Below are 72,089 nucleotides of genomic sequence, written 5' to 3' on the forward strand. Positions count from 1 at the left end.
GGCGGCGGCCACTGTTAGAAAAACCAGGGTTTTCAAAAATATTTTGTGACCAATGTTATCTAATTTCTGTACTGCAATAACTTATTTATAATGTGGGCTGCTAACAACTTAGGGCCCATTAGTCATAAGTTCAAGCCTGACAAGCAAAGCCCGCATGTTCAGAAATTAATATAAAATTCATCGTGACTCAGATTGATAAACCAATTTCATCAATGTGCACAGAAACCATTTCTGCACCTTTTAAAGTGAAGATAAATTTTTCTGAATCCGAATTCAGTGATTTCCAAAAATGTCCATCCCTATGTCATTTTAGGAAATCTTACTCTTCTACTCTGATATAAGAATTCATACTTCTTTGTTCATTAAATTTAACTCTTTAAATTTAACTATCTCAACGGGGATTAAAAATCCATTACTTGTGTGACCCTCAATGGTTCAGGGATACAGCTAGCCGTGGGCTCACAACTCCTTGTGACTCGGAACAACAATTTTCGACTTGCCCATCGAATCATGGTAAGAGCGCCTAGCAACATCGCCCCATGATTCCCTAGGTATCACTGATAGTGCCTGCAAGAACCAATAGATTTTGGTTAGCGTACAGCACGGTCCCTTCATCCATATATCCCGATCGAATCAACAACCATTGGTAAATCGAGAGTCGTTCGAGATTCGATAACTATGCAATGCATCTTGAAGATCAAATAGTGACATCGCATGTGCTACTAAGAAACCATTTCTTAAAACACATCATGTACTCTGGCCAGAGATTCGTCACACTAATATCTCCTCAGATTGCATAGGATATCCACACTCGCAAGTATGTGGTGAATCCTTGACAACAAAGCATCGACTCCTATATGTGTCGTAACTATACCCAATCCCGACACTTGATGATCCCAATAGAGTCGGTAAACGAGTCAAAGTACAGTACTAACATATAGAGTCTCAATGATGTTTCAAGTAGTAAGGACTAATGGTGTACAACCAAAACCGCGGACTTTATCCACTCGATAAGTGATAACCACTTGGAAAGTCCGGATAGGGTAGTTCGATCATTCATCGTATGAATATCCATTTGCATGCTTTGAACATCTTTATGTTCCATACCAATGAAACGTGGTACTTGGCATCGCAAATGCTAGTCTCAATCTCGAGCGATCCTTATCCCTATTAACGGACGGCTCAATCGACTAGGAACTGTTTAAAATATACAGTGACTATAAGATGTGTTTCATGATAGCCATCCCCATGTGCCACCACATCTTACATACACTATAGTATATTCAAGGTCTTCATCTAAACATCCTATAGTATGTCACAACATAATAATATGATAAAAGATAAAGTAAACGCCATTGTAAAAGTGTAAATTATATTAAACAAAAGATTGTTTATACATAGAGTCATCAAAACCCTTAGCCACAAGTTGGCTCACCGGGCACCCACTCTATCAGTCTAGCCTTGAAACGAGTTAAGAAAATATTTTAAATTAAGTTTAAAGGGATGCAGTGTATTTTTATTTAATTGGAAGAGTAAAAATATTAAAGGATTTTAAATGTAAATAATGGGCCGTGTTAGATCCCATTAGTCATAAAAGAAATAAACGTTCAGAATTTTATTCTGAACTCTCATTTGAATGCTCCCTTTTCTTAACTCAAAATCTCTCTCAAACACTGCGATCTTCAGGCTAGGGTTCTTCCACTTCTCAAGGCACGATCGTTCTGCAGTCCAGGTTAATCTCAATCAAACAATTCAGGCAAGTTTTTATCGTTTTGAAACCCATTCAAGAATATAGCTATTTTAAAGATTTAAACCCTATGTTGAAGATTGATGATCTATGCATATTTATTGATGATTCATGAGTATGTTGTTTAATTGTGAAACGTGAGGCGTTCCTGATGTTTTCGGTACAAGTTTAATGAGATGTAAGGGTTTAGATGTTTAAAATCCAAACTTTTGGGTTGAGTGTGTTGGGTGTGGATTTTTTATTTAAATATTTGAATTAAGGTATTGATGAATGAGTTTTGAAGTGTTATTAGAAGATTCATTTGAGTTTGTTATTGTTTTTCCAAGGTTTATGATGGTTGATAGGTTTTAGAACTCAAAAATCGGAATTTTTGGTGAAAGCTTGATGCAGATTCGTAAAATTCAGAAAAAGTTTCTGAAGTGTCCAGACCCTAGAAGGGGGTCCGGGTGCCCTCTGTCCCTAAAAATCGAAATTTTGTTGTGCACGGATGTTGACACGGGGTCCGTACCCTATCCGAACACGGGTAAGGGTCCGGACAAGGGTCCGGAATGCCGCTGTCCCAAAATTTTTAACCTTCGTTTTAAGGGTACTAAATTCATGTTCATGTTATTTTAAGATGTCTTAAGTATATTTAGGAGGTGTTATGCAAACATTTCAAGTTTTGAATGTCCGTGACGGACGGAAAGACTCACGTGGACCAAATATACTTTGTAATGTAAGTTATGTTTTCAACCTTCATGAAAACTATTTTTCCTTGAAAATCATGAAATGTAGGAAGTATTTTATGCATGAAGGCTTCTCACATTGGTTCATTCATGCACGACAATTTTTTATGAAAGTTCATGATTATGGAAGAATGACGATGATATGTATGAAGCATGATATGTTATGATGTATGAAAAATATTTTGATGACTTATGCATCTTGTGGTGATTACATGGAGTATGTACTTCGGGATGAGCTCCGGAGCGGCTATCCAAACATGGCTCACGGGATGGTTATACGGGATATGCACTTCGGGATGAGCTCCGAAACGGCTATCCAAAGAATGAAAGTTTACGGGCGTAATGACATATGCTTGTTGATCAACAGGAAACTATGAATGACTCGTTATGACGGTTACCACACTACTCATACTTCATTACCCCAAATATTTTATGTTATTGTTACACATACGAGATGATATTGCATGAAAGCTTAAGTAATGTTTCTCTTTTAAAGTTAGAAAATCCTTTTTATGCATTTTCTTGCTGAGTCTTTCGACTCACTATACTTGAATAGTGTAGGTAACGAGGATGTGGATGCTTTTATTGATGATTATGTGGGCGGACATGAAGAAGAGGCAGAGGTCAGTGCAACGGGCAATGCATGAGTGCGAATGCTTTAGAATGGAAGATGTTTTAAACAAATTTTGAATCTTATGTCGATGGCCATGTTTGAAAAAGATTTTTTAAATGCTATTTTATTTGTGCACTTATTTTACGCACTTTTTAATAAAGAAGATTATGCTTTCGCAAAATTTTTATTTTTAACAAATTTAAGTATGCATGTTGATTAACGCTTCGATTGAGAAATTGGGATGTTACAGCTTGGTATTAGAGCAGTTCGCTTTGGGTTTGTTTGCATGCATGCATTCTCTCCACGATCCTATGCTTCGTCTTCATGTCTGTAAGTTTTTATGATATGGACTGTTTAAGATGCATGATAGTACTACGATTTATGAATATAACATGTTTGGGTATGAAGTTATGTTTAAGTAACGTAATTAAGCATGTGGACTATGTGGACATCAGGATAATGGCTCACCGTAGGAACCCAAATAATGAGGGCGATCAGAACAACCAGTTTCTGACTGGGTTGGCGACTCTGTTGCAAGATCAAAGTAGGGCCCAAGGAGAACAAATCCAGCAGTTAATCCAAGCACAAGCGGGCGGATGGAACAACAATCAGCCGCTATTGACCAATCCGATCTTTAAGCAGTTTAAGGATCTAGGGCCACCGGAGTTTAAAAGAGGGGCTGATCCCCTTGTAGCCGAGGAATGGGTGCAGTCAGTGGAGATCATTTTTGACTACATGCAGCTCACTTATGCAGACCGTGTGAGGTGTGTCATCTTTATGTTCCATGATGATGCACGGGTTTGGTGGCAGGGAGCCCGTTCTGCTATGGATATGACTACGTTGACTTGGAATGGATTCAAAGATGTGTTCTATGGGAAGTATTTCACTATCAGCACCAGGACTAGAATTGCCAGAGAATTTCTGGAGCTCCGCCAAGGGATCATGTCCATTGCCGAGTATGTAAAGAAGTTTGAGAGGGGGAGGTACTTTGTGCCCATGATTTCGGGTAATGCTGCAGAGGAGTTGAAGCATTTCACAGAGGGACTGAATGCCACTATTCGTCGTGATGTCAGATTGAGTTGGGCACAAACGTACCGATCAGCAGTCGATGAGGCTATGTTGTTAGAAAAAGATGGGAATGCTATTATCAAAGAATCGCAAGCGAAGAGAATCAGTTACCAGGGGAGAGAGCAGTAAGGGTCTAGTCAAAAGAGGCCGTACCAAGCAGCAGCTCAAAGGAGACTGCAGCAGCAGCAGCGCCAAAACCCCAATCAGGCGCGACCTCAGGGACATAATCAACCGAACGCCAATGCTCCAAGGCCGGCGAATGCACCTATCTGTCAGAAGTGTGGGAAATCACACTCCGGTCAATGCATGCTTGGGACCAATACTTGCTTTCTGTGCAAGAGGCCAGGGCATTTTTCCAAAGACTGCCCGCAATCAAAGGAGCCTGTCAAGGGAAGAGTGTTTGCTATGACTCACGATCAGGTTAACCCAGATTCTGCAATTGTCTAAGGTATGATTCGTATTGCTGATTTACCTACATTCGTGTTGATAGATACAGGAGCTACGCACTCCTTTATGTCTGTTAGTTTCATGATGAAATTGAGGGTCTTGCCGAATGAATCTAGTTTGGAATTTTGTGTGTCGTTACCCTCAGGAGAAGAACTGAGAAGTAGTAGTGTGGTAAGAAATTGCAAGGTTCAGATGCAGAGTCTAGTTTTGTGTGCAGATTTTATTGTTTTGAAAATGGTGGATTTTGATGCAATTTTTGGGATGGACTGGTTGGCTCAGCATGAGGCTATTATTGACTGTAAACGGAGAACTGTCTCTTTGAAAGATCAGAATGGAAAACCGTTTGTGTTCCACACTACGTCTAAGAGGAGCGCACCAGGTATGATTTCTGCAGGAACAGCCTGGCAATTATTGAGTAATGGGTGTACAGGATTTCTTGCAAGTCTAACTGGCGAGCTGGAAGTGCAGCGACCGAAACTTGTGTAAGTGGAGGTAGTGAAGGGCTTTCCAGAAGTTTTTCCCGATGATGTTGCGGGATTGCCTCTAGTCAGCGAAGTCAAATTTGGGATAGAATTGATGTCTGGAACTAAGCCATCTTCTAAGGCATCGTACAGATTAGCACCGACCGAGATGAAAGAACTGAAAGATCAATTGCAAGAGTTGCTGGATAAGGGGTTCATCAGACCGAGTGTATCTCCATGGGGTGCACCGGTGTTTTTTTGTTAAAAGGAAAAATGGGTCAATGAGGTTGTGCATTGACTATAGAGAGCTGAATCGAGTTACAGTAAAGAACAGATATCCCTTGCCCAGAATAGACGACTTGTTCGACCAATTGCAAGGGGCAGAGGTGTTCTCAAAAATCGATCTACGATTAGGCTACCATCAACTAAAGGTGAAGGATGTAGATGTGCAGAAGACAGCATTCAGGACTCGCTATGGCCATTACGAGTTCTTGGTAATGCTGTTTGGGTTGACCAATGCACCAGATGTGTTCATGGATTTGATGAACAGGGTGTTTCAACCTTTCTTGGATCAGTTTTTCATAGTCTTCATAGATGACATACTGATCTATTCTCGCAGTTTGGAGGAACATCGTCAGCACTTGACTATAGTGTTGCAGATTTTGAAAGAAAAGCAGCTTAATGCTAAGTTCAGTAAGTGTGAATTTTGGCTAGAGCAGATTTCATTTTTGGGTCATATAGTTTCAGCTAAGGGAATTGAGGTGGATCCGTCTAAGGTGGAAGCGGATCGAAATTGGGTTGCTCCGAAGAATGCTACAGAAATACGGAGTTTCTTGGGTTTAGCAGGAAAATACAGGAGATTTATTCAAGACTTCTCTAAGATAGCTCTACCACTGACTTCCTTAACTCGAAAAGGTGTGAAGTTTGTGTGGTCAGAACAATGTGAGAAGAGCTTTGCAGAATTGAAAGAAAGACTGATGTCAGCGCCAGTGCTAGTAATTCCCGAAGGCACGGGTTATTTTGTGGTTTATACCGATGCTTCTAAGAGTGGATTAGGAGCTATTTTGATGTAGGATGATAAAGTAATAGCATATGCATCTCGACAGCTGAAGGTCCATGAGAGGAACTACCCGACTCATGATCTTGAGTTGGCGGCAGTTGTTTTTGCTTTGAAGCTTTGGAGACACTACTTGTACGGCAAAAGGTGTCAGATTTTCACTGATCACAAAAGCCTAAAATATTTCTTCACTCAGAAGGAGTTGAATATGAGGCAGAGACGATGGCTGGAATTGGTGAAGGACTACGACTGTGACATTAGCTATCATCCTGGTAAGGCTAATGTTGTAGCAGATGCATTGAGTCGCAAGTCTGCGACATTGAACCAATTGACAGTCCAGCAGGAGTTGATTACTGACTTTGAACGGATGAGTTTGGAGGTATTCGAACCAATGAAGGTATGCACTCTAGCAGCCTTAATAGTAGTACCTAGTTTCCTTGAGAGAATTCGAGCAGACCAAGCTTCTGATGAACAGTTGACGTTGTGGAGGAACAGAGATGAAGCTAAGGGTGGTAAATTGTACACTGTCAAAGATGGAATTGTACATCACTGAGGTAGGATGTGGGTGCCAGCAGTAGACTCACTGAGAGTTGAAGTGATGACTGAAGCCCATACTGTTCCGTATTCCATTCATCCAGGAAGTACGAAAATGTATAAGGATCTGCAGTCTTTATATTGGTGGCCAGGTATGAAGAGGGATGTTGTAAAATTTGTGAATGAATGTTTGACTTATCAGCAAGTGAAGATCGAGCATCAGATACCAGCAGGACTCCTGAAACCATTGTCAATACCCACATGGAAGTGGGAAGATGTCACTATGGATTTCGTGGTAGGATTTCCAGTTTCACCGCGAAGGATGAACTCAATTTAGGTGATAGTTGACATGTTAACTAAGTCAGCTCATTTTATTCTAGTTAGGAATAACTTCTCGATGAATCAGTATGCAGAGCTGTACATTCGAGAAATTGTTATATTGCATGGAGTACCAGCGAGGATAGTATCTGAAAGAGATCCTAAGTTCACTTCGAACTTTTGGGGTAGTTTACATAGAGGATTGGGAACGAAGCTAGCTTTCAGTACAACTTTCCACCCTTAGAAAGATGGTCAGTCAGAACGAGTGATCCAAATACTCGAAGACATGTTGAGAGCTTGTATGATCGACTTTGGAGGTAATTGGGAATCGAAATTGTCTTTAGTGGAGTTTACTTACAACAATAGTTATCAAGCAACTATTGGCATGGCTCCTTATGAGGAATTGTATGGAAGAAGGTATAGGACTCCCCTACACTGGGTTGAAGTTGGAGAGAGAGCTGTTTTGGGACCGAAAATAGTGACCCAAACGGTAAATGTAATAGCCAAGATCAGAGACAGAATGTTGACAGCTCAAAGTAGATAGAAAAGTTACGCCGACCAGCGACGTAGAGATTTGGAGTTTGAAGTAGGTGACATGTATTTTTAATGGTGTCACCAAGGAAAGGAGTTATGAGATTTGGAAAAAGAGGTAAATTGAGTCCAAGATATATAGGACCTTTTGAGATCCTAGAAAATGTAGGGGCTCGAGCTTATCGAGTGGCACTACCGTCAAACTTGAAGGGTGTTCACAATGTCTTACATATCTCCATGTTAAGAAAGTATGTGGCAAATCCTTCTCATGTTATTCGCCATGGACAGTGGAATGAAAGCCAGACTTATCCTACGAGGAGATGTCTGTTCAAATCTTGGACATACAAGTTCGTAGGTTGAGAAATAGAGAGATTCCAATGGTGAAAGTCTTATGGCGCAACCAGTTGGTTGAGGAAGCTACCTGGGAAACCGAGCAGGATATGCGAGCATGCTATCCTGAACTGTTTGGTAAATTGAATTTCGAGGACGAAATTATTTTAAGGAGGGTAGAGTTGTAAGGTCCAAAAGTCCAATAGTTTAATCACGTTAAGATAATTAAATCATGTGATTTAATGCATGTTATTTAGTATGATTAATTGTTATGTTTAATTATGTGAATTATTTGAATGCCTGAAATATTTTGTAATATTTATGATTTTAAAGTTTTAATGTTGGAATTAATCTTGGGTCGCAGGAACGAGTCTAGCCTTGAAACGAGTTAAAAAATATTTTAAATTAAGTTTAAAAGGATGCAGTGTATTTTTATTTAATTGGGAGAGTAAAAATTTTAAAAGATTTTAAATGTAACTAATGGGCCGTGTTAGAGCCCATTAGTCACAAAAGAAATAAGCGTTCGAAATGTTATTCTGAACTCTCATTTGAATGCTCCCTTTTCTTAGCTCAAAATCTCTCTCAAACACTGCGATCTTTAGGATAGGGTTCTTCCACTTCTCAAGGCTCGATCGTTATGCAGTCAAGGTTAATCCCAATCAAACAATTTAGGCAAGTTTTTATCGTTTTGAAACCCATTCAAGAATATAGCTATTTTAAAGATTTAAACCCTATGTTGAAGATTGATGATCTATGCATATTTCTTGATGATTAATGAGTATGTTGTTTAATTGTGAAACGTGAGGCGTTCCTGATGTTTTCGGTACAAGTTTGATGAGATGCAAGGGCTTAGATGTTTGAAATCCAAACTTTTGGGTTGAGTGTGTTGGGTGTGGATTTTTTATTTAAATATTTGAATTAAGTTATTGATGAATGAGTTTTGAAGTGTTATTAGAAGATTCATTTGAGTTTGGTATTGTTTTTCCAAGGTTTATGATGGTTGATAGGTTTTAGAACTCAAAAATCGGAATTTTTGGTGAAAGCTTGATGCAGATTCATAAAATTCAGAAAAATTTTCCGAAGTGTCCAGACCCTGGAAGGGGGTCCGGGTGCCCTATGTCCATAAAAATCGAAATTTTGTTGTGCACGGATGTTGACACGGGGTCCATGCCCCATCCGGACACGGGTCCGTGCAAGGGTCCGAACAAGGGTCCGGAATGCCGCTGTCCCAAAATTTTTAACCTTTGTTTTAAGGGTACTAAATTCATGTTCATGTTATTTTAAGATGTCTTAAGTATATTTAGGAGGTGTTATGCAAATATTTCAAGTTTTGAATGTCCGTGACAGATGGAACGACTCACGTGGACCAAATATACATTGTAATATAAGTTATGTTTTCAACCTTCATGAAAACTATTTTTCCATGAAAATCATGAAATGTGGGAAGTATTTTATGCATGAAGGCTTCTCACATTGGTTCATGCATGCACGACATTGTTTTATGAAAGTTCATGATTATGAAATAATGACGATGATATGTATGAAGCATGATATGTTATGATGTATGAAAAATATTTTGATGACTTATGCGTCTTGTGGTGATTATATGGGGTATGCACTTCGGGATGAGATCCGGAGCGGCTATCCAAACATGGCTCACAGGATGGTTATACGGGGTATGCACTTCGGGATGAGCTCCGAATCGGCTATCCAAAGAATGAAAGTTTACGGGCGTAATGTCATATGCTTGTTGATCAACATTAAACTATGAATGGCTCGTTATGACGGTTATCACACTACTCATACTTCATCACCCCAAATATTTTATGTTATTGTTACACATACGAGATGATATTGCATGAAAGCTTGAGTAATGTTTCTCTTTTAAATTTAAAAAATCATTTTTATGCATTTTCTTGCTGAATCTTTCGACTCACTATACTTGAATGGTGTAGGTAACGAGGATGTTGATTCTTTTATTGATGATTATGTGGGCGGACATGAAGAAGAGGCAGGGGTCGGTGCAACGGGCAATGCATGAGTGCGAATGCTTTAGAATGGAAGATGTTTTAAACAAATTTTGAATCTTATGTCGATGGCCATGTTTGGCAAAGATTTTTTAAATGCTATTTTATTTGTGCACTTATTTTACGCACTTTTTAATAAAGAAGATTATGCTTCCGCAAAATTTTTATTTTTACCAAATTTAAGTATGCATGTTGAGTAACGCTCCGATTGAGAAATTGGGACGTTACAACAGGTCAACTTGCAAATGCCTTAACGAATCAGTAGAGAGGAGCTTTTCCTAGGAACATTGAGGTGAATCCAATAGAGAAATGCAAAGCCATCACTCTGAGAAGTGGGAAAGAAGTTGGGTTCGATGACCCAAAGTTAGTGGATGATGAAGATCGAGTTGAAGAGATTGAAGTTGAATTACAGAAATCTGCGAGTAAAAATTCCAGCAAGCCTGAGGTTGTGTCTGAGAAACCGACTGTGCCAAAACCAGTTTTACCGTATCCTCAGCGGTTCAAGAAAAAAACGTTGGATGAATAATTTTCTAAGTTTCTTTATATCTTCAAGAAAATTCATATAAATATTCCATTCGTTGATGCTTTGGAGCAAATATCACACTATGCAAAATTCATGAAGGATGTGATGTCGAGGAAGAGGAAACTTGAAGAATATGAGACAGTAAAGTTGACTGAAGAGTGCAGTGCCATCTTGCAAAAGAAACTACCCCAAAAATTAAAAGATCCAAGGAGTTTCTGAAACGACTCAGACTAAAAAAATGCGGAAATTTTTTTTTTTTTAAAAAAATAATACTATACATATATGCCCATACATATATGTATAAACATTAAAAATAATACTAATAAATAAAATTCTTAAACAAAAACTTAAATAAATAATAAGCATTTAACAAATAAAAATCTCAGGTCATGCAATAATAAAATAATATGTGACTAAACATCCATAACTCAAGTATACAGAATACTCACAATTAAAAAAATTTGAAGCCTCTTTAAAAACTCTGATAAAATATCTCAACATATGGTAAACTCTACTGCGACGGTCACGGGGTCCACTACCAGCGAACTCATACGTCCTCACCACCAGTAGGAGCTATAAATGAATCATTATGCTCACCTGCACCATATAAGCGTAGTGAGCCTAGAGGCTCAACATGTCTAAACATTTATCATAACAAGGGTTAAAATAATGCATCACATAATCATACTAATACATATACATGAACATGCATGCATGATAAAAATATCTTGAATAACTGATTAAACATAAACATACTGAACATGCTGAACTTAATCATATCTGAACATACTGAGCTTACTGAATATAGTTGAGCATATCATTTTCAAATCGGTCTATGGTTATATCCGTAAGTGTGACTAAATCTGTGCCATCTGACCAGTCTCCTAAACCAATGTACGTGGCGGTGACAAGTCACCTCTATGCCGGTAGTAAACTACCTCCTGAACTTGAGCGTTGGTAAACCACCTTTATACTATCACACTACTTCAACTTCCATCATAAAAATATTTTGTTGCTCAACTCTTAAACATAATCATATAACTGAATATTTTATGTATGCATGCACTGAAAAGATATCTGTAATATATATTTAATTAATTTTCATAATATATATACTTATACTTAAAAATAATTTTCATGCATAAAATAAATATTTCGAACTTAGTAAATTTTCATGGGTTGGTCCAGACTGCTGATCATTCAATCTAAGCCCATTAAATCTTAATATGACCCATTAACTAAATAAACGCCCAATTGTTAATTAATTCTTAAATAAAAGCCCTTAATAAAAAATGGGCCTAAATAAAAACATTTAAGCCCATTAACTTAAACTAATCCCAAAAATTATATTTTAGCCCAAATAAATTACTTAAACTTAACTGGGCCTAAATAAAAAATATTTAAGCCCTTTAACTTAATTAAGCCCAATAAATTCCTAGATGGGCCCAAAAATCCACGGACTGGCCCAAAAATTCCCATGGGCTCCCAAGCCCATAAAAATCATTGGGCTAACTTAAATAAATTATTTAAGGCCCCAAATAAAATTATTTGGAATTTTCTAAACATTTAATTTGTACCATGAAACCACTTCTAGCACTTAGCCAACATCAAGGTGTTTCCATCAAGCTAAAAACCAGCCCAATCCGTGACCTGAGCAGCTCACAATAAGGCCTGCACTCAAACCCTTCCCAGCTCGCGCGCAAGAATGAGCAGCCGCTGTATTTTTGCTCGTACAACCTTCTCAGACCACCAAATGCCGTGAAACCACTTCTAAAACTTAGCCAACATCTAGGGGTTTCTAATGCATCCAACCTCACGTCAAACCATGGCCCGAGGAAGGAGAACGAACCTCTTTTCCACAGAACCCTTGCACTGCGCGACCTGGTGCAACATAAGGAAAAAGCCACAGTTACAGCCTATTCCACCTTAAACCTACGACCCAGATCAATCCTAAGGACCCTTAGACACCCACCTAGCCATGCACCAGCAGTCATAACCGATCCCATGCAAGAAAACGTGAGGATGAGCCATATAACATGGAAGAAAATGTGAGCCGCTCAATAACACATCCAATATCTAGCATGAACTCATAAATATCAGAATTAAAAATGATGAATCTGTCATAAAATTTGTGTAATTAGCTTATATGGTGAGAAAGGAAAAGAATAGACATGCCTTTTTGTTTAGAAACAAAGATCGACGTGTATACGGGGCTCCGGGACGACGGGACGGCGAAGAATTCCAATAAATATTGAAGACACGGCTATGAAATCTCCTCTGCTGCTAAGGGACGTGAGGATGATGATGGAGAAGGGTTGTGACGGCTGGGAGAGAAAAGGCGTAGGGTATGGGGTGATTAGGATAGATTTAGGGTAATTAGGAATAATTAAATTACAATTTATTTAGGATAATATAATACTTAAAAATATAGACATTAAACTCCTAAATACATACTAATCTGATAGAAAAATAATAAATCACGAAATATTATTTTAAGGGATTTTTAAGAATTAATAAAAGTCATTAAAATGACTTAATTTGGCTAAAAATGGGTTTTCTAAAATATATAAATAAAATACCATAAATTTTGGGAATTAAAACTTAAAATAATATTTTATGGCTACTAAAAATCTCATAAAATAATTTGGATGGAAAATCAATATCTCGTCCGTCCACGGTCCCGTATACGCGATCAAAATAATAAATTTCTTAAAAATCTAAACTTTTCATAATCATGGGTTAAATGCTAAAATAATTTAAATCATGCAAATAATACACATAATAGCACATGAATAATATTTAACCCATGTTTCTAAAATTTAAATAATTAAATTTTTCCTAATTATCCATGCGAATTTACGTAATCAAATTTCCAGGCGTTACAGTTTCACTATTCCTTTTATTATTGGTGGTGCGACTGTTAATAGAGCATTATGTGATTTAGGTGCAAGTATTAATATAATGCCTTTGTCTATTTTCAGGGCCTTGGAGCTTGGCAAGGTGAAGCCGACCACGACCACTCTGCAGTTGGCAGATCGTTCACTTACTTATCCTCGTGGGATTGTTGAGAATGTATTGGTGAAAGTAGATAAATTTATTTTTCTTGCTGATTTTGTAGTGCTTGACATGGAGGACGATCAAGATGTCCCTTTAATTTTGGGGAGACCATTCTTGGCAACTGGAAAAGCGTTGATTGATGTGCAGGAGGGTGAATTAACTCTACGAGTTGGTGGTGAAGTGGTTACTTTTAATATTTATAAGACCGTGAATTACCAAGATGAGGTACGTGCCTGTAATTGCATTGATTTATTTGATTCTTCTGTGAAAATTTTTGATGTAGGAATAGATTTGAATAAAGGGCTAGATCCGATGGTGGCAAAGAAGGTGAAAAAGAAAAACAAGTCTAAGATGATTTTTGAGTATGTTTGGAGGGTGAAAAAGAGGAACAATACCTCCAATCAAGTGACAGGAATTGGCTAAAATCAGCGTCAAGTCAGGCTGACGACTAGACGCTGAAGTTGCAGAGATTTCCTCTGTTTTGTTGACGATGAGTTGTTCATTCTATGATTCCTCCATGGATGTCATTTATATATATATGGTGGTTCCGAGTAAGTTCTTCAACAGCTCAACTCTATTAGCCCACTACTTGAAGCACACCACCCCACTAACAGCCCTACTAAATCTCTACTGTTTTGACTTGGTCTTCCTCTCACCATTTCTGCTTAATTTCTCGTTCCTGGAGATAAACTCCACTTACAACCCCATTAACTTGCAACTGCTTTCACTTGGTCATCTCTTTTTTTTTTCCCCTTGGTTCCTCGAGCTAGTTCCCTGAGTGCCCAACTTCGCCCTCCCATTACGTGCATTATGGGTCTTGAATATTATTGACCAATTCTTTGCAATTCATGTAGCCTTTTTGGACTTTGATTCACCAACGATTTTCATTAAGATTGTTAAATTGATTAAGTGATGAATCAATGGACCAAATTAATTTATAGGTCAAACAATTATTTTATATAAAGGTTTTTCGGTTCGACAATCCGGTTAAAACGGTCCAATCATTTTGGATCATTTTTTTAAAGTAGAGCGGTTCGATCAACGATCCGATTATGAAAACATTGATACACAGTATAGATGAGCATAAAAAAGCATTAGAAGTGTCTAGGGGTGAAGGAATGTTTATTTTCGATCCCACAATTAATTCCATCAAATTAATCACAGAAATGAATTATCGATTGAGTTTAGTACTGAAAAATATACAAACCAAATGATAAACCGAAAAAACAACCAATTTCACATTTGCATACATACCAATTATCACAGTCTCTAATTAGAGAGTGGAGAGAAAAACTAAATGGATTATTAAGGAAGTTGTGTAGATCTGAAAAGCCATAAACACAGATTAAACAAACTATTGTTTATCATGAATTCAAGTAGTAGACTTCTGCTTATTCATATATATCCAAATATACGTACTGATCATTTAATAGGAATTGGTAAGATTCTGGGTGTGGTCTATAAATTTTATTCCAACACAAAATTCCACATTGACTTCCCATTTTTTAAATTATTTAAAGTAAACATTATAAGTATGTATAATCCAGAACTCAAGCTCATCATAACTCAAAACATGAGCAGCACTTAGAATTTCAGTCAACGCCTTCATGCCTCCCACGTTAAGTATTCCGCGTTTGCAATACAGAAATGCACCCCATTTACATGCACCACTATATATATATATATATATATATATATATATATAAAGATCAATTCACCATATTCCAACATAACCACATTCCCCCCCAAAAATTAAAAGAAAAAAAAAAGTCATTAAAATATAGAATATTCTCCTACCATGGTTCCTATCAACCCTTATGACAAGCTCGACGAGGCCCAACAAGAAAGGCTAGTCGCGAAAAGGAAAACACGCAGAAGAATCACAGCCATTGTGCTGTCCTCCATCGTTCTTGTCGCGGTCGTGGTAGCAACCGTGGTAGGAGTTTCAAAAACCAAAAACAATCAATCGGGAGCCGCGGGAGATCCGTCGGTTTGGTCATCAATGAAGACCATGTGCAGCGTTACATTGTATCCCGATTCATGTTACAACAGCATGGCACCAATGGTTAAATCTAACAATTTCAAGCCACAAGATTTTTTCAAATTATCAGTCCAAGTGGCCGTGGACGAACTCGCGAAAGCCTCCACGAATTTCACCGAAAATGTCAGCAAAAAGTTCAATATCACAGACAATTCGACTCTCTCCGCTATAGAAACCTGTGAAGAACTATTCTCTCTCGCTCTAGATCACCTCAACAACTCGATATCCATCCAAAACACAAATCTGCTGGAAGCATTCAATGACTTGCGAACATGGTTAAGTTCTGCAGGAACTTATCAGCAAACATGTATGGATGAATTGGAGAATGCATCAAACGAGCTCCAGATCTTCACGAACGATAACTTGAAGAACTCGAACGAGTACACAAGCAACAGTCTTGCAATTGTTAGCTCATTTGAGTCTATTGCTGCAATGGGATCGATCGGGAGACGTCGTTTGATGAATCTTGATGATGCACCAGAATGGGTATCTTTGGGAGATAGGAGACTGCTGCAAACTAAGAGTTCTAGTATAACGCCCGATGCCGTTGTGGCTACAGATGGATCAGGGAACTACAAGACCATTAAGGCAGCACTTAAGGCTGTTCCTGATAAAAGCAAGAAGAGATTTGTTATATACGTGAAAAAGGGCGTTTATTATGAGAATGTTAAGGTGGAAAAGTCCAAATGGAATGTGATGATGTTCGGTGATGGGGAGAAAGCTACCATTGTTTCCGGGAGTCTTAATGTTATTGATGGCACTCCCACTTTTCAATCTGCAACTTTTGGTAAGTTTTTCTTATTTCTAAATTAAATTCAAATTCAGAATTATAAATATCATATATATAGGTCAATTTTAACCAACCATATATATATAATTTACAATATTAATTATCTATATGTGTCAATTCCTCTAGGTCGAGCAAATTAAAGGGATCGATGATGTGATGAGTGGGATGGTGTTTCTCAAATTCTCAAAAAAATTATATATAGATCGACAATATACAGTTTCAGTGTAGATCATGACTACATTAAAACTACTTAATGTATTAATTTTTTCCTGTGTAGCTGTTATGGGGCAAGGATTCATTGCGAGAGACATGGGATTCCGCAATAATGCTGGTCCGGCCAAACATCAGGCAGTGGCTCTCATGTCCACCGCTGACTTCTCCATCTTCTACCGCTGCACAATGGACGCCTTCCAAGACACACTTTACGTCCACTCCAATCGCCAATTCTACAGCCAATGCAACATCTACGGCACCGTAGACTTCATATTCGGAAACTCGGCTGTCGTCATTCAAAACTCCAACATTCTACCCAAGAAACCCATGCCTGGCCAGCAAAACACAATAACTGCCCAAGGCAGGTTCGACCCGAATCAAAACACCGGAATCTCCATCCAGAACTGCAACATTACACCTGCTGCTAGCCTCGCTGGAGTCAGCAGTTACTTGGGCAGGCCATGGAAGAACTATTCCACCACTGTTTACATCGGAAATTCGATCGGAAGCTTCATTGATCCAAAGGGTTGGTTGCCTTGGGTTGGCACAACAGCACCCACCACTATATTTTATGCGGAGTTCCAGAACTCGGGGCCTGGTGCTGTCACCAAGAACAGGGTAAACTGGAAGGGTTTGAAGCTGAATCTCAATGCAGCTCAGGTCAAGCAGTTTACAGTTGGGCCCTTCATTAATGGAGACAAATGGATTCCGGCGACAGGAGTCACTTATAAATCGGGTCTTTGAAGTTGTTTTGATCATGTTTTCCTAATCGATCACTTGAGTTTTGTGTTATGATGTCATTGATTTTTAATCATTTATTATTAAATATATAATTTGTACTTATAATTCATTATTTGTAATTGTACTCATTGATTTTAAACGAAATTGAATAAATAATGATCTTTTTACTAGAATAAAACTATGGTATGTGTTTTAAGAGTAACACTCTTGTGAGAACGTCTCACGGATTTTAATTTCGAAAGACGGGTCAACCCATAAAAAAACAAATACCCATTAGCTAAATTAGATCTTAATAATTTGAGCAAAAAATACATCGTGAATTCGTGATCACTAGTCTCTACGCCTCAGCCTCCCATTGCAGCAGGTAAATCTCGAAGCCTCAATTGCATCGCTATTGTAGTAACCCGTCTCCAAATTAAGTTAATCAAACGCTTAATTATGTTAAATGGCTAAAACATGATTAAGGGATCTTAAAAGGACCCGGAACATGTTTTGGGTTTCGGGTAGTTCGGACTCTCCGAACAGATCGGAGCCTAGTTCAGAGGCCTCGTGCAGATCGGACACTCCGAAAGAAGATCGGACGGTCCGATCTCATCCAGATAAATGGATAAGGATTTGATTGGACATGATGCTAATATCGGACGCTCCGATCGTATTTCGTCAGCAGTGATGTCACAAGCCAGGACACGTGTTCGAAGGAGGTTGCTTGGGGAGTTCGGACGGTCCGATCCCGGGGTTCGGACTGTCTGAACTATTTTTATAAATAGAGGACCGAGGGTTCAGTTTCAGATGCACCTTCCAATTCCTCTCTCTCGTTCTTAGCTCCCTTCTAGTCGATTTTAGGGGTTTCTAGGCATCGTAGTGGGAAGCAAGGAGTGGCGGAGCGCTTCGAGGACATCAGCAGAGCTGTGCCTAAGTTTTGAGGCAGTCGCCATCAGCGGGCTGCCTATGGACGCAGGTATAACTTTGGATCCCTATAGAGAATAGAAAGTATGTAATATCTTAGTTAAGACTTTTAGAGCACAATAAGTGATATAGTGATTATTTCTTATAGGCGTGGATTGTGAGTACCTGGACTGCTAGAGTTGCTAGGGTGCTTGGGTTTTCTCTATAGAGGTACGGACGTATTATCCGAGATACCAGGTTGAATATAAATGTATTATGTTTGCATGTTTTGTGTGGCATTATTATGTGCATCGATATTATGCGAGATGCATGTACACGTTTAGCTTTATGACTTGTTTTGCATAGCCTGTAGTAGGGGTCGCTCAGCCCCGTATTTTAGTGGATGGATTCCATGGATTTTGATCCGGATATATCCATGAGTTTTATGGTATGGGAGCCACCTCCTAATGCGACAGCCCAACGTGCTACATACCATGACGCCTTAACTGAGCAGTATTTTGGATAGGTTTTCCAGTACCATTGATATTGCATATGCATGCATGGTATATGTATATTCGTACTTCTGTACTGAGATTTTATGATCACGTTCAAGTGTTTTGTGTTGGACACCCTATTCGATGGGGCAAGACTTGGGTTGGATGGACCCGGTGGCAGCGGTCGTTGAGCTGCAGTGGTTGCGTGGAGATCCTATTTCTGTTCAGGTTGTTAGGTTGGACTTTTAGTACCTTTCGTTCGATGGGGTTGTATAATATTTTATTTAGTCCGGTTTTTCTGCCGGTGTATGTTGTATTATTATGGTTCAAGTTTCCGCTGGATTTATTTAATGTAGTTTTAAGATTTAATTGCATGCACCGGTTTTTCTGCCGGTGTATGTTGTATTATTATGGTTCAAGTTTCCGCTGGATTTATTTAATGTAGTTTTAATATTTAATTGCATGCTTAATCTCTGATTAGTTAGTGATTCCGGGTTGGGTCACTACATTTATTGGTATCAGAGAATGCATTAATTTGGGGATTTAGTAAGACCGTTTTGGGGTAACCTATGTTACCTTTGACCAGATGGCTGAATTCGATGAAAGCCACGGCAGCGGGGGTAGGTGCTGGGGTGACTGGGACGAACGCGGGAATCGTTGGGACCACCATCATCATCGTCCAGATGATCGCATACCTTTTAGTATGCATCGTTTTACGCAGATGGGTCCTAAGCCTTTGGTTGGAGGGGAATCACCTGAGGATGCGGAGAATTGGCTGGAACGCATGGAGGTTTTCTTCCGTGAATTTCTTGTACCGAGGAGCAAAAGATGGAGACTCTTGACTTTCTTGTAGAGGGGCATGCGCGGAAGTGATGGAAGTCCACATCTGCACCTTTTGTTGCTGCGCGAGGCACCGCTTCTTGGGCAGAGTTCCGCACAGCTTTCCAGAAGCTGTATTTTCCTCCTGCTCACTACAAGAAATTTGGTAATAGACTACACTAGAAAAACTACGGTTTTTAATAAAATCATAGTATTTTTATAAAAACTGTAGTTAATGGGTTATTTTTTAAAATATACGTCAACAGTTTTGTAAAAACCGTTGTTGTTTGTGTTCTACAACATCGGTTTTTAAAAACCGTAGTCTATGAGCGTTTATTTTAATAAATAGACTAATGTTATTTTGTATCGTAGTCTATGAACGTGTTTTTTTTATTAATAGACTATGGTTATTTTGTACCGTAGTCTATGAGCATTTTTTTAAATAAATAGACTATGATTTTTTTGTACCGTAGTCTATGAGCATTTTTTTTAAAATAAATAGACTACGGTTATTTTGTACCGTAGTCTATGGGCGATTTTTTATAAATATACTACGCTTTTTCACCGTCGTCAAATTTATGTAGATAATTGATGAAGTAAAAATATGAATCTTATAAATTTTTTAATTTATATTTTGTGAAATAATAGGTTGATCCGATTAAAAGTCCATATTTTCATTTTTTTCATTAACTTACACGTCTCCTCTTTTCTCTCGATCTCAACTATAAATCCATTTAGGGCTTTTCCATTCGTCTGTGTAAGGACCCGATGATAATTTCCTAATTAATTGGCACGATCTAGTAATAATTATTTTAAAGTGATAAATTAGAATAATTAATTAAAATAATTTAATTGTGTGCTGAAAATATGTATTAATAAATGTCGATTTGTATACGATATTAAAATATATATTTGATTTTTATAGCACACAGAAGTGGAAATAAATGAACCAGATCAAGTTTTAACATCAAATAAATAAAAAAATACACATATTTAATTATATTGTTATATTGTAATAATATATATCATCTCTTTCTTATTCCTATTCCTATTCCTATTCATCTTCATCGTCTGCTTCTCGATTATTTTTTCTTCTTTTTTCCAAAATTTTTCTCGTTGCTTTAGATTGCTTTATCTTTGTCGTCGGTGATCGATTTTCAAAAATAAGCATAGTTTCGGAAATTTGGCGATTTCAATTTAATTTAGCACTTTGCATCTCAGCCTTCCCCTTTTTTTCAATCTCTTCGCATCACAGTTTACACAAATTATGTATCATCCGTCAAGAGGTGGAGTTCGCGGTGGCCGTGATCGTAAGCCCTCTGTTCTTTCTCCTTTCCCCATAATTTCTAGGGCTTCTTTGATGCGAGTGTACTTTTAGGACTTTTAGTTGTGATTGAGAAATCCTGATGGCTTTGTTGTGATATTTTTGTTTCTCTTGCCTATCTATTGTTCATCATGAATTTATTGTTTAAGATAAGATTAAGATAAATTGCTATTGCTAGTGCTATTGCTCGCCAAATATGTTGGTGGCCTAGTACTTTGTGGGTTGTGGAGAAAAGTCTGTGAACCTACCATATATCTTTTTTTTAACCTTCTCTCGTAGTTCTAAAAATTGCTTATGTGTGTGTAGTTCAAAGACTATAGTTGATTGAATATCACACCTATAGGGACATACCAGTTGGATTTGAGTTTCTATAGAATTTTCTTCGAGGACATTAATCATCATCTTATGCGCTATATTAATCTTGATATTGTATGTGATGTTGGATAAATGATTATGTTCTTATTGATATCTTTTTAGACCTTGTTCTTGCACCTTTTACTTTTTTTAATCATGTCTCTGTTTTGGAACGTGTATTCCCAGTTTTTGAAAAGTATGGCTATCTATTGTGACTTACTTAAGATATCCGAAAAACTGTGTATGCAGAATTTAGCTGGGATGATGTGAAAGTTGATAAACACCGAGAAAATTATTTAGGTCATAACCTCAAGGCACCTGTTGAAAGATGGCAGAAAGGTAAAGTCTATCTCTTTCTTTCTGTGCTTGTGTGATCATGCGAATGAAATCATGTTCCTTGCTCCATATTTATGTAAGTATACTGCATGAAAGGTTAGACTATCAGCCCAATTTGGTTTCAATTATGTGCTTTCAGTATGTTTTCCTTTTCTACCTTGTATTTTCTGTTGCCAACTGCACAATCTTATTGGCTGTTTTATCACAATTATTGATCTCTTGTCTTAACTTTGAGGTATATTAGGTGGTGCAGCTGCTACCAGACAAGCTAGGTGTGCCCGTTTAATAACTCACGTCCTAATGAGGCTAAAATTATAGCAAAACTTGAATCCTAGAGTAGACTTACCCGAAACTATAGATGGTGTAGAAGTGCTTTGGGTGTGTCTTGTCACCACACTACGATTTCCACCCGGCCGCGTATCATAACCTCAAGGATTTTCTGTTTGTTCAAAATACCTTTTGAAAAATTTTCCCAAAATGCTTTATCATTACATCATTTGTGGGGTATATGTTAGATTTCTAAAAACCAGAAACATTTTTATCATTACAGCATTGGTGGGAAACATGGGAAAAAACACTTTCCAAACCAGAAACATTTTTCAATAACCTTAGAAACACTTTTACTGTTTATGTGTGTGAAGTACAGTTTGTTATGTTGTTAACACTTTCCCAGAATGCTTTATCATTACATCATTGGTGGGGTAATATTCATACCTCTAACGTTTGCTAATTTGACATAAAAAAATATTACTTTTTTGGTTAGTCTCCTGCTCATTCCCTCCAATGTGCCTTCCATCGATGTTGACGCCTCCGATGGTTAGTCTCTCTCTCGAGCTACATATTCGTGTGTTCAGTTCCTTTAATGTTCTTCAATTCTCTTTTGGCTGTTTTATATTGAAAGTATTATCTTATGCATTTGTTAGTGTCAGTATCATGACAAATAGAATTTTTTCTGTACCCCTGATTGAGGAGTTAAAAAAATAATGAAAGTTCTATACCTTGACTTTCATATATATCTTACCAATCTTTTTCATTCCCGGCTGGTAAGAGATTTATTGTTTTGACGATTTTTATTTTTTGGTAAAGAAACCTTTTACTTCATCTTCATATCAGGTTTGGGTTGTTAATGATTGAAAAAATGTTTATTATTGCCTCTTATCCAGTTATAGGTTTGATGTTTGATATCTTGTGGTATTAATATTAACTTTGTTGGTCTTTCTGTGAACTTATCTATTGTATAGGCTACTCTGGGAATAAGGGATGCAACAAAGAAGAGCTTAGTACAATGTAATGTGGGTAATAGAAGTCCAGTTTTTCTCTGTACTTTGCTGCCCAACATTATAGAGTCATGCCACTTGTATTTGAAATTTGAGGAGGCATATGATGTAGTTTTTTGTGTTATTGACCCTCGAAGTTTCTATCTTACTGGTTATTTTGTCCAACGAAATCCGCAGTCAAATACTCACAGCGATATGTATCCTTTTCAGCCATTTTCTTTAGTTATATCACTGTCGGCACCCATTGGAATTATTGTCCTTACCTTGCAATTTCATCCAGTAGACAATGTGAGTACCGTATCATTCTATTTTTTTGTTTCCATGTTGATAAAGGAAATAGTTTTCATACGATTTGTCAAAAATAAAAATATGTTGCAATTCTTATAGGCTCAAAGGTTTCTTACTTTTTCAGGTAAAAGCACAAAATTATCCGGCTATTCTTGTAACTGCAGGGCTAAATGGTAAGTCAGAGATAATGCTTACCTTTTTATATTTGTGGTGGAATGAAATCAATGACTCATTTTATGTTTACAATTATCATATACAATCCGGGAATATATGTAACGCTGAATCAGTACTACCATAATGTGGGATTCTTATGTGTTCAATTCATCTATTGATGAAAAATAAATGAAAACAATTAATGCATGCGTTGTTAAGAGAATTTGAGGTATCATTCTTGCAATCTAAGTTTCTTGCGTGATCAAACATCGTTGCTTACATTTATTGGCTGGGTGTTTAGATATTTTTACGGATGTATTATATTATTGGATTTCGTCTTTAATTAGCTCCATATTTTTGCTGTCGTAAATTTATTAATAGCGGTCTGCATTTGTTTCTTTTATGTTTTAGGCCTATTCTTTGTTTTGTGATGTCTGATCTTTGAGGCCTCGCTTCCTCCCAAAGATAAAGAAGGTCTTTTGTGTTTTATTAGATATAGCAAAGGAGTTGCTGTCTGTGCAATGTTGTGTCACAATCATTTTGTCTAAATTGATGTTTTAAACTTAATTTACTCGAACATTTGTGGTTTATGACTATTGTTTTTGTTGTTGGTACGTACGTAGATTATGACCAATTTGTAGAAATTTTACGTAGTTTTGATCGACTAATTGCACATTTTATGATGTTTTAAATATTATGGACATCTATTTTTTTGTTAATTGATCCTTAACTGGGCGTTGGATTCCCATAAAGACTAAAGACAACAGTTTTTATTTTGAATATAACCATTGTCTTTGACGACAAAAGACAACGGTTTATGCTTTTAATAAACAATGAATAAAAACCATTGTCATTTACTATAAAAGACAATGGTTTTATTTCTTAAAAGACTACGGTTTAAAACCGTTGCCTTTAACGACAAAAGACTACAGTTTTACTATAAAGACAACCGTTGTCTTTAACCCTAAAACCATTGTATTTACGACAAAAGACTACGGTTTAAAACCGTCGTCTTTTACGATAAAAGACTACGGTTTTTTACGACAAAAGACTACGGTTTAAAACCGTTGTCTTTTACGACAAAAGACTACAATTTTTCATCGTTGTCTATGACCGCACTTTTAACTACATGGCTTTTAACATCGGTTTTACACCCCCAATTAACTACGTTTTCCACAATAGTCTTTTAGCATTTTTTTTTGTAGTGGCTCTCCGTCAGGCGAATGCCAGATAGTTGCTAAGTTTGCGTCAGGGCACGATGAATATAAACGAGTATCAGCAGAAGTTTTTCGATCACTTGCCGTATTGCCCAGAGATTTCTTCCAGTACCGAAATGAAGTATAATCTATTCCTTTAGAGTCTTAATCCGGATATTCATGATTGTGTTGCGGTTGCTGCAGACATGACTTACGTGGGTTTGGTGAGCCGATGTCATCAAACGGAGGACAACCTTCGATGTAACAGGTCCTTTTTCTCTTCTTCCAGGCCAGCTAGCTCTTTGTGTCCGAAGGCTCAATATTTCAAGAAACAGGGCATGTATTCTTATTATTTTGGATCCGGTTTAGGTGGAGTTCACCAATTTTGGTAAAAAAGGGCCAGAGACAGTGTGCTACTTGTGGAGGCCGTCACCTGACTGAGAAATTCCGCGGGTCAGGAGCTTGTTTTCGATGTGGTGAGATTGGCCAAATGAAGAGGGATTGTCCACAGGGTAGTGGAGGATCAGCGTCTGGTTCTGGTTCTCATCATTCCGTTCGACAGAGGTCACATGGATAGTCTATTGGGAGTACCAATTAGAGGCCTCGTGTTTTCGGACAGGTGTTTGCGCTCAGTAAAGATCAGATCCAGCAGGAGAACAAGAAATTTATTTCAGGTACATTTATTTTGTGTTGTATTCCTGCATTCGTTCTCATTGATATTGGTGCATTGCATTCTTTCATTTTCGCAAGATTTGTTAAGCGTCATAGATTACCGGATGTGTCTCTTGACGTAGTAGTTTCTGTATCTACCCTGACTGGTCATTCTACTCTGACTAAGCGTTTAGTTTTGGGTTGTTCCTTAGTATTCGAGGGCTCTGATTTAGCATCGAATCTTATGATCTTAACGATGGAAGATTTTGATTGTATTTTGGGTATAGATCTTCTGACTTTGTATAGAGCTACTGTGGATTGCTATCAGAAGATAGTGCAGTTTCGAATAGAAGGGGGCGATCCTGGGTTTTTCAATGGTGAGGTAGCGCGGCCTCCTATGCTTTTGGTGTCCGCTTTGAGGGCTCATTGGGATTTGGAGGCTGGTGGAGAGGGCTACCTCATTTATGCTATCGATGCATCCACAGGGGTTAGAACTATCAAGAAGTTTCCAATTGTTTGCGATTACCCAGATGTATTTCCAGATGATATTTCAGGTTTTCCTCCTGTTCGCGAAGTTGAGTTTGGGATTGAACTCATGCCAGGGAAAACACCGATTTCTCGTGCACCTTATCATCTGGCTCTATCAGAGATGATGGAGTTACGAAAGCAGCTGCAGGACTTGTTAGATAAAGGCAACATTCGTCCAAAAGTTTCACCTTGGGGAATTCATCAAGAAGAAAGATTGTTCAATGTGTCTTTGTATTGATTACATGCAATTGAACCGAGTGACGATAAAGAACAAGTATCCTCTACCTCGCATTGATGATCTATTTGATCAGCTACAGGGTACTTCAGTGTATTCTAGATTGATATGAGGTTAGGATATCACCAATTGCGAGTTCACGATGAAGATATTTTGAAGACTGCATTCCGTACGAGGCATGGTCACTATGAGTTCTTAGTGATGCTTTTCGGTTTGACGAACGCACCCGTAGTGTTCATGGATCTGATGAATAGAGATTTTTGGGATTATTTGGGTAGGTTCGTCGTAGTATTCATCGACGACATTCTGTTTTATTCTCGCAGTCTTAAGGAGCACGCTCGAGACTTAAGAATTGTGCTATAGATTCTTTGGGAGAGACAATTGTATGCCAATTTTAGCAAGTGCGAGTTCTGGATTGATCGAGTTGTATTTCTCAGTCATTTCATTTCTCGGGATGGTGTTGCAGTAGATCCAAGAAAGACAGCAGCTATTTTAAATTGGTCGCATCCGACGGCAGCTTTAGAGATTCGTAGTTTCTTGGGACTAGTAGGATACTACAGGCGATTCATCGAGAATTTATCACGGATTGCTCGACCTTTGACACAGATGACGAGGAAAGATGTTATGTTCGTTTGGTCGACAGAGTGTGAGCGTAGCTTCGACGAATTGAGGGGACGTCTTACCAGTGCACCTGTACTTGCTTTGCCTTTTGGTTCCGACGGTTATGTTGTCTACAATGATGCATCTCTCCAGGGTTTGGGATGTGTGTTGACACAAAATGAGCATGTGATTGCCTATGAGTCCCGAAAATTGAAGACCCATGAAGGGAATTATCTCGTTCATGACTTAGAGCTTGCAGCGATTGTTTTTGCACTCAAGATCTGGCAGCATTACCTATACGGTGAGCATTTTGAGATCTATTCTGACCACAAGAGCTTAAAGTATTTGTTCACTCGAGCTGATTTGAACATGAGGCAGCGTCATTGGATGGATATTTTCAAGGACTATGATTGTGAAATCTATCATCCGGGTTCCGCTAACCCATCTGCGAATGCGCTCAGCCGTAAAGTGTCTGTTAGTGCCCTCCATACTAGTGATGTGTCTAGCACCATTCTGGAATGGTGTTCGTTGGGATTTACTTTTAGCCACAAGAAATAGCAGCAAGGGATTCGAATATTTTCAGTGTTAGCTGAGCCAACGTTGTTTGCTCGTATCCAAGAGATTCAGCTTTCTGACCCAAAGACGCAGAAGTTAGCCAGACTTGCTCAGGGTGACAACACATCTGGTTTCCATTTTCAGTCTAATGGTTTTTTGTGTTTATCTGATAGAGCGGTTGTGCCTAATGATTCGTCTTTACGGGAAGATATTTTATCTCAAGCTCATCGCAGTAGATTCACCGTACACCCAGGTAGTGCTAAGATGTATAAAGATCTACGTACGAGATTCTGGTGGAAAGTGGGATCATGTGACGATGGATTTTTTCACCCACTTACGGATGTATTCCAGACAGTGTGATGCCATTTTGGTAGTAGTGGACATGTTGTCCAATTTTGCTCATTTTCTCCCGTACAATCGCGAGTTCAGTTTTGATCGCATGGCGAGATTGTACATTCAGAACATTGTGCGTTTGCATGGAGTGCCGTTGAGCATTGTTAGTGATAGAGATATGAGGTTCACCTCACGTTTTTGGGGCAGTTTTCAGCGAGCCTTGGGTACTAACTTGAGTCTCAGCACAACTTATCATCCAGAGACTGACGGTCAGTCCGAGAGGACCATTCAGACATTGGAGGATATGCTGAGATCTTCCGTGATGGATTTTGGATTATCATGGCAGGATCATTTGCCGATGATAGAGTTTGCGTATAACAATAGTTATCATCGCAGAATTGGCATGACACCATTTGAGGCTCTTTATGGTCGCCATTGCCGAACACCCTTATTCTGGGATGAAGTAGGGGAAAGACAAGTGGAGGGACTAGAGTTGGTTCAAAAAATGATAGATAAGGTTGAACTGATCAGGAAGAGGATCAAGACTACATAGGACAGACATGCTAGCTATGCCAACACCAAGCGCAAACCATTACATTTCGAGGCAGGAGAACATGTCTTTTTGCGGGTTTTACCTTTTACGGAATGTGATGAGGTTTGGTCTCAAGGGAAAACTAGCACCGAGATTCATTGGTCCGTTTGAGATCTTGGAAAGGGTCGGGGATGTGGCCTATCATTTGGCGTTACCACCGTATCTATCCGGTATTCATAACATGTTCCACGTGTCACTAATTTGTCAGTAAGTGGCAGATGAGTCTCACATTTTGCATCCGACGGAGGTTCAGATGGAGCCTGATTTGTCTTATGTTGAGAGACTGCTCAGAATCTTGATAGGAAAGACAAAGTGCTTCGGAATAAGCGCATCCCTCTGGTCATGGTTCGTGGCAGCGACGAGGTACCGAGGAAGCTACTTGGGAGCTCGAGAGTCGTATGTGTTCTAAACATCCAAAATTTTTTTGATTGTATTTTATTTGGCAGTTAAGTTGTAATTGTAACTGCCGTATTGTAATAAGTTGTTTTAGATTTGTGTTTCCATTATCCTAGTCCTGATTTTGAGGACGAAATCTCTTAAGTGGGGGAGAATGTAGTAACTCGTCTCCAAATTAAGTTAATCAAGAGCTTAATTATGTTAAATGGCTAAAAAATGATTAAGGGATCTTAAAAGGGCCCCGAATATGTTTTGGGTTTCGGGTAGTTCGGACACTCCGAAGGGAGTTCGGACGCTTCGAACATATCGAAGCCTAGTTCGGAGGCCTTGTGAAGATCGGATGCCCCGAAGGAAGATCGGACGGTCCGATCTCGTCCAGATAAGTGGATAATGATTTTTTTGGACAAGATGCTAAGATCGGATGCTCCAAAGGCTGGATCGGATGCTCCGATCGTATTTCGTTAGCAGTGACTGATAACTTTGTTTCATATGCATATTTTTGTGATTGTTTTTCATGCATTCATATGCTATTGTTGTTGTTTTATTCAGTTTTAGCACGTTTAATGCATTTGTCTGCATAATACTCCTCTTGGTCCATTTTGTAGGGAAACTCAAAAAAATCAAGAAATTTGGATAGAGTTACACTCGCTCGAGTGGATGGCTATGCTCGCTCGAGAGAGATCGAGAAGATAGAAAAATTTTCAGAATTCCACTCGCTCGAGCGCATGTGATGCTCGCTCGAGCGAGAAAGACGTGCCATAATTTCTTCGGAGCAGAAAGTTGCTCGCTTGAGCGAGCGGAGCGTGCAGACTTTTTAAAATATGAAATTCTTGCTCGGGAAGGATACCATATTTTTAGGATCTTTGGGCATATAAATACAAATTCACTCATCAGAATAAGGGTTACACAACTCTTTTGAAGGCAAGAGGCGACTGATCATCATCTTCCATTCTACCTTTCTTTTTTTCTTTTTCTTTTTTGATTTTTAGTTGATGTTTTGGATTAAAAACTCTTGTTTATGAATCATGTTGAACTTTGAGTAGTTTTTCTCTTTCGATCAAGGCCACGTGATTGAGCCAGACAATTTATGTGGAAAACTTGATTGTTTATTTGAGATTTTCAAACTTGATTTTATTTTATTGTTTGTCGAATTTATATTTGTCTTGTGAATGATTTGGCCAATTATTTGCTTGCATGTTAATCAATTCCAAGTCAAAAGAGTAGGTTTTGATTTTGATCACTTTGATAATCAACATATTGTAAAACCGACTAATAATAGAATTTGGTTTCATTGTGCGGTTTGGGTGTAAACTGAATTTTCACCGTTCGTCATGCATTAAAATTTGATTAGAATTACGAAAGATTAATCCGTAAATATTTGAATAGGTTTGATTTTTCTAGAAATAGACCTTTGAACAAGATAGGAGAATTCCCGTGATATAAGATTAAAATCTGAGTCTTGAATTGACTACTTGTTACATAATTTGTCAGGTACCTACGTGTGTCCTTGATCGAGCTTTTTTTAAATTGAATTTTAATCCAAGATCTTTGGTGAGATTTTCTTGAGTTGAATTTTATTTGCAAATTAAGTTTTTAGTTCAAAATCTGAATTTTCATCACTCTTTTTGATTAGTCTAGATTAAGTAGAAATAAATATATTCTGGTAGTCATATTTATACAGTCCCTGTGGGTTCGACATCTGATTCTATTCACTATTTATAACTTGACCTGGTACGCTTGCCAGTTGATTTTAATCACACCGATTTTAGCGGTCAAGTTCTTGGCGCCGTTGCCGTGGACTGTTTGATATCAGAATTTTTATTTCACTTGAGATTAGACATTATTTATTTTCTTAAATTCTGATTTTTATTTCTTGGTGATTTTCAGGTACTATCTGTTGTGCATGCATAGCATTCGATCTAGGGAGCTAATACCACTTTATTTGGAGATCGAACGCACGCTCAGCAAAATCCGAAAAGCCAAGAGATCTATCAATCTTGAACTTGAAACATAATCTGAATCAGAAGAAGATATGGCGGACAACAGAACTGTTCTAGACATAATTCGTCCACCTACTGAAGGCTATGGATCAAGCATCATTCACCCCACTGTCGAGGCAAATAACTTTGAATTGAAGCCTTCAATCATTCAGATGATTCAGCTGCAAGCAAGATTTGGGGGTACATCTGTGGAAGACCCCTACGCTCATCTGAAGCATTTTCTGTTGATTTGCGACACTTTTAAGGCTAATGGGATAACATCTGATGCAGTGCAACTGCGGTTATTCCCATTCTCTCTGCAAGGCGAAGCTGTTGAATGGCTGGATGAATCGCTTGTGGGTTCTATCACTACTTGGAACCAACTTGTTAAGACTTTTTTGAACAAGTATTTCCCTCCCACGAATATGGAAAAACTATTTTCTGACATCATCTCATTCAGGCTGAAGGAAGCTGAATCTCTACATGCGGCATGTACCAGATTTAAAAAGTTGTTGAGGATGTGTCCTCAACATAATCTTACTTAGAGCCAGTAAACTTAGACTTTCTACAATGGGGCTGATCAATCTGTTCGATCCATGTTGGATGCTGCTGCTAATTGAAGCCTATTCAGGAAGACACCAGAAGAGGCATGGAATATAATTGGAAACATGGCTGAAAGCAACATTGGATGGCCAGATGTGAAGAAGGAGAAAAAGGCTGGAGTACTAGAAGTTTATGCATTGACAACATTGAATGCCAAAATCGATGCTCTTACTCATCAGATGGCAATTATGCAGACAACTCCTACCAATCAAGTGAAAGATCAGCAGCCTAAGGAACAACAAATCTTTGAGATTGATGCACCGAAATTCATGGAAAATCTAGGGAGACAGCCGTAAAATCCTTACAGCAATACCTATAATCTTGGCTGGAAGAATCATCCGAAATTTGCGTGGAAACCTGTAGATCCTACTGCCAAAACGTCCAAGCCTATGGAGAAGAAACCATCCTTTGAAGAAATTATGATGAAGTATGTAGCGGTACTGAAACTCGTCTACAGAATCAGGAGGCAATGTTGCAAAATTTGGAAACACAGATGAGCCAGATAGCGACACAACTATCAACTAGGCCAGCAGGATCGTTGCCTAGCAATACTGAGAAGAATCCAAAGGATGTCAATGCTATTCTGGTGATTACTAGATCGCAAGCAGAGACTGCAGAGAAGAAGACTGAGGATGAGGAAGCAAGTGAGCCAATCAAGGAAAAAGGGCTAGAGGAAGCATCAATGCAGGCAGACTCGATGCCTACGGGCAAGAATGGTAAGTCTTCTAACCCAATTACTAATGATAATATTGATTTGATTAAACTTCCCTTCCTCCAGAGAGCAAAGCAACTGCAATTGGATAATCAATTTGCAAAATTTTTAGAGATTTTCAAGAAGCTTCATATTAATATTCCCTTTGCAGATGCATTGGCTCAAATGCCCAGTTATGCAAAAATTTTGAAAGAGATTTTTCTAACAATAGAAAATTGGTGGATTTTGAAACTGATATGAATTCTTAATGTATGGAAGGCAAACACGACTATATTAAAATCGTACCCTCAATCCAATAACAAAAGAAATCAAGAAATTTGCCCAATATTGAAAACAAGAAAAAGTTTTGGATTATTCACCTCTAGTTTACTTGAAACTAGCAACAAACAATCACGAAAAAAACAACTCATGACAACGGGACCTTCAGAAAACCTGTTTCTGACAACCCACGAGAATAATCAATCGACAAACGCCAAAAATTTGAAGAACTTTGATAAGTTTGATTTTTGAGTAAGCAAAAGCTTAATAAAAATTCTAGAGAGAATTTTAATTGATCAATATCAAAATTGGAATTCTATATCAATAATGAAAGTTTTTGTTTTATTTATAATACAACTACAAATAATAAAAGATATCGCAAAATAATTCAAAATATATCTAAAGATATAAAAGATATCTCCTAAAAGTTTCCTAGTATAATTAAAAGACTCAAAATAGGAAAAATAATGCCAAAATATCAAAAAGTCTCGCACACACACAAAACGGCGAGCTGTGTGAAAGATAGTGCAGGCGCGGGCGCGCGACAGACAGTCGCGGGCGCACACAAGGTTCTGTCTGGAAATTTTAAAAACACTCGGAACAGGCGCGGACGCGTGACGGACCGGCGCGGCCGCACACAAAGTTCTGCCCTCAATCTTCAAAATTGCAAGGATGCGCGGGCGCACGTGGAACAAGGCGCGGGCGTGCATGCTTCACGACCTATATCATTTATTTTTGTGTTGGCGTTAATATTCTCTCCACTTTCTTGACTTCTTTAAACTTCAATAATATTGTAACATTCCTCAAAGTGATCTTCAAGCATTCCAATGCCTTTTTGATAATTCATCACCAACGATTGAAGTGCATTTTTGAATCTCTTACACTACAAGAAAAACGGCTAAAGACAACGCTTTTTCCGCATTGTTAATGTCCTCGAAAAAGCGTTGTCGTAGCCAGTGTTGTAAAAGACCACGCTCAAAGACAACGCGAAAAAAGCGTTGTCGTTTCTGGAAAAGACAACGCTTTTTAAGCGTTGTCGTATCTAAAAAAGACAATGCTTTTTAAGCGTTGTCTTTTATAAAAAAGCGTTGTCGTTTCTGAAAAAGACAACGCTTTTTAGGTGTCGTTGTATCTGGAAAAGACAACTGTTGTGAAATTTACTCGCAAGCATACGAGTGTCAAGTTTTAGTATAGTGAAAGAGAGAGTGTCGATCCCACAAGGAGTAAAATGAAAATATTCAATACTTGTAATTAAAATAGTCTTAATTTTATCTAGAAAATCAAACTTCGAGAATTTTGCAGAAAAAATAAAATAAATAATGAGAAATTATCAAGCTCACACACACACAAATTTCGAGGAATTATGAATCAGAGAAAAATAGTCCAGAGGTTTGATTTCACTTGGTCTCGACAATATTCAATCCTAATTAATCTATTTTATGAATTCCCTTCGATTAATAACCAAGAACACTTAGATTATTCTATTCCCCTCTCCCGAGCAACAAATAAAGTGTATCAACTACAATTCGATTTCAATATCCCTATTAAAAATCTAGATGTAGTGATATGTGTAAAATGATGTTCCTTAAAGGTTCTATTAAAGCTATATACTCTCCCGAGCTATATAAACAATTAACAGTGTAGGTCCTATTAATCCTACTCAAAATCCCCTCTCCCGAGCAATGATTCTAAGTAAATATAACAACTCAATTTATGGCCAGTAAATTAAGAAGACATTCAATTCTAGAAACACAATTAATCTATAGAAATTCAATTTATTAAAATCAAAGATTCATGAATATGTCTCAACCAAGCTACGTCAACCTCTAGACTAGAAAAGTTTAGTTCATGCTCGAATTCAATAAAAACCAAATAATGTTTAATATCTCAAACATAATTCAACAATCAAAAGAAAATAAAAAGAAGAAACAAAGCCGTAGTCTTTCTTCCGTGTCCGGTCGAAAAGTCTTCGTCTTCGTTCCAAGCAATCTTCAATTCTTCAACTCCAAAAACTCACAAAAGTGCTCTCTAGAATATTGTGTGTATTGGCGGCTGATAGATAGTTTTATGACTCAGAAAAATCCCCTAAATATGACCTAACAATCATCCAAAATAATACCAAAGATATCCCCAAAGTTTCCATAAATAGTCGGACTCTAATATTCAAAACAAACGATGGCACGGGCGCTCAGGGAACAGGGCGGGCTCGCCTCCAATTCGCAAAACAAACTTTTGAATATTCTTCAACGGCGCGGGCGCGCCTAGGGTCAGCGCGGGCGCACCCTCAGCTCGACTTTTCTTCTTGGGTTCTTCAATAACAGCATGGGCGCGCCTATGAATGGGGCGGGCGCCCCTTTAGCTCGAACTCAGCCTTTTTCTTCTCTTTTCCAATCTTGAATTTCCTTGTAAACTTCCATCTTTTAAGCTTATTTCCACTTGAACACATCGAAGTCCATAACTTCCTACAAACACAAAAACAACAACAATTTCACGCAATATCTACCAATAAATTCCCAAAATTCAAGTAAAACCATATACAAATTAAGTGCACAAAATGCACTTATCAAATTCCCCCAAACTTGAACTTTTGTTCGTCTCGAGCAAAACTAACACAAACTCCACTCAATTGCAAGAACAACCATCAAGAATGACTATGGATTAATGACCTCAGTATGGAATTCCAAAACAATTTAAATCCAATCATATCTGTCCTACTAACACTTGAAAAATAAGTTAACCAGAAAAGTAATTCAACCTCATAAACTCATAAACTCCGCAACTCACGTTTCAAAATACTCTTCTCTTAACTCAATTCAAACATTCACAAATCATGAGGACTTTCATGGTAGAGCAGGATCAAATTCAAGGATATATCATCACAACCACACTCAATTAGTTTAATTCAAAGAACGTACTGTGTGCGTGTTTCGATCAAGAATTCATAATCATTAAAGTTTCAATCAATAGTCCATAGGCTAAATTCTCGCAACCCCTCTCCACTAGTATATTGGGCAACTGTGACTCGGTCAATAGGACTTAATAAGCTTATAATGCAAGGTCTGGCTCATGGCTACAAATGAAGGAAAAGAATTCAAATAAGGAGTAATTCACATTTATGCTCAAACTCTAATGTCAACTCCTTTTCATTCACAACTTCACACTTATTTCACTTCATTGATTTTTCAATTTTTTCACAACTTTTCTTTTCACAACTTTTTCAACTCTTTTTTCTTTTCTACTTCCTTCTTCATTTCCATTCATCCACCACACCATTCCATATTCACAAATAAAAACTAGGAGCATATAACAATTTAGCATTCAAATTACTCCCTTAAAGGTAGAAAATAGTGTATAAGCTATTCAGGTAGTCAATGTAGGACCTTGAAATAATGACGAATGGGGGTTTCATCACACGTTTACACGCATGCCATTCGATTTTCAATAAAGCTCAAACAAGGTACTAGGGATAACATATATAATAGGTAGCTTGAAAGGCTCAAACGAATTCAGAAAAATCGCCTAAATCATTCCTAATCACAGTGTTGCCCGTATTTTGCCTCGAGGGGTGTCCGAACTAGTTTTAGACAAGTCTCAATCCACAATTAAATCATACAAATCTCAATCAGTGCAGAAAGGAATAATCATCAGCAGTAAACGATGATTTTCACAACAAGTTTCAGAATTCTCGTACCTCTAAGTACTAATATGCGTGTAAGCTCAAATGGGCAACTAAGGATAAATTGATTCAATAAAATTCAAGGCCCAAAAAATCCAAACAATGCCTCAATCATTTTTATGTTTGTCTGTCTCAAGATTCAGATTCAAGCAAAATCACAGAATATATAGGAGTTCAATTGTTCACTTGGTTCCGTTTATTTCAAAATTTTGTCAGCTAGGCAGGTAGTCATGGACTTCAGTTACAAAACAAAAATTAACATCATTGGCCATCAATCCATTTCATTATGATTTCTCATATTCAGCCACACACCAACACAACACAACTCCTAAGAACCAAACAACTAAAATAAAAACAAAACAAAAGCAAAAGCAACTAAACAAAAACAATGCAAGTCAGAACTGACACAACTCCCCCAAACTTAGTACATTCATTGTCCTCAAGGAATTAAAACAATAAAGCATAAAGGACATGTACCACAAACGATGACCGTCAGTGGTCGTCGCCATCATCAGCAGCATCAGCATGGGACGGACCTGAAGGGCCAAAAGTGGGCGGCCACTGTGGATACAGAGGAAATGGATGATTCGAACTAGCAGCCTGTGGAAACTGATGTCTCAAAGCATTTGTAAAATCCATCATGTAGTCCATAAAGACACCAGTAGTCTGCTGAAATGTCCGAAACTCTTGACGGTGCGCTCTCAATTCATCCTCCAGAAGAGCAACACGATCGGGCGCAACAGGGGGTGCTTGAGGTCGGGGTGCAGGGCCGCTTCGTGCAGCTGCTCGCTCATTAAAATCTCGCCTCTCAGCGCGAGTTCGGTGCTCAGAAGCCGGTATCATGCGAAAAGGAGTTTGACAAGCAATCGGAGCAGTAACTTTCAACAATTCTTCATTCTGGCCCCACTCAACTCCAGCCGCTTCACAAAGATCAGTGATAAGTGCGGGTAATGCAAATTAGCCAGTCGTCTTACCGGCCACCACACCCTGAATTGTTGCTTGACAAATCTGTCCCAAGTCGATTGCTTTGCCCTCCAAAATACAATAAACAAGAATCGCTCGTTCTCGTGTCACCTCATGCTCGTGGTCAGTCGGTTTAAGACGAGCACACACAAAGTTATACCACAGCTTAGCATCAGGAATTAGCTCGGTCTTCTTCAACTTAGAAGGCTGATGATCACGGCCCATGCGCCATTCCGCGCCCGGAACACAAATACGGCTCAGAATTGCCGCGTAATCCACTTCATTCGCTCGGTACTCCGCATACTCATCGTGAAATACTGGCGGAAGGTTGTACAGGGTGTTAATAGTGTGAGCATCAAAAGGCACCAGCTGGCCTCAGACAAGCACTTTCAACTGCATGTGCTTTACTTTCAAGTTCGCATAAAATTCACGAACGACTGGGACGACTGCATCCTGAGGTGGCTTAACAAAATTTAACCATTGACGCCCATTCAGAGCCCTACCAATTGTACTAAAAAACTCATCGTTCCCAAATCCCGATGTCGTATCAAACCCACGCTCCGATAATATCGTTTTGCCTAGACAATTTTGATAATGCTGTTCGGCACTCTCATTCCAGAAACGCTGCGGCTCAGGCTCCGGATTAGCATGAGAAGAGGATGCAACAAATTTTTGTTTCTTCTTTGGTGCCATGAATCAAATACTTAGTGTGCACCACAAGTCACGCAACAATTAACCAATTTACCACAATCACAACTTCCCCAAACTTAAATCTAATCCACAATCCACACACAACAACAACTGCTTCCGCAAAAATCCAATAGAATTCACACTTCAAAGATCGATTAATCAATTAAAACTTCAAGACCCACGAATCGCACGAGTAGAATTTCGAAATACTCACCACCCAAAACACTTTTAGAAGTACCAAAAGAACGACTTACTCCATATGAGTCCGAGAAGAGTATATAATCAAAAGCTTCCCCAATGTACAATCATCCAAAAATTAAATGAGGCGTGCCCTGGATAAAAGTGGTTCGACCGTCCCGCGTCAAATAGATGATGAAAGAAATTAGATTGTGGGGGGGGGGGGGTGGAGATGTAGAGATAGACGAGCCGATTATAACAATAGAAGAGGGGAAAAAATCATGAGGAAGAAGGTGGACAAGAAATTAGGGAAAAGATTTGGGAGAAAGGATAGAAAAGAGTAGGTTATATGGAAGAAATCGGTGTCGGAGCGGGCGCACATATGGTAAGGGCGGGCGCGCCTTCGATTCGTTTTGTGAGTTTTGTAATAGCAGGGGCGGGGCGGGCGCGTGAGTGGTAAGGGCGGGCGTGCCTTCATCTCGAAAAATTTGGCACAAATATGGTACAGGGACGGCGCGGGCGCGCCTTGAGCTCGAAAAATTTCACCATTGTCATGCTAGAGCGGCGCGGGCGCGCGAATTAATAGAGCGGGTGCCCCTTCGATTCGAGATTGGTATCCAAAATCTTGCAAAAATCATAGAAAAAACCAAATTACTTCCAAACCAACAAAATTAAAAGTAAAAACGAAAAAAACAAAAAACAAAAAAAAAACGAGAAAACAAAGACAAAAACTAAAAAATCTGGGTTGCCTCCCAAAAAGCGCTTGGTTTAAAGTCATCAGCCCGACGTGCACCAGTCTTTAGTTGGGATCATCAAGCAATGCACTGGATGCGGGTAGTACTTCGTTGCCAAAGTAGTGCTTGACTCTCTGCCCATTAACCTTGAAAGTTCTTCCATCTGTACACCGCAATTCAATGGCACCATGTGGATAAATTGTCTCTATGAGAAACGGCCCTGACCATCGCGATTTCAACTTCCCTGGAAATAATTTCAACCGAGAGTTAAATAGCAAAACTCTCTGACCCTTTTCGAATTCCCTATGCACAATGATTTTATCATGCCACTTCTTTGTTTGCTCTTTGTAGATCTTGGCATTCTCATATGCTTCACTTCGAAATTCATCCAATTCATTCAACTGTAGTTTCCGCAACTCTCCGGATGCTTCGAGATCCATGTTTAGCTTCTTGATAGCCCAAAACGCCTTGTACTCCAACTCCAACGGTAAATGAAATGCCTTACCAAAAACCAGCCTGTAGGGAGACATCCCAATGGGTGTTTTGAATGCAGTGCGGTAGGCCCAAATGGCGTCATCTAGCTTGATTGCCCAATCTTTTCGATTTGTCTTAACCGTTTTCTCCAAGATTTGTTTGATTTCCCGGTTAGAGATCTCCGCCTGGCCATTGGTTTGAGGATGGTATGCACACGCCACCTTATGCCTGACACCATACTTAGTGAGCAAGGTATTAAAAATCTTATTGCAGAAATGCGTACCTTCATCACTGATTATTGCTCGTGGAGTTCCAAACGCGTGAAGATATTTTTTTTGCAAAAATTTAACTACAACACGAGCGTCATTAGTCGAGGTGGCAATGGCTTCCACCCATTTCGAAACGTAATCAACTGCTAATAAAATATAAGTGTACCCAAAAGAAGGGGGAAAGTGACCCATAAAATAAATACCCTACACATCAAATAATTCTACTTCTAAAATATTTGTGAGGGGTAATTCATGCCTTCTTGAAATATTTCCCGTTCTTTGACACTTATCACATGATTTCACCAAGGTATAACTATCTTTAAACAACGTAGGCCAATAAAAACCAGATTGTAGTACCTTAGAAGCAGTTCGGGTGGCTCCAAAATGTCCTCCATAGGGGGAGGAATGGCATTGTTCCAAAATTTCATTTGCCTCTTGCCCCGCCACACATCTCCGAATCACTTGATCGGCACAACGTTTGAAAACATAGGGATCATCCCACAAGTAGAACTTAACGTCATGGAAAAACTTCTTCTTTTGATGTCTATTCAACTCTGGAGGCATAGCACCACAAGACAAGAAATTCGCAATATCAGCAAACCATGGAATAAAGGAACTTACCTCAAAGATTTGTTCATCCGGAAACAATTCCTTTATGCTTTCCTCCTCCTTCACGTCTTCTAGCTCCAATCTTGACAAGTGATCAACAACTTGATTTTCGCTACCCTTCTTGTCCTTGATCTCAAAATCAAACTCTTGTAAAAGTAGAATCCAACTTATCAAGCGTGGCTTGGCATCCTTTTTGGCAAACAAGTAGCGAATTGCTGCATGGTCAGTATAAACAACTACTTTAGTACCAATTAAATATGCACGAAATTTATCAAAAGCAAAAACTACTGCAAGAATCTTTTTTTCGGTGGTAGTGTAGTTTTTCTGTGCGGCATCCATGGTGCGACTGGCGTAATATATAGCTCTGAAAATCTTATCTATCCTTTGGCCTAATACTGCGCCCACTGCATAGTCACTAGCATCGCACATAAGCTCAAAGGGCTCCTTCCAATCCGGCACAATCATGATGGGTGCTGTGGTCAATGCCGTCTTGATCTTTTCAAAGGCCTGTAAACAATCATCATCAAAAATGAATGTAGAATCTTTTTCAAGTAAATTACACAGGGGTTTTGTGATTTTAGAAAAATCCTTGCTGAAACGCCGATAAAACCCTGCATGGCCTAAAAAACTTCTGATGCCCTTGATATTCTTCGGAGGTGGAAGCTTCTCAATTGCAACCACTTTGGCTCGATCCACCTCTAATCCATTGGATGACACTTTATGTCCAAGGATAATGCCCTCTTCTACCATAAAGTGACATTTTTCCCAGTTAAGAACTAAATTTTTTTCTTGGCACCTCTGCAAAACAAGAGATAGATTATGCAAGCAATCAAAAGAGGAACCAAATACTGAAAAGTCATCCATAAACACTTCCATCACGTCCTCCACCATATCTGCAAAAATCGCCATCATACACCGCTGAAAAGTTGCAGGTGCATTACACAGTCCAAACGGCATCCTCCTGAAAGCAAACGTGCCATAGGGACACGTAAAAGTAGTCTTCTCCTGATCCTCCGGTGCTATGAAAATTTGATTATAACCTGAATACCCATCTAAGAAACAGTAATAGCAATAACCAGCAAGTCTATCAAGCATTTGATCAATGAAAGGAAGTGGAAAATGATCTTTACGAGTAGCTTTGTTCAACTTCCTATAATCTATACAAACTCGCTAGCCAGTTACTGTACGTGTGGAGATTAACTCATTATTCTCGTTTTTAGCCATAGTAATCCCACCTTTCTTAGGCACCACTTGAACAGGAGATACCCAACTACTGTCAGAAATAGCATAAATCACTCCCGCATTCAACAACTTTAAAACTTATTTTTTAACTACCTCCTTCATAGCGGGATTTAATCGCCTCTGATGATCAACATAAGGGATATAAGACTCTTCCATCAAAATTTTATGCATGCAAATTGTTGGACTAATACCCTTAATTTCCGAGATTGACCATCCTAAAGTAGTTTTAAAATTTCTCAGAACTCTCAGCAACTTATCTTTCTCTATAGCAGACAAATGAGCAGATATAATAACAGTACAAGTAGAATTTTCACCAAGAAATTCATAACATAGGTGCGTAGTCAATGCTTTTAGATCATGAGTTTCAGGGGATACCTCTGGTGCACTATTTTCCAATGTTTCAGATTCCTTAGAACTCATCATTTTTTCTTTCGGAGCGCTGTCTAGAAATACTTTTTGTTCATGTAACTCCCAATCCTCTTCCTTATCAACCACCTTGTATGCCACCAAACATCGTTCGAGCGGGTCAGTACTTCCTGCACATGAAAAGAGTTATGAGAATCAATAATTTCAATGCTCTTACATGTACTTACCTCATTTGGGCCCCTCATGGTGTGATAAATATTAAAAATCACCGCTTCACCACCAACTCGAAGTGTGAGTTCTCCCTTGTGGACATCGATCAATGCGCGTGCAGTAGCTAGAAAAGGTCTCTCAAAAATCAATGGAGTTTCTTCATCTTCATCCATGTCCAAAATCACGAAGTCTGCTGGAAATATGAACTTATCGACCTTTATCAAAACATCCTCCATAATACCCCGTGGGTATGTGATACTCCGATCAGCCAGCTGTAATGTGATGGTGGTCGCCCTGACTTCTCCAAGCTCCAAAGTCTTGTAAACAAAAAAAGGCATTAAATTTATACTTGCTCCTAAATCACATAAAACTCTATTTACCTTAGAACCACCAATAAAACAAGGGATAGTAAAACTCCCTGGATCCTTCAGCTTTTGTGGCAACTTTTTCTGCAGGATTGCGCTACATTCTTCTGTCAAATTCACCACTTCGTTGTCTTGCAATCTCCTCTTATTAGACATTACATCTTTGATGAATTTTGCATAATTAGGCATTTGTTCCAAGGCATCTGCAAATGGAATATTGATGTGTATCTTCTTGAAGATATCTAGAAACTTGGAAAACTGTTCATCAAGTGCCTTCTTCTTAAAGCGCTGTGGATAAGGAAGTTGTGGCTTGTACATCGGTTTAGATTCAGCTACCTTCTTGGGCTCTTCAACCATAATTTTTTTAGTCACTGGTTCTTCACTTTCTTTGGCTTTGCTCTGCTCTTTCTCTTCTAACTTCTTCCCACTTCTCAACTCAACTGCTTTGCACTGCTCTTTTGGATTCACTTCAGTATTGCTGGGAAACTGTCCTCTGTTTTGATCCTTCAAAGAATTTGCAAGCTGTCCAATCTGTGTCTCCATGGATTTCATCATAGCTCCCAAACTACACATGTGTGTCTCCATGCTGTCCATTCGAGTTTCAGTCCTCGACATCCGCTTGTTAGATTCAGTAACAAATGTAGACACCACATCTTCCAACGACGCTTTACCTTCCCCTTGATTTGTATTGAATCCCGGAGGGGGTTTCAACACATTCTTGTTGTTGGCATAAGAAACGTTTTCATGGTTACGTAAACCAGGATGATAAGTATTAGGAGGAGGGTTACCTCGATAATTTCCATAGCCTCTGGGATTGATATATTGAGCTTCCTCAGGTGGATAAGATTCTTCTATGGCAACTGATACACCTGCAGGTTCTGCGATATTCACCTTGTTCAGAGAAGCAACTTGTGTACTCAACGCAGATAACTGTGCAGTAATGGATGTAAGAGGATCCACACTGTACACTCCTTTCTTGACTCCTATACGTTCAGATGGCCATTGATAACTATTGATAGTCATCTGTTCCAGCATATCATAAGCATGAATGGGATCCTTGGCAAATATGGTAGCTCCAGCAGCAGAGTCCACAGACATTCTTGTAGGCATATTCAGTCCATTGTAGAAAAACTCTATTTCTTCCCAATCTGCAAAATTATGATTAGGACAACGCCTTAACAAATCTTTGTACCTTTCCCATGCCTCGTATAGCTGTTCTAAATCATGCTGTTGAAAGGTACTGATCTCAATCTTCAGCTGGGTTGCCTTGGATGGTGGAAAGAATTTCTCTAAGAATTTCACAGCCATGCACTCCCAAGTTGTTATGTGTCCTAGTGGCAATGACTGCAGCCAACTCCGTGCCTTGTCCCTGAGAGAAAAAGGAAACAAACGTAAGCGTATTGTATCCTCAGAAACACCATTTATTTTAACAGTATCAGTAATCTCTAGAAAAGTGCGCAAGTGTAAGTGAGGATCAGCTGTGGCAGTTCCATTGAATTGGTTCTGCTGAACCATGTTGATTAAGGCCGGCTTCAACTCAAAGTTGTTGACATTTATTGTCCCTCTAGCGATTCCAGAATAGTGAGCCTGGATCGTTGGCCTAAAATGATCTCTAATTGGCACCAAAGGCAATTCATTGACATCTTCTTCATCCATGTTTAATTGTTCTTCTCTCCTAGCTTTTCTCAAAGCTCTTGCAGTTCGTTCAATCTCTGGATCAAAGAGCAAAGAATTCGCACTTTGAGATCTTCGCATATACTGCAATTAAGAACAATAGCAATTTATTAGTACTTAAATCAAAATAAAGAAAACTCTAAATTAAAACTTCGACTAATTGGTAACAAGACTAAAAAATAATCAAAATTACTCCCCGAAAACGGCGCCAAAAACTTGTTGTGAAATTTACTCGCAAGCGTACGAGTGTCAAGTTTTAGTATAGTGAAAGAGAGAGTGTCGATCCAACAGGGAGTAAAATGAAAATATTCAATACTTGTAATTAAAATAGTCTTAATTTTATCTAGAAAATCAAACTTCGAGAATTTTGCAGAAGAAATAAAATAAATAATGAGAAATTATCAAGCTCACACACACACAAATTTTGAGGAATTATCAATCAGAGAAAAATAGTCCAGAGGTTTTGATTTCACTTGGTCTCGACAATATTCAATCCTAATTAATCTATTTTATGAATTTCCTTCGATTAATAACCAAGAACACTTAGATTATTCTATTCCCCTCTCCCGAGCAACAAATAGAGTGTATCAACTACAATTCGATTTCAATATCCCTATTAAAAATCTAGATGTAGTGATATGTGTAAAATGATGTTCCTTAAAGGTTCTATTAAAGCTATATACTCTCCCGAGCTATATAAACAATTAACAGTGTAGGTCCTATTAATCCTACTCAAAATCCTCTCTCCCGAGCAATGATTCTAAGTAAATATAACAACTCAATTTATGGCCAGTAAATTAAGAAGACATTCAATTCTAGAAACACAATTAATCTATAGAAATTCAATTTATTAAAATCAAAGATTCATGAATATGTGTCAACCAAGTTACGTCAACCTCTAGACTAAAAAAGTTTAGTTCATGCTCGAATTCAATAAAAACCAAATAATGTTTAATATCTCAAACATAATTCAACAATCAAAAGAAAATAAAAAGAAAAAACAAAGCCGTAGTCTTTCTTCCGTGTCCGGTCGAAAAGTCTTCGTCTTCGTTCCAAGCAATCTTCAATTCTTCAACTCCAAAAACTCACAAAAGTGCTCTCTAGAATATTGTGTGTATTGGCGGCTGATAGATAGTTTTATGACTCAGACAAATCCCCTAAATATGACCTAACAATCGTCCAAAATAATACCAAAGATATCCCCAAAGTTTCCATAAACAGTCGGACTCTAATATTCAAGACAGACGACGGCGCGGGCGCTCAGGGAACAGGGCGGGCGCGCCTCCAATTCGCAAAACAAACTTTTGAATATTCTTCAACGACGCGGGCGCGCCTAGGGTCAGCGCGGGCATGCCCTCAGCTCGACTTTTCTTCTTAGGTTCTTCAATAACAGCGCGGGCGCGCCTATGAATGGGGCGGGCACCCCTTTAGCTCGAACTCAGCCTTTTTCTTCTCTTTTCCAATCTTGAATTTCCTTGTAAACTTCCATCTTTTAAGCTTATTTCCACTTGAACACATCGAAGTCCATAACTTCCTACAAACACAAAAAAACAACAATTTCACGAAATATCTACCAATAAATTCCCAAAAGTAATGTAAAACCATATACAAATTAAGTGCACAAAATGCACTTATCAACAACGCTTAAAAAACGTTGTCTTTTCTGGTAAAGACAACGCTTAAAAAAGCGTTGTCTTTGTTCAAATAAAAAACAAAAAAAAAATTATTTCACAAATTTTCAATATTATAAATCACTTAAAATTCAAAAATTTGTAAAATAAAATTTAATATAAAGTCTTCCAATATTATAAATCATTCAAATATAAAAATAATCAAATTCTAAACTAATGAACACTAGGAAAAAACTATGCATTAATCTCGAAAAACTTTGATTCCTTCCTTCAGCACATGTTAGCGTCCCAAGCTTTCATAAAAGCCGCAGCAATCTCTTCTCCTTTAATTTGTATCTTCATACTGTAAATTATTAAAAATAAAAACAAACATAAAACAAATATGAATAGATTAAAATGAAAAGTAAAAGCAAACACATATTTGGCAGCAAATAACATGAACTACGAATTACGAAATTCAAGCCACAAGTTGTTAAAAATGAATGGTTGAACAAATTATAATTGATATATCATTACAAGAAGCATTCGTTCTGGACAATGAATGGTTAAACAAATTCAAGCCACAAGTTGCTAAAGCATATATCATTACAAGAAGCATTCGTTCTGGACAATTCCACAAGAATCTGGCAAGAAAGATAGATGCTGAATTTGAGACTTGGTATCACTACAGACCTGAAAATTTGGATTCTACAAGAAAATCTATACTTTATTGCCTTAAAGATGGATGGTTATTCAAGTTGAGCGCGTATCCAACTCAATGTTCCTTGGTTTCAGCTAGCATTGTTTTATAATGTAACACCTGGGTATCCAACGTATTTGAGTTGTACAAGTAAAAATGGTTTGACTAAGGCACCAAATGAGTAATTTCACTGAAGTCCATTTTGTCAGATTCTATGATAAATAAATTATCATAATTTGACAAGAGATCAAAGAAATTTAAGGAATATTTATATAAAATATGGAAATATCTAGGATTCACGGTGAAGAAACGAAGGGCAAGAGCTACATCATGCTCAATTTCAATTTATGATTCCGAGTAAAAGATTTAAAATTAGCTAGAGACAGTGAAGCCTCCAGATAGCGAAGAAAATTACATATCAAGAAAAATCAAACCATGACAAAAACTTGTCTTTTGTCAAACAAAATTCGGATTACATCTGTATCAACAAAAGTGAAAGGAAAAAGTATTTTTTGCGCAGATGTTGCAACAATTTTTTACTAATTCGAATTGTGAAATCTAAAACTAAATATAATATTTATAGTGTAAAGTTAAACGAACTCAAATTTGCAAGGAAAACTGACAGGTCCAATTATGCATAAAAACACGGCAGGAAAGGAAAAGAAAAGAGGAGTAAATAGTGATGAAGCAGGTCCAATTATGGATTGATATGAATAAATAGGATTGATATGAATAAATAGGATTCTCAACGGCTATTTTTTCTTGCTGCATGTAACCAATTGGGTCGAAATGAGACTCACAGATACGTATGAAAATCTGATGTGAATCAGCTTTCATAAAGCTAAATCACGCTAAATCACTGGACTTATAAAAAATATTCCAAATTTGAACAGATAGGATGATGATAAGCAATAAATTTTTGAATTATTACATAGAGAATGTGGATACAGATCATTTCTCTGTTCAGTAGAAGTGTGACATGATTGAGGCTAAGGATGAAGAAAAATCTACAGAACTTGAAATCCAACCTCGAAAGAGAAGAATTTTAAGGGCTCCGGAGTCTCTTGTTTTGAACAAACAAATGTTCCATTCTAATTTAACCAGTATTATGTTTGAATAGGAAGAATATAATGTTTCTTTACTTCTTGGAAGCACAAAAATTCATGACAGAATAGATGTTACAGCAATGGAACAGGCAACATCGATCTTCTTATCCTACTTTATTTATCATAGGAAATTCGCATTCTCATCCAGACAGAGGAAACATGAGAAAAGTGAAAAAAAATGTTGTATGGCTCACATCTTTTGAAGGCAGTCCTTCTAGTGTGGGGTTCAGTCTCGAATTAACTGCTTCAAGCTTCGTGGACAGAAACTAGAGCATCCCCATTATGACGAGAGGAAAAATGTGTAAGAACAAGTCAATTGGATAAACTACACAGGATGCAAGATAAGAAAGATACCTCAACTTATTGCTGTAATGACTGAATGTAGTTAATTATCTCATCAAGAACAAGAGCTTTTCCAATAACCTGAATAGATGAAAAATTTAATCACACACATCAAACACTGGATGATCATAAAATCAAACACGGACACCATATAAAAACCAACATCCGGATTTTGTGATAAGACCACTACTACACATTTCTCCTAAAAAAGCATGTAGAAAAGTGGAAATTGGTGATTCAGGCTTACTCTTATTTTCAGCTAGACTGTGGCTGTCAGTAGCTTGACCCATTCTTGCTCTAACATTCATGTAACCTTTAGGTGGTTCAGGCTTACTCTTCTTTTTAGCTAGTTTTACGCCGGTACCCAAATTTTGGTTCCTTGAGACCCCATTTCCATCTTTAGATCCTGATGCTAACATTTGTTTGCCTTTGAACTTATTCTGTCGATGAGAAAATAATAGTGATCAGTCAATATATAGCCAGCAACCCTTGAGTAAAGTTACTCAAATTTAACCCTGATGCTAACTGAGTTGGACAGTTGGTTGAGTGCATGAAACTTGGGGCTAAGGTCTTAAGTTTGAATCCAACCAAAGTCTTATATTTTGCAGTCTTTTGCAGGTTTATCTTATATGTGTCTTTACGCCTCCAAAAAATAGTGACTACGGTTCCCCGACAGTAAAAAATAGGATTCTCAACGGCTATTTTTGGGAAAAGGGAGCATCAACTTCATTAATGAGACGCTTACTGTCATTTTTTACCTTTTCCAGCTCATCACGCACTACACTCAACTCTTCTCTGAGATCTCTTACTATATCCTTAGCTACATTAAGTTGGGCTTCAATTTCCTCAATCTTCTTCTTCTTATTCACTGATGCTACTTCTGCTTTATGAACCTGAACAGTTGACCAAATACATCAGCTAAATAAGTAAGACAAGACGTAGGACTCATAGAGGAACGTGTATATGTGGGACATAATGGTCACATTTGTATTTTTAACATAACAGACTTTGTCAAAGACACAATCAATCCCATCCACTTAAATTTTATCACTATTGGATGTTGTTGCTGACAGAGACTTCTGCATAGAGTGGCTCCATACTTCCTCTACTTCTGAAATGGTATCTTAAACTTAGAGCATTGTCGGAGCATACCGAATGATTTAAAGCATGCTTCCCTCATTTCATTCTTGTGCATCTATGTATCAATACCGAACTGATCAGAACCATAATACTGATATAATAGCGTCATGTGTTAAGTTATGTTGGCCTTATTCAGCATTTATTTTCAATTACTATAGTTAAAATCATGAACTATAAGCTCTTCCATGAAGCCATGAAGGGAAATTTAAAAACAACAAAAAATAAAAGAAACAAACTGATAGAACATTTTAGAAAATAGAGCAGTTATTCATTAGCTTTTTAATCTCATCAGACTATTCAACGGAAGAAGTAACAAGACTAAAATATTTCATGCACTGGATGAATAATAATTAAGATTAGAGACTAACAGAAAAGGGGACCATATCAAATATGTTTCTGTTACGTGCAATGGAAGAATTAACTTTGACAAACTAATACTTCTGGCATCATACAGCCATAAAATAGATAAACTCCAACTTCAATACAGTATGTTGTTTAGTCTTTGTTGCATCAACCAACATAGGGTTCCAAAGCAGGTCATTTTAGATATTAGCCAGATCAACAAAGAGAATAGGATATTTTGGACAATGTGACCGCGTTTTCAAAAACAAAGTGAATCCATCAATCCATCTAAGGCACTAAAAGTAGTTGCAGCACAAGAGTCAAGAAAGAAGTATTGACATCCTTACAACTTGCCACTTGCTTCAAGCAAACTCTATTTGTTTTTTATTAAACTATTTCAAAGATTGAACAAAACCTGATAAAGCAAATCGATACAGGAATACCAATTCATCAATATGTTCCACCAACAAGATATTCAGAGAAAAGGAAGACCAAACTTAAAAATTTAACAGAACACAATCACCATTGCTCAATTCCAGTACCTATTCACGAGACCCATAAAAAATGACAGAACATTCAAAATTTAAATTCACCTTAGAATCCATAATTTGCTTGAGGCGCATCAACATCCGTAAGCCCTCCTTTTTTGCCACCTTCAACTCATGCTGATACTTCACTGCCTTCCCCTCGGAAGCTGTAACCCTTCTTCCTTGTTTGCCTGACCAGCAAAGATATTTCTCATTCCCATCTTAAAACAATAATCAGCACCATAGACACTGACAATCAATGATTGAACCCTAACGCAGAGCAGCAAACAATCAAATGACTACTCCAAAAATTAGCACATATATACTATCAACGGAGAGTAAAGCAAAAGCAAACAAAATGAATAATCAAGTACCTATACATTCACATATTTCATATATTAAAAAAATTCATACCACTAGGGAGCGAGTGCGATCACTGTCACCATGATCCACCAAGAAGGACGCTAGGTTTTGTAGGAGATAACTTGAAAAATCGTCTGATGAATCGAGCAAGACCATAAAAAATCGAGAGAAAAAGGAGAAATCAGATTTTGAATTGAAAGAGTGAAAAAGAAGAAAGGGATCGGAGAAGAAAATCGAGAATGGGTTTGGGAATTTTGGGGATCTGATAAGCAAATAGTATTATTTATTTTTATTTTAAGTTTTATTTTAAATAAAAATAATAATTCTTCTACAACACTTTTTAAAAAGTTTTGTAATACATAGGAAAAAAAATGCTAATAGACAACACTTTTAAAAGCGTTGTCTTTGACCCAAAAAAAACGCTTATAGACAACACTTTTTAAAAAAAACGTTGTCTTTGATTAATAAAAAATATATAATGACAACGCTTTACCCTAAAAGCGTTGTCTTTTAAGTGTTGTGTTTGTGCATTTTTGTTGCAGTGTTAGCTCGACCTCTTGTAATTGATCCTCTTGGCATCTCCAATGGATCTTTAGTCACGTGGTCAACATGAGAGCTATCCATGATCGCATCATCCTCCCCTTATTGAAAAGGATTTTTCATCAAATCTTGATCATCACCTACATCAAACAACGATAAGTCAGAAACATTAAAAGTTGTACTCACATTGTACTCACCTGGCAAGTCTAATTTGTAGACATTGTCATTGATCCGCTCCAAGAATTGGAAAGGTCCATCGCCTCAAGGTAACAACTTAGAACGCCGCTTCTCTGGAAAAAGTTCTTTCCTCAAATGCAACCACACCCAATCACCGGGTTCGAACACGACCTTCTTTTTACCTTTGTTTGCTTGCTTTGTATATTGCAAGTTCTTCTTTTCAATTTTTGCCATAACCTTCTCATGCAAATTTCTCACAAACTCAGCTTTCTTCTTACCATTTATATTAACCCTTTCACTCATAGGCAAAAATATCAAATCCAATGGAGATAAAGGATTAAACCCATACACAATTTCAAAAGTCAAAAAATTCATAGTAGAATGTAAACTACGATTATATGCAAACTCAACAAATGGGAAACCTTCTTCCTAGCTCTTCAAATTCTTTTTGATTATAGTACGCAACAAAGTTCCTAACGTTTTATTAACAACCTAACTTTGACCATCCGTTTGAGGATGACATGTAGTCGAAAACAGTAGTTTAGTACCAAGTTTGAACCATAATGTTTTCCAAAAGTATCTCAAGAAACGAGTATCCCTATCAGACACAATACTCCTTGGCATGCCATGCAATCTTACAATATCATTAAAGAACAAATCCATAACATGAGATGCATCGTCGGATTTATGACATGCAATGAAATGAGCCATCTTAGAAAATTTATCAACCACCACAAATATAGAATCCCTCCCCTTCTTAGACCTTGGTAATCCTAAAACAAAATCCATAGAAATTTCTACCCATGGTTCACTAGGAACGGGAAGTGGAGTATACAATCCATGTGGTTGTTTCTTAGACTAAGCTTTCCTACAAGTCACACACCTCTCACAAATATTCTCAACATCATACTTCATATGTGGCCAATAAAAATGTTCATGCAAAGTGTCATAAGTTTTATCCATACCAAAGTGTCCCATCAAACCACCCCCATGTGATTCCCTAACAAGCAATTCACGAATAGACATTTGGGCACACACAACTTATCTTCCTTAAACAGATATCCATCATGCATGAAAAATTTATCCTTTGGACCATGCAAACATAACGCATAAATCACACCAAAATCAAGATCATTGGCATACAAATCCTTCACATACTCAAATCTCAAAAACTTAGAATCTAGAGTAGATAAAAGCACATACCTTCGTGATAGAGTATCCGCTACCACGTTTTCCTTCCCTTGATTATACTTGATAATGTAGGGAAAAGTCTCTACAAACGCCACCCACTTGGCATGTCTCTTATTCAACTTTTGTTGTCCTTTGAGATGCTTCAAAGACTCGTGATCCGTATTAATCACAAATTCTTTTGGCCTCAAATAATGCTGCCATGTTTCAAGCACACGAACCAAGACATAGAATTTCTTGTCGTAGGTAGGATAATTCAACGCTGCTCCACTTAGCTTCTCACTGAAGTATGCATTTGGCCGTCCACCTTGCATCAAAACACCGCCAATTCCTACACCTGACGCATCACATTCAATTTCAAAAGTATTAGAAAAATCAAGCAATACAAGTAAAGGAGCATTAATTATTTTTTCTTAATAATATCAAAAACTTCTCTTGCTCCTCGCCCCAATGGAATGGAATGTTCTTCTTGATCACCGTAGTCATAGGCGCCGCCAAAGTGCTAAAATCCTTCACAAATCTCCTATAGAAACTTGCAAGACCATGAAAACTTCGAACTTGACCAATAGAAGTAGGCGTTGGCCAATCTCGAATTGCACTTACCTTGTCCTCATCAACTCTGACACCTTGAGCACTCACAAGAAAACCAAGAAACACAAGTTTTTTGTACAAAACACGCACTTTTTCAAGTTAGCATACAAGTGCTCAGCTTTTAATGTGATTAGCACAATTCTCAAATGTTCAACATGCTCATTCAAGTACTTAGTATACACCAAAATATCAAAAAAATACACCACAACAAATTTTCCAATGTAAGCACGCAAAACATGATTCATCAACCTCATAAAAGTACTAGGTCCATTAGTTAACCCAAATGACATAACCAACCACTCATACAACCCATACTTAGTTTTAAAAGCAGTTTTCCATTCATCTCCTTCTCTCATCCGAATTTGATTGTAACCACTCTTAAGATCAATTTTACTAAAAATGCTAGAACCATGCAATTCATCTAACATATCACCTAGTCTAGGAATATGATGCCTATACTTGATGGCAATGTTATTAATGACTCTACAATCTACACACATTCTCCATGAACCGTCTTTCTTAGGCACTAACAAAACAGGTACAGCACAATGAGACATTGATTCACGCACAAACCCTTTATCGAGAAGTTCACTTACCTGCCTTTGTATTTCTTTTGTTTTCTCCGGGTTACTCCTATAAGCTGGATGATTCGGCAAGGCACTTCCGGGCACAAGATAAATTTGATGCTCAATTCCCCTCAAAGGTGGTAATCCTTGAGGTAGATCCTCCGAAAATAATTCTTCAAATTCCTGCAAGAGAGAAACAACACTGCTCGAAAGATTTCCGTCTATATCACATATGTTAAGGAGAATCTCCTTATAGAAAATCAACACAAGTGGAGTATGCACATGTAAAATCTCTCGCAACTCACTCTTTTGGGCCATATATATTTTTTTATCGGCCTCTTTCCTCTCAATTTTTTTTCATCTTTTTTTCTTTCATTCTTTTTTTTCTAAGGTCATCTCACTTTTTTGTTCACTCTTTTTTTTTCGGCCTCTTCTCTCTTTTTCTTTTTCAAATGATCATCCAATACTTTCTTTGGAGTCATAGGCAACAATACAACATACTCTTTTTTCATAGTAAAAGAATAACGATTTTTAAAACCATCATGTATCACCTTCCTATCAAATTGCCATGGTCTACCCAACAAGACATGACATGCTTGCATAGGCACCACATCACACACCACTTCATCCTCATATTTTCCAATCGAAAAAGGTACCACAATTTTTCTAGTCACTTTCACTTCAGAACTATCATTAAACCACTGCAATCTATAGGGTCGAGGATGCTTCGAAGTAGGCAAACTCAATTTTTCAACAAGCTCACTACTCGCCACATTAGTACAGCTACCCCCATCAATGATGACAATACACACTTTGTTTTTCACAAAACATCTAGTATGAAACAAGTTTTCCCTTTGATTTTCTTCCTCCTCCTTTTGTTGCACATTTAACACTCTCCTAGACACCAACAATTCTCCAACCACAACATTATATCCCTCATCATCGGGATCCTCCAACGCAGGCATACCATCATAATTCTCATTCTCACTCTCCGACTCCAACTCACCACAAGCATTCACAATCATAATTTTTTTATTTGGACACTGACTAGCAATATGACCAACACCTTGACAACTAAAACATTTGATATCTCTAGAACGATTAATAGGAGTTTCAGATTTACCTTGCACTCCTTGCTTTGGTGTTTCTTGCTTGGTGTCGATTTTTGGTTTGGACACCGGCTTGACATCCTCTCGTTTGCCAACGTTTGGATGCCAAGAAGTAGAAGAACCTCCAACAGTATAATTTCGACCCATGCCTCTTCTTTTGATTTGTTGTTCCACTTTCATGGCAATTTGCACCATCTCTTCAAGATCCATGCAATGTCTAAGTTCCACTTGGTATTGAATCTCCCTATTCAAACCACATAAGAAACGATCCATTGTTGCTTCACGATCCTCTTTGATATTAGCCCGGATCATATTAACCTCCAATTCCTTGAAATAATCCTCTACACTCTTTGGACCTTACTTCAGATTCTGTAGCAGCCTAAACATGTCACGATAGTAGTAATTCGGCACAAATCTCTTCCGCAAAATTTGCTTCATCTCCTCCCATGTCTCAATAGGACGCTTTCGATTCCTCTTCCTAGAAATAACAAATTGATGTCACCAAATAAGAGCATAATACACAAAATCAACAACCGCCAATTTTATTTTTTTCGAATCATTGTAGTTGTGACAATCAAACACCGACTCTACTCCCATCTCCCACTCTAAATAAGCCTTCGGATCAGATTTCCCATGGAATGAAGGAATCTTCATCTTAATCCCACTAATATTTCCATCTTCTCGACCCCCTTCGATGTATCTTCCTCTCACATCTCCCCTTATATTTTTTTCACCCTCATGAGCCCTCATATTTCTACCCCAATTTTCATCCAAACTCTCTTCATCCTCACCACCATCATCCTCTTCTTCAAATATTTTATTTTTATTCTTACTACCACCCCCAATAACTTCAAGCTTATGCAACTTCTCATATATTGGCCCCAAAGCCGCCATCATCATCTTGGTCAATTCATCCATTTGACCTTGATAAAAATTTTGGCTAGAAGAACTCATTCTACATGCAAAAACACTTTAGAAAAAAAACTTTCTCACCCAAAATCTCACAAGTCACTCCAAAGGAATTCACTCAACCACTCTTTTTCTTTTCACTCAAAATTTGTGTAGAAAGATTTTTGCTTTGTGTAGAACTGAATCAAACTCTCAAGTTCACAAATTTTAGACACTTGAAGATTGAATCTCAAAGATTGTCAAAAACAAGAAGACGAAATTTATGGACGTGAGTTTTGACTCGCACCCAAGGATGAACAAGAGCAAAATAATTGACCACTAGTTACCTTGCTTCTTCTATATATTTTTTTTGAAGCTTTTTGGTCTTTCTATTTTTTTTTTTGAATTTTTGATTTTTTTCTCTTTTTTTTGAATTTTTCGAGATAACTTGTAGCACAAGACACGAAAACTTGGGCGACAAGATTGACACATAAGCGACTTAGAAATTTGAAATAGAATAGACTCAGATGAAGAACGAAAAATAAAGAGCGAAGAACACGAAGAACGAAAAGATATGATACTTATTTGATTCAAAACCTTTGCTTTGATACCAAATGATATGAATTCTTAATGCATGGAAGACAAACACGACTATATTAAAATCGTACCCTCAATCCAATAACAAAAAAGATCAAGAAATTTGCCCAATCTTGATTGGATTATTCACCTCTAGTTTACTTGAAACTAGCAACAAAAAATCATGAAGAAAACAACTGATCACAACAGGACCTTCAGAAAACCTGTTTCTGACAACCCACGAGGATAATCAATCGGCAAACGCCACAAAGTTGAAGAATTTTGATAAGTTTGATTTTTGAGTTAGAAAAATCTTAATAAAAATTCTATAGAGAATTTTAATCGATCAATATCAAAATCTGTATTCTATATCATATCAAAAATATCTCCTAAAAGTTTCCTAGTATAATTAAAAGACTCAAATAGGAAAAATAATGCCAAAATATCAAAAAGTCTTGCACACACACAAAACGCTGAGCTGTGTGAAAGAAGGTGCAGGCACGGGTGCGCGACAGACAGTCGCGGGCGAGCACAATGTTCTGCCCTCAATCTTCAAAATTTCAAGGACGCACGGGCGCGCGTGGAACAAGGCGCGGGCGCGCATGCTTCACGGCCTATATCACTTATTTTTGTGTTGGCGTTAATATTTTCTCCACTTTCTTGACTTCTTTGGACTTCAATAATATTGTTACATTCCTCAAAGTGATCTTCAAGCATTCCAATGCCTTCTTGATAATTTATCACCAATGATTGAAGTGCATTTTTGAATCTCTTAGCTTGACCTCTCGTAATTGGTCCTCTTGGCATCTCCAACGGATCCTTAGCCACGTGGTCAACATGCGAGCTATCCATGATCGCATCAGAAACTTTGAAGTTGTCGGAGGAATGTTCTGTTATTTTACAAAATAAACTCCCTCCAAAACTCAAGGATCCAGGTATCTTTTCAATTCCATGCACTATTGGAAAATCATTTTTTAACAAGGCTTTATGTGATATAGGTGCAAGTATAAATCTTATACCTTATTCATGTTTTGAAAAGCTAGGAATTGGTGAAATTAAGCCAACCACTATCTCTCTGCAATTAGCTGACAGATCTATAAAATATCCAAGGGGGATTGTAGAAGATGTGTTGGTTAAGGTTGATAAGTTTATATTTCCGGTGGACTTTGTTGTGCTTGATATGGAAGAGGATCGCAAGATACCTCTTATTTTAGGTAGACCATTTTTAGCCACTGGAAAGACATTAATTGATGTGCATAAGGGAGAATTGATTTTGCGTATGAATGATGAGAGTGTAATTTTCAATGTTTTTCATGGTCTTCGTTATCCCGCAGTCAATTCTGATTGTTTCAGAATTGATATTACTGATGATTTGGTTGAGTGTTCTTTGCAGGAACAGTTGTCCATGGATCCATTAGAAATTTTTTTGACAGGAACAATGGATGAGAAGCATGTTAGCTAAAAAGTTCATAAAGTGGCACGATATCTGGATTGGAGTCTGCCTTTTGACAGACTCATCAATACCAAGATGGGGGAGCTTGACCATATTCCAAAACCAATGAAGCCATCCACTGAGGAGCCCCCTACTCTTGAACTTAAACCACTCTTTTCTCACTTAAAATATTTGTATTTATTAAAGAATGATAAACTGCCAGTAGTCTGTTCATCTTCTTTGACAGGTTGTGAGGAGGAAAAATTGTTGAGGGTGATTCGAGAGCATATAAGAGCCATAGGATAGAGCTTGGCTGACATTAAGGGGATTGGTCCAACCATGTGTACGCACAAAATACTGATGGAGGCGGAGCACAAGACATCTACTCAACCACAGAGGCAACTCAACCCAGCTATGCAAGAAGTAGTGAAAAGGAGGTGATAAAACTCCTTGATGCAGATATTATCTATCCTATATCTGATAGTGAATGGGTGTCCAATTCAAGTAGTGCCTAAAATGGGAGGGATGACTGTTATTGAAAATGAAAATAATGAATTTATTCCTACTATAACTATTACGGGGTGGCGGGTTTGTATTGACTATAGGAAGTTGAATGATGTCACTCGTAAGGATCACTTTCCCCTTCCATTTATTGATCAGATGGTTGAGAGACTTGCAGGGCATGCGTTTTACTGTTTTTTGGACGATTATTTTGGATATATGAAAATTCCTATAGCACCTGAGGACAAACATAAAACCACATTTACTTGTTCTTATGGTACTTTTTCATATAAACGAATGTCGTTTGGTCTTTGTAACGCCCCTGCCACTTTTCAGCAGTGCATGATGGCAATTTTTCATGAAATGGTTGAAAAATTTATTGAGGTGTTTATGGATTATTTTTCTGTGGTTGGGTCGTCTTTTGATGCATGTTTATTTAATTTAAAAAAATTGTTGCAGAGAAGTGAAGAAAGCAATCTTGTCTTAAATTGGGAAAAATGCCACTTCATGGTGAGGGAAGGCATTGTGTTAGGACATAAGGTGTCCGAGGTAGGTGTGGAGGTGGACCGGGCAAAATTGGAAGTAATTGAAAAACTTCCACCTCCCACGAATTTGAAAGGAATTAGAAGTTTTCTCGGGCATGTGTGTTTTTGTAGGAGATTTATTAAATATTTTTCTTATATTGCTAAACCCCTTACTAATTTGTTGATAAAAGATGTGCTTTTAATTTTTCTGCTGAGTGCTTAAAGGCTTTCCAGATTTTGAAGCAGAAATTGACAACTGCACCTGTGATAGTCGCGCCTGACTGGAGTCTACCATTTGAGTTGATGTGTGATGCTAGTGACACTGCGTTTAGAGCCGTGTTTGGACAAAAAAGGGACAAAGTACTTCATGTGATTTATTATGCTAGTATCACACTGTCAGCCGCCCAACTGAATTATGCCACCACCAAAAAAGAAATTCTTGCGGTAGTGTTTGGCTTGGACAAATCCAGGGCCTATTTTGTGGGAAGCAAAGTAATCGTTCACATGGATCATTCGGCACTGAAGTATTTGATGAGCAAGAAAGATGCTAAACCCAGGTTAATTCGTTGGGTATTATTGTTACAAGAATTTTACTTGAAAATTATTGACACGAAGGGCTCAGAGAATCAAGTAGCGAATCACCTTTCCCGTATGGAGAATCAAGGAACTGAAATGCAAGTGATTCACGATGATTTTCCAGACGAACAACTGTTTGAGGTAACAAATTTACCATGGTATGCAGACATCATTAATTACCTCTCAAGTAAGTTTCTCCCCTTGCATTTAACTTATCAACAGAAAAAGAAATTTTTCTCTGAGTTGAAATATTTTTTGTGGGAAGATCCTTTTCTGTTTAAGATCTGTTCAGATGGTATTATTTGTAGGTGTATTCCCGCGGAAGAGGTAAGTTCTATACTCTCACACTGTCACACAGGTCCGACTGGAGGTCACTTTGGTGCGGTTCGTACCGCTGCTAAAGTTCTACAGTCAGGATTTTATTGGCTTTCGTTGTTTAAGGATGCATATGCCTATGTTATTGCCTGTGATGCTTGTCAAAATTTTGGTAATATTTCAAGGAGACATGAGATTCCCTTAAATAATATTCTTGTTTGTGAGGTTTTTGATGTATGGGGTATTGATTTCATGGGACCGTTTTCTGCGTCTGAGGGGAATAAATATATTTTGGTCGCGGTCGATTATTTGTCTAAGTGGGTTGAAGCACTTGCATGTAGGACAAATGACTCTAGGGTGGTTGTGAAATTTCTGAAAAAATTTATCTTTGATAGATATGGTACACCTAGAGCAATAATTAGTGATGGAGGAACTCACTTTTGTAATAATCAATTTGACCCACTTTTGACTAAATATGAGGTCACTCACAAGGTGGCAACACCTTATCATCCCCAAATTATTGGGCAAGTTGAAATATCTAATAGGGAGTTGAAAACAATTTTGGAGAAGACAGTCAATTCAAACAGGAAAGAGTGGTCAAATAAATTGGATGACGTGTTATGGGCTTATCTTACTGCTTTTAAAACACCTATAGGAACTTCTGTTATATGGTAAAGCGTGTCATATTTTTGTTGAACTAGAGAACAAAGAATTATGGGCTACTAAAAATTTCTAAATTTTGATGTGCTTGCTACAGGTGAAGAACATTTGCTGCAATTGAATGAACTTGAGGAGCTTAGGTTGGATGCCTATGAGAATGCCAGGATTTACAAAGAAAAAACCAAAAAATGACATGATCAACGCATCGTCTCACGTGAGTTCGAGGTAGGCCAAACTGTTTTATTATATAACTCACGTTTGAAGCTCATGCCAAGAAAGCTACGTTCGAGATGGTTAGGACAGTTCACTATCAAGCAAGTGATGTCGTATGGAACTGTGGAAATTTATAGTCCTGTCGCAGGAGCATTCAAAGTTAACAGGCAAAGGATAAAAGTTTATCGAGGTGGTATCGTGGATCAAACACAGACCACTGTCGACTTACATGACCCAAAAAATTAAAAAGGGAGGTACAGTCGGGCTATAGACTATAAATTTAGCGTTGATTGGGAGACAACCCAGTGTTATTTTTCCTATTCTATTTTGTTTTGGGTTATTTTTATTTCTTTTAAGTTAGTTTTTTGAAATTTTTGTGTTTCTTTTCGAAAATGTTTAAAAATCTAAAAATATTTTTTTTCTCTTGCTCGCTCGAGCGAGCCTTATGTGCGCTCAAGTGAGCCTCGCTCTGTTTGCAAAATTTGTGAAAAACCTTTTTCGCTCGAGCGAGCACTATGTGCGCTTGAGCGAGTAGGGTTCTGAAACTTTTTAGAATTTTGGCTCGCTCGAGCAAGCCTCTCTCTTGCTCGAGCGAGAGACGCTCTGATTTGAATTTTTTTGGGCTCGCTCGAGCGAGCCTCTTTCTCGCTCAAGCGCGAACACCTTTTGACCGATTAAATCGGCTTTTCCCATCTCTTCTCCCTTACTTATTTCTTCAATCCTTCGAACCCTAAACCCCCAAATCTCACAGTTTCACTCACAAATCGATTTTTCCACAAATTTGTAGGTTAAGAAAATCCCGGGGCATCCACTATCATCTTCCCTCATCGCCATCGATTATCAGCCTCCGCACCGCATCCGGCTATCCACCTGCATTCATCTTCTCCGCCGCTGCGTTCATCTTCTTCGATTTCTTCTTCTCGGCCATACTTTATCTCTATTTATATCAGCACAGCAGGCCGCCGATTGTCTCCACCATTGGACCTCCATCAACCCATCGGCTATTTCGCACCAATTGTCGCCGACTCCTAGTACTTCTCTGTCCGGAATTTTCTTCTTACTTCTCCAATTCCATGGGGCCTAAAAGTGCACGGTTGGATGGTGAGTCATCTTCACAATGAGCTCCGGCATCATCATCATCATCGGGCATTGCCGAAAAGTTTGTCAATGTCGCGGCCAAAGAAAGGTATGACCGGGTTAAACTCAATCGCACCCCTATTCCTGAGAGCGGTGTGGAATTAACGCATAGATATGGTAGCGTAGCAATAAAAATTGGCAATAGACATTGGAATATTTTTTGTCAACAACCTAAGGCGGCCGTTGTGCCTTTAGTTCGAGAATTTTATGCAAATGCTGCTGAGAGAGAGGACGAAAAAGACTATGTTCGGGGAAAAATTGTTTCTTTTCATGAAATGCATTGAATGACTTACTTCAAACTCCTGCTGTGGATGATGTGTTGTATCAGAGTTTGAAGGTTGACCCTGATTATAATGAAATTTTGGAACAATTGTGTTTTGATGGGGCGACTTGGCATGATCCGAACACTTATCTACAAAGCGTTTGATGCCCATTTCTCATACGAGCAGTGTGAACATGGCGAGTGCCATTATTTTGTATGCATTGAGTTTGGGGTGGCCGATCAATGTCGGTCGTGTTATTCACAGTGAGATTCAGCGCTCCATCTACACATCCTCCTTGGGCCTTTTCTTTCCCAGCATCATATCCGAGCTATGTATTCAAGATGGCATCCAAGTTCGAGTAGATGAAGAGTGGCTACAGCCGAGACAACCCGTTGATCCGGCATTGGTACTGAAGAAGAAGGACACGAGGAAGAAGGACTTTTCGTAGAGAGGATTAGCGAGCTCTATTACCGCTCCTGCGCCACCACCACCACAGCCCCGTTGTCGGCCGTTTCTTGAGGCCATTCATGAGCTTACTTCTTTTGCTCATGTCCAGAATGAGTTTGTGGCTGCTGCCACCGCAAATTTTAATAGGATGGATGCTCTCCTCAGTGGCATTACCACTCATTTGAGGCTTGACACCTCCTCTATTCTTGATGCTATTCCGTATCCGCCTCCATTCCATTTACAGTATGCTGCTCCGGCCCCCTTGCCACCCTTCCAGTTTCAATATGCTGAACAAGAATTGCCGCCTCCGGAGTACCAATAGGAGGATCCTACCGATCATGCACTGCATTGGACCAGGGGAGTTTTTTTTTCTGTTTTGCATTTTGTTTCGTTGCATTCATTACTTCTCATTAAGTCTGTGTTTGTTTGTGTCTCTGACTTATTGTGGGAAATGCATTGGATAAGTATGGGGTGTTATTTAGATGTTTTTGTTCATCATTCTGTTTTGCATTCATTCGGTTTAGTTCTTTGCATTTAGTTTGTTTACATGCATCTCATTATGTTTGTGTTTGTATTGTTTGAATAAGTAGAATGATAAATGTTGGCCGATGTTGATTGAGTTGAAAAAAAAATGTTTTTGTGCAAATGTTACTTTTGATTGAACATGAGAAACTGTTGGTTGAATCGTGAATCATAATAAGCACGCATGTTAGACTAGTGTAGTGTAGCGATGTAATTGATGAAAAATTCGTGTTTGTTTGACCATTGCACGACAATAGGTGTTTGTTGATCATGATAGTGTCTTTGGATTCTCGATGATTGTCTGACATTGCATGTATTATCTTGAGCGTAACTATAAAAGTTTTTGTGCAATTTTGGTTGAAATTTAAGTTAACTCCATCCGGGTTACGAGTAAGGGATTGAAATCCTAATCCCTTGTTTTTGACTAAGTATGCGGATTCCATGGGGTTAAAGATTTTGAAATTTTAAAATAGCAATTCCATCCGGGCTTGGAAAATGGTTGAAATTATAATAATTTTTCCATAGCTAAGTTTGCGGACTAAATGGGATTGTTGCTCCATCCGGGCTATAGAAGAGGGGATTGAAATTCTAATCCTATCTTAGTTATAGCTAAGTTTGCGGATAATTATTGGGGCATAAGAAAATCGGGTGTAAAATCCGGAGGTACGTAATTAATCTCAAGAAAGTGCATGTTTTTGTTTGAGATTGTTGGGATGAAGGAGTGCTGGATTGTGACACTTGCATTGAATTGTCATAGGTCGCTAAGCATTCTTAGAATGGATTCTTTTGAAGTTGCATGAAATTGGAATAACATGGTACACACACACGTTTATGTTAAACTGACGGTGGATTGTGGACAATTAGAAGTTGTTGTGGTTTTTAGTTGATTGAAGTGGAACTCATCTGAGCTATTTTGTACATGATTCATTCTTACTTGTGTTATTGCATTTTGTTTGTTGTATGTCTTGCTCGAGGCGAGCAAGGTTTAAGTTTGGGGGAGTTGATAACTATGTTTCATATGCATATTTTTGTGATTGTTTTTCATGCATTCATATGTTATTGTTGTTGTTTTATTTAGTTTTAGCATGTTTAATGCATTTGTCTGCATAATACTCCTCCTGGTCCATTTTTTAGGGAAACTTGGAAAAATCAAGAATTTTGACAGAGTTACACTCGCTCGAACGGATGGCCCTGCTCGCTCGAGAAGATAGAAAAATTTTCAGAAGTCCACTCACTCGAGCGCATGTGATGCTCGCTCGAGCGAGAGAAGAAAGACCACCGAGGCTTGTGCTCGCTCGAGCGAGAAAGACGTGCCATAATTTCTTCGGAGCAGAAAATTTCTCGCTCGAGCGAGCGGAGCGTGCAGACTTTTTAAAATCTGAAATTCTTTCTGGGAAAGGATTCCATCTTTTGAGGATCTTTGGCCATATAAATACGAACTCACTCATCAGAATAAGGGTTACACAACTCTTTTGAAGGAAAGAGGCGGCTGATCATCATCTTCCATTCTACCTTTCTTCTTTTCTTTTTATTTTTGATTTTCAGTTGATGTTTTGGATTAAATTTTTTTTTTTATGAATCATGTTGAACTTTGAGTAGTTTTTCTCTTTCGATCAAGGCCACATGATTGGGCCAGATAATTTATGTAGAAAACTTGATTGTTTATTTGAGATTTTTAGACTTGATTTTATTTTATTGATTGTCGAATTTATATTTTTCTTGTGAATGATCTGGCCAATTATTTGCTTGCATGTTAATCGATTCCAAGTCGACAGAGGAGGTTTGATTTTGATCACTTTGATAATAAACATATTGTAAAATCAACTAGAAATAGAATTCGGTTTCATTGTGCGGTTTGGGTGTAAACTGAATTTTCACCGTTCGTCATGCATTCACATTTTATTAGAATTACGAAAGATTAATCCGTCAATATTTGAATAGGTTTGATTGTTCTAGAAATAGACCTTTGAACAAGATAGGAGAATTCCCGTGATATAAGATTAAAATTTGAGTCTTGAATCGACTACTTGTTACATAATTTGTCTGGTACCTACGTGTGTCCTTGATCGAGCTTTTCCCAAATTGAATTTTAATCCAAGATCTCTGTTGCGATTTTATGAGTTGAATTTTATTTGCAAATTAAGTTTTTAGTTCAAAATCTGAATTTTCATCATCTTTTTGGTTAGTCAAAATTAAGTAAAAATAATTATATTTTGGTAGTCATATTTTTACAGTCCCTGTGGGTTCGACATCTGATTCTATTAACTATCTATAACTTGACCTGGTACGCTTTTCAGTTGATTTTAATCACAGCGATTTTAGCGGTCAGTGACGTCCAAACCTAGACACGTGTTTGGAAGGGGTTGCTTGGGGAGTTTAAACGGTCCGATCCCTGGGTTCGGACGGTCCGAACTGTGTCTATAAATAGAGGACGGAGGGTTCAGTTTCAGATGCACCTTCCAAATCCTCTCTCTCATTCTTAGCTCCTTCTAGTCTATTTTAGGGGTTTATATGCGTCGTATTGGGAAGCCGGGAGTGGCGGAGTGCTTCGAGGACATCAGCGGAGCTGTGACTAAGTTTTGAGGCAGTCGCCATCAGTGGGCTGACTACGGATGCAGATATAACTTTGGATCCCTGTAGAGAATAAGAGTATGTAATATCTTAGTTGATGCTTTTAGAGCACAATAAGTGATATAGTGATTATTGCTTATAGGAGTGGATTGTGAGTACTGGACTGCTAGAGTTGCTAAGGTGCTTGGGTTTTCTTTATAGAGGTACGGACGTATTATCCGAGATACCAGGTTGAATATACATGTATTATGTTTGCATGTTTTGTGTGGCATTATTATGTGCATCGATATTATGCGGCATGCATGTACACGTTGAGATTTATGCCTTGTTGCGTAGCTTGTAGCAAGGGTCACTCAGCCCTGTATTTTAGTGGATAGATTCCATGGATTTGAATCCTGATATATCCATGAGTTTTATTGTTTGGGAGCCACCTCTTGAAGCGACGGCCCAGCGTGCTACATACCATGGTGCCTTGACTGAGCAGTATTCAGGATAGGTTTTCCAGTACCCTTCATATTGCATATGTGTGGGGACCTCGGGTTGCTAATCTCATCTTAGGGAAATTAATGATTAATTACCAATTAATCAAACAATAAGGAATATTAAAACCAAAAGCTAATTTTTTTAAATACAGCACCTCGCTCGATCGGGCAAATTCAGCCGATCGAGCGAGCTAGGAGTTCAAACTCTCGGGTCTGAAATATTTTTGGCCGTGCTCGATCGAGCGATCCCAAAGTTCCATTACTTTATTTTGCAAATTCACGGGACGCGCTCGATCGGAGGAGTTCACCCGATCGAGCGGGCTCCCTGTCCAGAAAAATCTGCAGAACCATTTTTGTTGTCACAGTCTGGAAACTCAATATCAAGCATCCAAAAATCAACTTGAATCATGGTTTAATAATTCTCAAACATGCATACATTGATAGTACCAAGTATCAAGCATAAATCCATGCTTTTTTTTACATCAAACGGAACATTAAAAGACATTAACCACAAGCTACACAAAGTATCAAAAAGTGTACTTCAAGTCTTAAGTTTCATAACAAGTTTGATGCTATCTAAGGTACATCATTTCAGCTAAAACCCGAGTCCTCACGTGCTAAACTCTTTCCCAAGCTGTCAATGACGTCTCTGACCAGCTCCTGCCCCCTCTGTTACCATGCACACATACAAAACAAAGCAACAACCGGATAAACTCCGGTGAGAAATCATTCTTAGTATAATCGACATATAAAGCATTAAATAAATCATATTTTCTCTAATCATAATCGACTCAACAATATAGTAAATAACGCATATATATCGATCAAGAATTGATTCATATATCATAATTGCCATCAATATTCGTAACCGATCTTGATATGAATATCCATCTATCGTAGTCGTCTCAGACTAAAAAATAAGATCGCCTCAGATCTTGGAATAGAATCAATTCAATATAATATCATATCGTAATCATATTGACTCGAACTCAAAGATCCACTACCTGAGATGGATCGACAACATCAAAATCAAATCAAAACAATAAACAAGTATGTGATTTTGGCGGGACAACTCAAGATCTTCATTCTTGAGTTTCAAATCCCTGACTCGCGATGTCGTCTTATACCTTCATATTTTCTCGGTTTTGAACGCTTCAAATCTGAAACATAACATTAAAAAATTCATATCAAACTTTATTTAACTCTATCATTTCAAAATTGATTCAAAATAATCAATATATCTTCAATCAAAATAACTTCATCCTCGACTTCATCTTCTTCGGTTTGAATTCAAGTTCTTGAGTCGTTAGCCTTCAAACTAGTCTGAAATTGAAGAATAAAAATACTACAACATCAACAACATCTCTAAAAACGTCTCAGCTCAATCATCGGCTATCAAAACGGTCTCAAAACATGAATCGACAGCGTAGCGACTGAAAATCGGTAACCGACATAATATCGAAACCAATATCAACTTTGAATCAATTCATATCATTAATAAACCATCAAACTCAGCATAACCAACATCTCAGAAGCTATTTAGTTCAAAATACATGTTAGAAATCATATCAACTCAAAACAATAATCGTTCGTCGATTCGGTGTCGATACGATACAACAAATAATCTCAAGAACAAAAAAATATACTCAAATTCTGATCTCTACCATATCTCAATCTTCAAAACATGCTGAAATAAATAAAGACTTACACTAGATCGAAGCCCTCATTTCAAGGATTCCAAAACTCTTTTCGGAATCGAAATCGGACAATCGGATCAAAAGTTACAGGATTTTGAAAATCGGAAATTCAAAGAAAATGAACATCTCGGCTTGTTCTGTTCGACTTTTCTGAATTGCATATATGATAGTGCACGTATACATGCTGAAAACTCAAATTAAAATCGGATAAATTCAGGTAATATTGCAATTTATCCCCTGAAACTTCATAAATTGCAATTCAGTCCTCAGCCCTTATTTTAATTCAATTTCAATCCTAAATAATTTAAGAATATTAGAATTTAAATCAAAACTATAAATATTCCCAAATTAAATATACTCGGATTAAAATTAAATAAGTTCGGATTAAATCAAATAATCCCGGGCCTTACATTTCTCCCCCACTAAGGCATGAGTTCGTCCTCGAATTCATAAACAATATAGATATGCAGTCTGTATACTAATAAGAATAAAGAATAACAGAAAACTGAATAAGAACTCACATCAGTGGAATAGATAGGGAAATAGTTGCCTCATGTCTTCTTCAACTTCCCATGTCGCTTCTTCAACTCCGTGCCAACTCCATTGAATCTTCACCAATGGAATGGTCTTGTTTCCGAGTTACTTTTTCTTCCGATCAAGTATCTGAATCGGTTGTTCAAAATAGCTAAGATTTTCATCCAACTCAGCTTCATCAGTTTGCAATATATAAAATTCATCAGGTTGATACTAACGAAGCATCGAGACATGAAAGACATCATGAATACCAGAAAAAGATGGAGGCAATGCAAGTCGATAAGCTAGATCGCCTATCTTCTCCAGAATCTCATACGGCCCAATAAAGCGTGGAGATAACTTCCCTCGCTTGCCAAATCGTACAGTACACTTGAAAGGTGAAATTTTGAAGAATACTCTATCTCCCTGTTCAAAAGATAACGGCCGTCGTCTGATATTCGTACATCTGGTCTGTCTGTGCTGCGTTGTTCTCATTCTTTGCTGAATCAAATTCACCTTCTCAGTCATCTGTCTGATCATATCCGGTCCCAACTCAGGTACCTCTGACACATCATCCTAGTACAATGGCGATCGACATTTCTTTCCATACAATGCTTCGAATGGAGCCATTTCTATACTCGTCTGATAGCTGTTATTGTATGAAAACTCCACAAGTAGTATTGAATCTTGCCATGTAGTACCAAAATCAAGTACTACAGCTCTAAGCATATCCTCAAGAGTCTGAATGGTTCTTTTAAATTGTCCGTCGGTTTGAGGATGATAAGCGGTACTCAAATTTAAGCGCGTACCTAGAGCTTGCTGTAGGCTATGCCAAAAGTGCGACGTAAATCTAGGATCACGATCAGATACAATCGACTTTGGCACACCATGTAATCGTACCACTTCTCGAACATATAACTCTGCCATTTGATCATGACGATAAGTCATTCGATATGGAATAAAACATGAAGATTTCGTCAACCTGTCAATGATCACCCAAATAGCATCGCATCCGCAGGATGATCGTGGCAATTTCGTCACAAAGTCCATGGAAATGTGATCCCATTTACATTCAGGAATAGATAGACTCTGTAATAAGCCACCTGGTTTCTTTCTCTTGGCCTTCAACTGTTGGCAGTTCAGACATTTTGATACAAATTCAGTCACATCAAACTTCAATTGCTTCCACAAGTACTAATTTTTCAAATCGTTGTACATTTTTCTGCCTCCATGGTGAATACTGAATCGACTACAATGGGCTTCTTTCAAGATATTCTGTCTCAAATCTGAAAGATCGGGAACAAAAATTTGGTTATTCACATACAAAATATCATCATCACTAACCTTATACTCAGACTGATTTCCTGCTCTGATCATTTCAATCGATTTCTAAACATTCAAATCAGATTTATGTGCTTCTTTAATTCGAATCAACAGTTCTGGCTCAGCACTGATAGCACAAACTCTCATCGGCCTTCTATCTGTCTCAAATATTAATCCAGAAATACAGAAATCTTCAATAAAATGAGATACACCTATAGTAGACAAGGACAAAGCACATACCTTTCTACTTAGGGCATTTGCTGCTGCATTCGACTTCCCTGGATATTATTTGATTTCACAATCAAAATCTTTCAATAAATCGAGCCATCTTCGTTGTCTCATGTTCAGTTCAGATTGTGAAAACAGATACTTCAAACTCTTGTGATCAGAAAAGATTTCAAATTTCTCACCATACAAATAATGCCGCCAGATCTTTAATGCAAAGATGATAGCTACCAATTCAAGATCATTAATTGGATATCTAACTTCATGCGGTTTCAGTTGTTGTGAGGCATAAGCAACAACATGTCCTCTCTTCATCAAAACACATCCCAAACCTCGGTGAGAAGCATCACAATAAACAACAAAATCACCAGTACCTGAAGGAATTGTCAAGACTGGCACTGTGGTCAACCTTTTCTTCAATTCAAGAAAACTAGATTCACAAGCTTCTGACCAAATAAACGGTGCATTCTTCTGTGTAAGCTGTATAATAGGCTTTGCAACAGACGAGAAGTCTTTGATAAATTGACGGTAATAACCTGCTAAGCCCATAAAACTTTGGATTTCTGGCACAGATGTCGGTCTCTACCAACTGATCATAGCTTCAACTTTACTTGGATCAACGGAAATACCATCTCCTGAAATTATATGACAAAGAAAAACAACTTTCTGCAACCAAAATTCACATTTTGATAACTTGGCATACAATTTCTCTTCTCGTAGAGTTCTTTATACAGTTCTGAGATGGTTGGCATGATCACATAAATTCTTAGAGTAAACCAAAATATCATCGATAAATATAATCACGAAGTCATCTAGATACTTTTGAAATACTCTATTCATCAATCCCATAAATACTGCTGGTGCATTCGTTAGACCAAAAGGCATGACTATAAATTCGTAATGGACATACCTGGTTCTAAATGCAGTCTTAGGGATATCTTCATCTCTCACCCTCAGTTGATGATAGCCAGATCGTAAATCAATCTTCGAGTATACTGACGAACCCTGCAATTGATCAAATAATATCATATACGAGGTAAAGTATATTGATTCTTTACCGTTGCTTTTCAATTGCTGGTAGTCAATACATAATCTCATCGATCCATCTTTCTCTCTGACAAAAAAAACCGGAGTGCCCCAAGGAGAAACACTTGGTCTGATATATCCTTTGGCTAACAGATCTTCAAGCTGCTCTTTCAGTTCTTTCAATTCAATTGGTGTCATACGGTAAGGTGCTTTTGAAATTGGTTGCGTACCTGACATCAATTCTATATTGAAGTCTATCTCTCGAAATGAAGGCAATCCCGGAATCTCGTCAGGGAAAACATCAGCGAATTCACTAACCACTGGAAAGTCAGCCAATTTAGGGCTAGTCTTCAGTACATCAACTGCGTAAATCAGAAATCCCTCTTCTCCTTTCTGCAATAAATCAATCATAGCAAGAATATATATCAAAGGAATTCTGACTCATGATCCCTTACCAAAAAATTTCCATTCGTCAGCCATCTCCGGTCTGAACTTTACAATCTTCTGAAAACAATCAACTGTGGCTCTGTACTTAGTTAACATATCGATACCGATTATACAATCAAAATCAGACAACCCAAGGACAATACAATCTAGCTCAATCTCATGACCCTCAAACTGCAATGTACAATTTCTTACAGACTTCACTGATATAATACCTCGTCCCAAAGGTGATAAAATAGACACTACAATAGCTAAAGGTTCAACAGGCAATTCATGTAATGCAACAAATTGCTCAGATATAAATGTGTGTGATGCACCAGTATCGAATAAGACATAGGCAGGATAACCATAAATGAAACAGTTACCTGCAATCACATCATCAAGTGCAGATTGTGCTTGCTCCTAAGTCAATGCAAACACTCGAGCTTGTGGCCTCTGTTGCTGGCTCCCAGCTTGACTTCCTCCAGTACGGATCTGTGATGATGGCTGGGGTTGGAATGAATGCACTGAGGATGCTTGTCTCTCTGGCTGTGTCACTGATTGAGATGATCCACTTGCACCCTGAGTACTTTCTGACCCTCGCTGTGGGCATACTCTTGCAAAATGACCCGGTTGTTGGCAAATGTGACAGGTGCCAAACACTCCTCTACACTGCTCATTGGTGTGATGTCCTCCACATTTAGTGCAGTATACATCAGAAGTACCAGATTTCTATCCACCACTAAACTGTCTGGATCCACTCGAACTAGAAGAGCTACTACTTGAACGTTTAAACTGTTTGCTTTTTCCCTTGAAGAAATTCTTCTTGCCACTACCGCTACCTACAGCATCAAATCGAGGTGGTGGTGGAATCTGTGGCTGCTCTTGCGGTTGTTTCACCGACTGTGGCACAAAATGTACTCCTCGTTGCTTCAATATCCCTGCTTCAGCTCCTTTTGCACAATCAAGAGCATCAGCAAAATTTTTTGGTCGTCCAGCATTCACTAAAGTGAAGACATCGGGATTCAAGCCATTTATAAATTGATTGGCTTGAGCTTCATCACTTGCAGCGATATGTGGAGAAAAATTCAGTAGGCTGGTGAACTTTGCAACATATTCTTCAATATTCATCTGTCCTTGTTGCAAACTTGCAAACTCCGCTCCCTTGTCCTTTCGATAAAAAATAGGAAAGAACCTGTAAGGCCCGAGATTATTTAATTTTAATCTGAGAATATTTAATTGGAGAATTTTTGGAGTTTAGATTTAAATTCTAATATTCTTAGATTATTTAGGATTGAAATTGAATTAAAAAGAAGTTTCAAGGGCTAGTTTGCAAATATTGAAAAGTTTAAGGGCCAAAGTGCAATTATGGATTTTTGAGTGGGAAACTTGTCTACTTATGCATATTCACGTGTATTATCACCATTCTCACCAGAAAATACAGAACAAGAACCGAGAGAAGAATAGAAAGGAAACTCAAGGCATTTCTTCATCTTAAATCTTTAATATCTCAAGTTCCGTCCGGCCGATTTCAATTCCGGGCATAGTTCTATGATACTCTCATCAAGAGCTATGAATTGATGTAAGTATTGATGAGATTTAGTAGATTTCGAAATTATGTGTGGGAAGAACTCAGAATTTGAGTATGAATATGTGTTCTTGAAATTTTATGTGTTGTATTATCGCAATCAGATCAAAGATTGGATGCCGTTTGTATTTCTTGTGAATTTTACAGCATGTATTTCGAAATGATAGCTGCTGATGTGCTGGTTTTTGATGATATATTGATGATATGAGATGCTTGTGAGTTAGATTTGATTGATAGATTGGTTAGATTTCAGTTTCGGTTACCGATTCCGTACCGTTACGCCGTCGGTTTGAAAAATGATCAAGTTTGTGAAAGAGTGGGTGCCCTGTTAGCCAACTTGTGGCTAAGGGCCTTTATGACTCTATTTGTAAACAATCTTTGTTTAATATAATTTACACTTTATATTGGCATTTACTTTATCTTTTATCATATTGTTATGTTGTGACGTGTTATACGATGTTTAGATAAAGACCTTGAATATACTAAAGTGTATGCAAGATGTGATAGTGGATATGGATGACTATCATGAAACACATCTTGTAATCACTCTATATTCTAAACCAGTTCCTAGTCAATTGAGCCGTCCGCAATAAGAATAAGGATCGCTCAAGATTGAGACTAGCATTTGCGATGCCGAGTACCATGT

At 38.0% G+C, this 72,089-nt stretch overlaps 2 protein-coding genes and 1 non-coding gene across 10 annotated transcripts; all 3 read left to right on the plus strand.

Moving 5' to 3' along the window:
• Nucleotides 1-15,236: 15,236 nt before the first annotated feature.
• LOC140867462 (putative pectinesterase/pectinesterase inhibitor 24) lies at nucleotides 15,237-17,226 on the plus strand. The gene is made up of 2 exons (XM_073272528.1): nucleotides 15,237-16,266; nucleotides 16,547-17,226. Exons 1-2 carry the CDS (start codon nucleotides 15,237-15,239, stop codon nucleotides 17,224-17,226), a joined length of 1,710 nt encoding a protein of 569 aa, XP_073128629.1.
• Nucleotides 17,227-20,490: 3,264 nt separating this feature from the next.
• Nucleotides 20,491-56,912, plus strand: LOC140859949 (uncharacterized). 8 transcript variants are annotated; one of them, XM_073262597.1, is made up of 9 exons: nucleotides 20,491-20,731; nucleotides 21,349-21,438; nucleotides 22,199-22,251; nucleotides 22,677-22,727; nucleotides 22,923-23,000; nucleotides 23,125-23,173; nucleotides 24,554-24,617; nucleotides 24,719-25,023; nucleotides 28,845-29,310. In XM_073262597.1, exons 1-8 carry the CDS (start codon nucleotides 20,689-20,691, stop codon nucleotides 24,924-24,926), a joined length of 636 nt encoding a protein of 211 aa, XP_073118698.1. In that variant the 5' UTR covers nucleotides 20,491-20,688; the 3' UTR covers nucleotides 24,927-25,023; nucleotides 28,845-29,310. The 8 variants fall into 8 exon arrangements, 7 of the variants coding, with proteins under 7 accessions (XP_073118698.1, XP_073118697.1, XP_073118703.1 ...); XM_073262596.1 differs by having other exon boundaries at nucleotides 22,677-23,000; XM_073262602.1 differs by lacking the exons at nucleotides 24,554-24,617; nucleotides 24,719-25,023; nucleotides 28,845-29,310 and adding an exon at nucleotides 56,399-56,443 and having other exon boundaries at nucleotides 22,677-22,722.
• On the plus strand, nucleotides 42,720-42,825 carry LOC140870211 (small nucleolar RNA R71). Its single transcript, XR_012147183.1, has one exon. It is a non-coding gene; the product is annotated as a small nucleolar RNA R71 (small nucleolar RNA).
• Nucleotides 56,913-72,089: the final 15,177 nt, after the last annotated feature.

This window comes from Henckelia pumila, chromosome 4 (assembly GCF_033568475.1).
Source record: "Henckelia pumila isolate YLH828 chromosome 4, ASM3356847v2, whole genome shotgun sequence".
In the NCBI taxonomy this organism is placed as follows: Eukaryota; Viridiplantae; Streptophyta; class Magnoliopsida; order Lamiales; family Gesneriaceae; genus Henckelia; species Henckelia pumila.

Excerpts from the sequence above, each read along its gene's own strand:
- LOC140859949 (XM_073262596.1), top strand. The coding sequence starts at position 20,689 with ATGTATCATCCGTCAAGAGGTGGAGTTCGCGGTGGCCGTGATC. Across the intron at positions 23,001-23,124 it reads AATTTCATCCAGTAGACAAT|GTAAAAGCACAAAATTATCC; the intron begins GTGAGTACCGTA and ends TTACTTTTTCAG. Across the intron at positions 24,618-24,718 it reads GACAACCTTCGATGTAACAG|GTGGAGTTCACCAATTTTGG; the intron begins GTCCTTTTTCTC and ends GATCCGGTTTAG.
- LOC140867462 (XM_073272528.1), top strand. The coding sequence starts at position 15,237 with ATGGTTCCTATCAACCCTTATGACAAGCTCGACGAGGCCCAACAAGAA. Across the intron at positions 16,267-16,546 it reads TTTTCAATCTGCAACTTTTG|CTGTTATGGGGCAAGGATTC; the intron begins GTAAGTTTTTCT and ends TTTCCTGTGTAG.